This window comes from Ursus arctos, unplaced genomic scaffold (genome assembly GCF_023065955.2).
Source record: "Ursus arctos isolate Adak ecotype North America unplaced genomic scaffold, UrsArc2.0 scaffold_8, whole genome shotgun sequence".
NCBI lineage: Eukaryota > Metazoa > Chordata > Mammalia > Carnivora > Ursidae > Ursus > Ursus arctos.
In genome coordinates this window covers 69821736-69893380 of record NW_026623100.1, presented here as the reverse complement: position 1 = coordinate 69893380, position 71645 = coordinate 69821736, and the positions used below count along the sequence as shown (strand labels likewise).

The 71645-nt window shown below is 45.4% G+C and overlaps 1 protein-coding gene across 1 annotated transcript; it reads right to left on the bottom strand.

Annotated features, from left to right (window-relative positions):
* Positions 1-26956: 26956 nt before the first annotated feature.
* APOB (apolipoprotein B) lies at positions 26957-65386 on the bottom strand. The gene is made up of 29 exons (XM_026519577.3): positions 65160-65386; positions 64860-64898; positions 63564-63679; positions 62357-62502; positions 60067-60220; positions 59063-59218; positions 57425-57549; positions 56643-56728; positions 55313-55532; positions 54305-54532; positions 53967-54084; positions 53715-53861; positions 52808-53019; positions 52307-52544; positions 51565-51741; positions 50051-50242; positions 48791-48958; positions 47885-48096; positions 44942-45127; positions 43990-44111; positions 41981-42191; positions 40607-40782; positions 40296-40483; positions 39675-39820; positions 38347-38720; positions 30641-37837; positions 30115-30229; positions 29827-30010; positions 26957-28880 (listed from the first exon to the last, which is right to left on the bottom strand). Exons 1-29 carry the CDS (start codon positions 65218-65220, stop codon positions 27249-27251), a joined length of 13326 nt encoding a protein of 4441 aa, XP_026375362.2. The 5' UTR covers positions 65221-65386; the 3' UTR covers positions 26957-27248.
* Between the last annotated feature and the right edge of the window lie 6259 nt (positions 65387-71645).

Here is a 71645-nt window from a genome sequence, read left to right as displayed (position 1 = left end):
TGGTGGTGATGATGATAGTGATGATGGTAATGGTGGTGGTGGTGGTGATGATGATGATGGTGGTGATGGTGGTGGTGGTGATGATGATGGTGATGATGATAGTGATGATGGTAATGATGGTGGTGGTGGTGATGGTGATGGTGATGATGATGGTGATGATGATAGTGATGGTGGTGGTGGTGATGATTTTTCTCTTTCCTCATGCTCAGCAGCACCTGGGACAGGTCTGGACAGAAGTGGTTGGTCTCAAAGGATCTATTTCTTGTATGGACCTGAGTTAGCTCTGAGGTCTCTGTGGGAGGTGGTAGCAGTCTCTGAGCTGACTCTTTCCTGTGAAAGTCATGGGTCACCCTTAGGAAGTCCTGGCAGATGAAGAGTTTATACTAAAGCTTCAGTGAGCAGAACCTGATGGGGTTGACCTGAGGGGGTTGTGGGGGCACCCAGAGCCCCACATAATGCTGAACTGATTCATATGACGGCAATTACTATGACACAGGCACTCCTTCCCTTGGCCGTGAGTTCTCGCTCCTTCCTGCAAGAAAGCTGCCCATATTATTGTGAGACTAACCAAGTATCTTTCAATCCAAATATTTAGAAATTGTTACCAGGGCAGTCAGTGGGCTGGGTAGGAAGGGTCACCTCCCACTTCCAACCTCTGTATCCTGAGAATAGTAGCTAGAGCCAGTATACCAGATTTGTTCTATGGGGGACATTTTTTTTTTTTATTTTTTAAAGAAAAGCTCCATTTTCTGTATCAGGAAGAGGCCAGACCCTACCAGGTTTGACAGGCAGGGGCCCACAGAGGGAGGCTGGCCCAGCCAGCTATTCGGGTTTGACTAAAGCAAACTTCATCTAAATTCTGTTTTTTTTTTTCTCCCAGAAGCATGTTCCTAAATATTGTGGTTCCTTGATTCAAGGATTTACTGATGGACAGTGACCTCATAGGAGGAAAAGAAGGTTTTGGAACAGTCAAAAGAGAAAGGCCCTAGAGTAAGACCTTGGCCAGAGACTGAGCATTGCAATCTGAGGATGAGCCTTTCCCAGGAAGACTGTCTTCTGGTTCTTACCTCTCACAGTGGTTGACTATAGAGATGATTTAGCACCATAACAATATGGGGACATAGATCTTCTTGACATGTGCCTTTATTACAAATTCTGACCTGATTTAATTAGAAGATTTAAGTGTATTATGTTGACTGACTCTCCAGGGACCCTAGACCCCTGAAGTGGTCAGATGGTCCAGGCATTTTGTTCACAATTGCATTAGGGACTTTAACTATTATGGAAAAAAAGAACTGAGATATGTTGCTGAAAATGGTTGGGGCATAATCTCAACCTTAGGCAGAATGGGTCAAAATGGAAATCCCAGTAAGAGGAATGAAAGAATAAAAAGGACTCACGTTCACAGGGAAAGCAGGGTGAGATACACCAGGCTGGACGGAGGAAGGACAGGTGCTGAAGTAATACCTCCAGTCTGGCTAGCTTGAGTGCAGCAAACAGGTGGGAGATACCAAAAATTAAGTGCAGCTAACTCTCTTAATTTCATTCTGAAATTTCAGACCCCTTCCTTTGGCAATTGTGAAGGCTCTGCGTTTAGAGGGTGTTAGGGACTGAGTGTTCACGTCCCCTTCCATATTCGCATGTTGATATCCTAACCCCCAATGTGATGGTATTAGGAAGTGGAGCTTTGGGATGTGATCAGGTCATGAGGGTGGAGCCCTCGTGAATAGGGTTAGTGCCCTTATTTGAAGACACATGGGAGATTGTTTCCTTCCTCTCTGCTCTGTGCCATGTGAGGATATAATGAGAAGACACCATCTACAAGCCAGGAAGCAGGTTTTCACCAAACACCATATCTGCTGGTAACTTCATCTTGGATTTCTCAGCCTTCAGCACTGTGAGAAAATAACTGTCTGTTGTTTAATCCATCCAGTCTATGGTATTTTGTTACAACAGTCCAAGCTGACTAAGACACAAGTCAATGTCAGCCAAGTTCAAGAAGATAGTGTTCCCAGAGGTGCAGGGGCCTACAAGCTGCTCTCCCATCCTCCATCAGGCAAAGCTAGACTTTATCACATAACAGCAGTGGCCAGGTCCCAGGAGAGACTATGGAAATGTGTGAAACTCTTGAGGCCCAGGCTTGAAACTTACGGAACGTCATGTTCTCTAAGTTCTGTCATCCAAACCAGCTCACCAGGTCAAGACATAGTGGCAATGCTTGCAACCAACCACAGGTGTTCTCTGTGCTTTTGGTAGCTTTAAGGATTTCCTTCCAGCCCTTTGAAGTCCATCAAATAATTTGTGAAAACAGAATCTGAGAAGAACTTCAATGTCTGAGAGATGATAAGGATTTCTTTTTAAAGTCAAAAAGTTTCAAAAACCCCACAGAATGGTTGATGGGCTTTCACAATCTAATGTTTGAAAAATTACTTAATAACCAAGTTACCATAAATTTGAGAAGGTTTTGAAATAAATGCATGTTTTAGTCACAGTAGCATCAATAGGCATTAAGAAAGTAGTCAAAGTTTCTGTGAAATAAGACATATAAAGACTTCGGGCATTAATGTGCGAATAGCCTCGTGGGCCCCTTGTAGCTCTAAGATATGATAAAGATTGAGGCCCACAGGAGAAGGACGGCTGCTCTACAGGAAATGAAAAGCTGGCCTAACATAGAGATGCAGATGAAGCTGGAAAGAAATAATGGCTGGAAATGCTTGCCAGTGGTAATGGATATATCTGGAGGGTAAAAGAGAGTTATTAACTGAGATCCATGACAAATTTCTGTGTGTTATTTTATATTTGCATTTGAAAGTCATCATCCTGGGCTGTGACAGAGGGGTGTGTTCAATATAGAATTTCTGCTTTGCCTGAAACACTGGTTTTTGGCTGTAAAAGCAACACATTGTCAATTGTCTGTATTTTGGCCTTCACACCGCATTTCCTTCCTTGCTGTGAGGCAGTAACCAGCCACATACCTCCTCTCCGCCTGCTCTGTGCTCATCAGAAAGCTGCCTGTCTCTCTCTCAGAGCAACGACCATCCTGCAGAGGCTGAGACCTGGCATTCGGGCCCCTCTGCCAGCCGGAGGCCCCCACCTGTGGAAGATGGCGCCCAGACTTCCTGGAAGAGGGACAGAAAGCAGTTCTGACTAGCAGAGCATCTCTGAGTCACTGTTGCCTGAACTGGGGCTTATTGTCATGGTGACAAGCTCTAGCCAGGACCCTCTGGGCATGGGGGGGGGGCCAGCAGAGGGGTGGACGAAAGCCGATAGGCATGGCCTCCAGCGATTAAGACCACGCCTTTTGAAGTTATGCTTGAGTTCAAACCTCTAGTGTCTCGCTTATTAACTGTGTCTTTGGGCAATTTGCTTAACCTCACTGAGTCTGTTTCCTTATTGTAAAATGGGGATAATCACACCAACTTCCTCAGAGTGTTGCAGTAGCATGAAGTGAGAAAACACAGGCAAAATGCTTCTCCCAGTGACTGCTCCCTAGCATATGCTTGGAAAACATTAGTTTAATTAGGGTCAACATTGCTGGTGTTACGTTTGCACTCTGCCTCACTTTTAAAGTCCGGTGTGAGCAATGCATTGAGGCAGGGAAAGCTCGCCGCGTGCTTTAAATAGCATCTGGGAAGAATCTGTCACGTTTTGGAGATGCCAGCCAAAGAACATCTTATTTCTGGCCAAGCACCTTGCTTGTCCAGCTACAGAGTGTAGCCTATTTATCGGAGACAAAGTCACCCCAGCCCCATTTTTCATAGTTACTTCTCAAGAACTACAGCCAGAGGAGGAAATTAAGTTGTGGCTTGGTTGCAGCCCAAGATGCAGACATTTTCCTTTTTGATAGGCGCATCTGCCCTTTCAGTGGCCCCGTGAAACATGCAGGAACGAAGAATCACTTACGGTCACTGGAGGAATTGATACCCTTTGAAAGAGGGTTGAGAATAATGCGAATGTCACGTGACATCTCCTGCCACAGAATGGAAGGAACAAACCAATTAACTGATGGAATGTGGAGCATCTAGGGGACTGCAGGGGCTCTGAGAGGCCAAGGAAAGAGCAGAGTGGGTCCCCAGGTGCACAGGACTTGGCTCTTGGTGCTAAGTTTGGTCAGAACTAAAGACAGTCCAGTGGTTTTGACTGGCTCTGGGTCATCCTTCCAAATTATCAGGGTCCTTATTTTCTTTTTAGGATGGGCACACCCCCCCTTTGAACCCATAAGCTCCTACATCGGGTCCAAACACCAAGCCCAGATTCCTCCCTTTCTGGAATCTTCAGTTCCCATTGCCTTCTGGGGCAGCTGTGCCTGGATCTGCCTCTTTTGTTGAATTGCCAGCTCCACTGAGGACACCAAGTCCCACCAGACTTGTACCAAGTCCTTACCTGAGGCAGAAGTAGATTTTTAGGGGGTGCCTGATGTACTCAAGGAAGGTTCTTTGGGAACCTTCTTTGGGAACCTTCTTTGGGAAAGTGTGCAACCATCGATTAGCAATGTCTGCTGTGGACAAGGGCATATACACCTAGGCTAATCAAGGACTAGTGCACCGTAAGTGATTTAGAAATGTTTGTAAATCAAATAGCCTAATGAAGAATAAAATCAACGGGCAGGTGAAGTGTCTTCCTGAACCTCACATAGGCAGCTTGTTGGAGATTATGGACTAGAAAGCTTTCTTTTGATTGGCAGCCCTGAACTCTTCCTCTATGTATCATTTACTCTTTGCCCTTGGCTCAAAGCACGGCAGCTGTGGGAAGTCATCAGTAAAAGTGGTAGAGGGGAGCTGGTAGAGGCCAAAGCTCTTTCTCTAGCTCCTGTTGGATCTGGTCAGAAGATGCACCTGGAGCCAGCCTGGGGAAGAGCCCTCAGCTGAAAAGAGAGCGATTTCTCTGGGGCGGGGGTGCCTGACTTCTCTAGCACTCAAACAGAATCTGATGCAACTTGTGACTGGGGATTGCTAGTCACATGTATTCGCCATCTAGAAATTATTTGTTAATCAATGAGTGTGCTTTTTTTTTTTTTTGGTATGTTGAATCACATCTGGAAATGATCTATCCCTGTAAACTGAGGCTCAGGAAGATGATTAAAAAATTCTGATTGTGCCCCAATGAGTATGGTAGTATTTTGTAAGGAGCTGGGTCTTGGGATGCCTGTGAGGCACATTCTGGAATCCTCACGGTTGGGACTTCACTTGGGGCAACGGGACCAAAGGGAGGATTTGGGAGGTGCTGGTTTAGTTTGTTTCCCAGCCTAGTATGGGCGAGCAATCCCTGGCTCCCCGCTTGCCTTCGACCTGTCTTTCTGGGGCCCAATTTCCCATTGCCTGATTCTCGGACACATCAGCAGCCTTATCCCCCAGGGCAGAAGGAAGGCAGAGAGGAGAACATGGTTGTCACAGTGTTGGTGCCTCAGAGACACTGAAAGAATCCCAGGATGTGGAGATTACTACCCGTTTTCACTCTTGGAGAGGTTATGGTGATTTAATCTTTTGGAGCCTGAAATTTCATAAAACTCACACACAAGATCCTAGAACATGTGAGCTGCCTCAGAGCTGGTTGGTTGGACCTCTGTCTTGTAGAAGCTTGCACTGAGTAAGCGGGACCGTGCTAACCAACTTCCCTTGCAGAGGAGAGCAAGTGCAGGGTGAGAGAAAGGCCTGGGTGTGGCTTGGCTTGCTGCCCTGGGGACTTTGCTACATGCAGTGACTTAGGAAGTCTGCTGTGCACCCCAGAGCTGGAAGAAAGGGCCCCTGCTCGTGAAGAAAGGGCTCTCCAATCTCGTACTGCTCTGTATCCTCCTTGTAGGTCTAGAGAACCTGACTACTCGCATGTTCCAAGGACCAAGGAGAAGGACTTTGGCCTCACACCTCAACAGCCTTATCAATCAGCCCTTGGTTGGACTTTTACTTCAGCATCTTTTTCCAGGGCAGAGTGGGGGGCAGTTCTCTGGGCCCTTCAGCATTTATCTGTCCTTTGGCCTCCCTCCAAAGAAACTAAGGAAACTGAAGACTAGAAGGAGGAGATTTTTCCCTAGATTTTGTGGGCTGCTGGGGACAGAACTAAGACCTGAAACAGGACTCCTGCCCATATCCCAGTTTCATATTTCCCGAAGCCCTTCTATTTGCCAGATGGTGAATGCACATTTTTCTCAAGTCCCCTGGACATCTGATAAATTGGGTGGTGCCATGACTTTTTCGTCCCCCTGAAAGTTATCGCCCAGGCATTGAATAAAGAGCGAGAAGTGGGCAGAACCTGAGAGAGCCGAGACCACATTAACAACCAATGCCAACAGCCCCGGGAGGAGAAAGGAAGCAATGTTCACTCACCTTAACAGACTGTGGGACGTGGGGTCCTCAGCCCAGGTTTGCGCTTAGTCCTGCAGATTTCCTGCGAAGCCCCGAGTTCTCACTGGCCCCAGGATGCCTATCTTCTTGGCTGGGCTAGACATCCAGGGCTTTTCTTGGTGTGGCATGAGCAAAACATGGTGACAGGCTTAAGAAACAAACAGACAAAAAAACAAACCAAACCAAATAGAAACAACTTGGCTCTTGTCACTCATTAGAGAATACTAGCCACATGACCACCTTGTTCTGGGCATTGAGATCACAGGGTAGAGGTCAGGCCTCAATACAGCTGTCATTTCAATGGAAATGCTGGACGTTGTGCAAATTGTTGATGTTCCCGAGGGGCCTGAAGTTTTCTTCTAAGTGTGTTTTCCAGGGATGGAAGCTACTTGAGGAAATGGCGAAAGTTACCGAGGTGAGTCCAAGTCAGAGCAACATTTTGTTCTTGGTGTTTTTCCTTCTTGTACTGCTCCCAGTGCAGGAAGGGGAGAAAGCAAAGTGCAGTTCTGCTCAGCAGGCTTGGCAGCAAGGCTTTCTCCCTCTGGCCGTGCCTGTGGCTGTCTGGTGTCCAGCTGGTTGTCAGGGACAGTGACTGTGGTCTGGCACATGGAGTCCCCTCCCCACCTCATCTGCAAAACTGGGCGACAAGGCTAGGGGAGAATATTCCCATTCTAGAGAGAACTTGGGGGTCTGAGGGTAGCTCCAGGGTCTGCTGTACACTGGTCCTCCATCTACCGGGGAATGTGCCGTCAGCTTAACACTCATGGCTCAGTCTATGCTCTGTAAATCCCTCTCTTGGGCTGAGCATTTTTGGCCCATTTTGAGCTTTAACTAATTTGGAAATTTGGTTTGGAGCCATAGTGGGCCTTAGCCTGAACCTCAGGGCTGCTTATAAAGTATCTGTGCCCTTGGGCTAGGACAGCCGGCGTGCAGATGTTGCCTCCTCCGCCCCAAGTAGCTTGTAGGTGTGAGGGGAGATGGAGAGGAGCAGCGGGGATGACTCAAGCCAGCTATCCAGAAAACTGGATCCCTACCTTGACTCCTTCAGCTGATGTCTACCTAGACGAAGGTGACACAAGGACAGAGGTGATGGGTGGTGGGGAGAAGGACACACGAGGGTTCAGGAAAGGAAAGGGTCTGAAACAGAGACCTTGCCTTTCCTGAGCTGGTTCTGCTGGAGGCACACACATCGGTACGTTTATGGGGCCATTACTCTGTGCCTGGTCCTGCACTAGGTGTGAACATGCTGTGGGACACGGCCTTGGCACACAGAGAAGGCACGGGGCTCTTTCCGGCTACAGGCAGGTGGGTGGCCCCAGTTGAGAGTGGTTTGGTCCAGTGGTGTCACCTCTAGGGAGCAACTCTTGGGGAACAGAAATTTGGCTGGGAGGTCCCCCAAATGGCGCTGTGGGTCTTGGTGGTCAGGTCCTATGCCTTCCCCTTATCAGGGTCACCTCTGAAGTTCCCAGGGGCCCCTCTACCTGGATTGAAACAAAGACAGCAGATGTGCAGCTAAAAGGGAGTGAGGACCATGGACCAGCCCTTGGGTGAAGTTCTTTAGGTGGGGTGGGTTTTGTTTCAGGGCATCTTACTGAAGTGAGATACTCCCTGGAGAAGCCCAAGCCCAGGGCCTGTGCTGGAAGGGAGCGCTCACGATCTCCAGCAGAGACCGCGGCTGACCCTATGCCCACCATGCACAGACTCTGCAGGCCTTTCCTTGGAGGCTCGGTTGCTCTCCTGCTCATGAGAGATTAGACCTCTCTGGAAGTTACCCTGGTAAACAAGTTTAAGTTAGAAGGGATAAGAGAGGTTCTAAGACTCAAATACATTGCAGAACAGAAGGGAAGTTTGTGGCCCCAGTACACACACATAGAGGCCAACAACCGAAATGTCACTGTGTTACTTGGGGATAAGGGAATGGCCTTGTAGGCAGAGCTACTCCAGACAGAATCAAGAGATCTTCTTGTTTCGTTCTCTCCTAGAAGGGCAACTGGCACGAAGCAAGTGCTCATTAAGTGTTGGTTGGGTGAACAAGGACAGCCCATCTCCACTCCTGGGCCTGTCTTGGCACCATATTGGCTCCAGCTGGAGTGGGAGGCAGGGAGCTGAGGGAGCCCCCCATTTGTGCTCAAGTCAAGAGGTGTGGGCTGACCTGCATAGGAGCTCCTTTGAGAGCAAAGTGCTGTGACGCATTCTTGGGGATTTCTATCACTTTGGCAGGAAGGCCACCTTCTCTGGGGGTCTCTGAGCACCCCCTGGAGAGCATCAGGCCAAGTGGGGAATGCCCTGGCTCCTCACCCAAGCTGGTGCCAAGCTGGGGATCACTGGAAGCTGGTGGAACCAAAGCCTCTTCATTCCCTTTGTGATATGAAACTGAACACATAGACTTACTGGAAGCTTGCAGATTGCTGGCGAGAGCCCCTGCCTGCCTGTAACTGGGCTACTTCTCTTCTGGTCGAGGTGACATCTGTCAAGCAGAGCACCAGCGTGTGCTCAGTACGCCAGGCCAGACTGACAAAGCCCTTGATCTTGGCACCCGTTCATCTGACCATTGTCACTGTGCTCCTCTCTGTCTCCTCATATCAAGTGGCACAGCCCTGGATTTCAAGGGAGCAGCTGAAGGCAACAAGGAGCAGGAAAGAGAGAATTTCACATGCAGAGGCTGGCAGTAAGCCTGGAAAGGAGGATCTCTACAGGAAGGCAGCAAGAGGGGTGAGCTGGGGGTATGTATGAGGGAGGGGTGTCTGCTCATTTGTGTGTGTGTGTGCATTCCCGCAGATGGGCGTATCTGTGTGCGTGTGTGTGTACGCATGTGCCTGGTGTCTGTACATAGAAACCTGGCAGAGGCCTGGTGTTAAAAGATAAACTAAGGCATATTAAAAATTTTAAGAGTTTACGTGAACAAAATCAATTCAAACCAGGCAGTGCCAAACCAGAGGTGCTAAGGAACACCCCAGTGACAGAGCTAGGGGCAAGACTTTTATAGGGAAGAACTGGAAGCAATGCAAGGAAATTATCTGATTGGCCATAGCCCAAGTGGTTGCCTTCTTTGGGAAAGTCTAGTTATTGGTGATTGGGTTTCCTTAGGTTTCAATTCTTTAACCTTGAGGCATTCATAGGCTGGTTTTGGTTTGCAGATGTAAGCTATGAAGGCATTGGAACCACCTCAGGCTGATGACTTCTGTGTTTAATTAATTTAACATCGGCACTTCTGTGTTCCCCAGTTAGGGCCAGGTGTGAAGGTAAAGAATGTGACCATATGCCTGTGTGTATGCATAGGTCGCTGTCACCAAGGGGTGACACCCAGCCTGACGTGGGCACTGACCAATCAGAATGCACACTGTCAGTAACACGCAGCACTGGAGTCCAGGGGAGGCCCGCAGGTCCCCTGGAAGGAGCTACAATGACTGGGGTGGGGTTGGGGGGCATGTGGGGAGCTTGGGCCAGTGGCTGTATACCAACTGGTTCAGATGTATTTCAATATTTTAATAACTGGTATAGCTTTCCTTGTGCTAATGGGAAGACCATCAGTTCTGCTGTTGCCAAAAATCAAGTTGGGTGAGGAAGTAGGGAAATATGTTCTGGGGACCATGAGCTTGATTTTTATTTAAGGGAGTGACAAGATCAGATTTCCATATTAGAAAGGACACTTTGTTGGCTCTAGATAAGTTACTTCATGCCCTTGGAAAATTGGGATGACCATGGCCATACCTACCTTTGGTAAGGTTGGTGTAAAGATGAAATGAGATCCCATTCCTACAGTGTACCCAGCACAGAGGACTGGTGTCATCAGTGTTATTATAAAAATGACATAGTATATGTTACCAGGTATGGTTTTGGAGATCACAGAGATCTGGATTGAAACTCACTTTGCTGTTGATAACTTGTGTAAGTGAAGCTACTCAGCCTCTCTGAATCTCAGTTTCCCCCATCTGTGGTCCCCACAATGACCACAGTATGTTACAATGGGCTTGTTCTAATTATTGACAACGCCCTGCACAGTCAGTAACTATAGATGAGTCCTGTTATTATTATTCCGAGGAGGATGATGACGGTCAATGAAGGGACCCCTCCGCAGTCCATCAGAACCCGAAGGCCTTTAGGAATCACCTGGTTCAACCGTTTCGTTATACAGATGGGCCTGTTGTGGCCTGGAGAAGAGTGACATGTGACTGACCTCAGGCCTCCCTGGGGGCAGCAGCCTGAGGAGCCAACCGAGGCATCAGGCCAGTGGGCCTCCGGCTGGAACAGCCTTCTTCACTTTGCTGAGCTCCAAAGTCGCCCTTCGGACTTTGTGAGACATTGAACAGCATATACACCGTTCATCACTTTCGATATATGTGCATTGTTGCTCTCATTCTCCACATACCCCCCTGGAGCCCAGCTCCTGGTGACTTTGAGGAGAGCGGAGAAGAGGGGATGGTACTGCTGGGCTCCTTCCGTGCTGGGAGCAGCGGTGGCCTGGCTGGTGTGTGCCGGTCTGTCGGCTGCACTGGCCCCATCACCTGCAAAACCTCCTCTCCCCATTATGACACCTGTGTAGATGCTGCTTTTAAGTTAGTGGCAGAGGAAGAAACTCAGGCAACACAAGGCCTCCCGTACCCTGGGTACTGAATATTCCAGAAATTTATTGCTACTTTCAGGGGTTAGTGATGGAGGTAGAGATGGTGGCCCATGAGGTGTTGAGCTGATTCTCAAGAAAGCAATTTTCTGAAATCAGATCATCAGATAATAAAAGTAGCAAGTCCGTATATGGATTTCATTGTGTCAGACACTACTCTGAGCCATTGACACGGATGAATGTCTATCATCTTCACTAGGACTCTCCGAGGAAGGTACTATTATCATCCCCATTTTACATATGAGGAATGGAGATACAGTGTCCTCAAAAAGGCCAGGAAGGAGCTGGAATGAGATCCAGGTGGCTAGGCCCGGGAGTCTGCTTTCTCCGTGTCCTTTGTTGGAAGATGGGACTGAAGGACAAAGCCTCTTCTTTCCCCTGGGGGAGATCTGGGCTGAATGCTGGGAAACTGTAAACCTGGACATTTCTCCCAGGAAAGAGGGAAGGCCTGAGCTGTACGGCGTGGCTGGGCCACTCTGAAAGGCACTTGCTCTGCATTCCACGGTGGCCCTGTACAGTTGCTGGGAGAGCCTCTGGGGAGCATCATTAATCATGGTGTGGCCTCTTATGGGGACCGGCTACACCTCATCCAGCCTCTCCCTTCTCACTTGCTAAGTTCTCACTGAGAAACCGACCACGGCTTTCCTTTGGTGGGTAGGCTCCTGGCCTTCTTTAAGGTGTGTAGTTGGGACCAATTCTGCCCCAAAGTTGATCTACAAGGTCTTGGTCTTGCCACCACCCCCCCCCCCACTTCCACCAAGAACCTGGGGCCCAGCAGTGGGCTACAGAGGGAACCAGGTCTGTGAAACTCAGGCCAGGTCACACAGTCAGGAGAAGAGAGGGCTAATGGCTCCGAGGACAGGTAGGGCCCTATAGATTGAAGGACTGGGGTCAGAGAAGACTTTCCAGAGGAAGGGGATAGATAAGGTGTGGCATGTCACTGGGAAAGGGGAAGGGAGGGGTGCTGCTGGCAAAGCTCTGGGGGCCACATTTGCTGAGCCCTTTCCCTCATGTGCCAGGAGGGCTGAACCCCACCCCCTGGCACAGGCTTATGTCTTCCTCTCTTGTCCTCAGTTCACCCTGGCTTCTCTGTGTCCCCCATGGAGCAGGGCCCCAAAGAACATGGTAGGGACTTGAAGGAACAAGAGCACTAGAGACAAGTCACCAGCCGGCTCCCTACCCTGGCCTTAGTGTCCCAGCAGCGCACCTGGAGCAGAAGGCCGGCCAGCCTGGAGAGCTTCAGGAGGCCTTCACTTGGCCTTAGGTGTGAACCTCCTCAGTCCGCACAGTCTCTGGATCGGTGTCTGGGGGAAGCAGGCCTGCCCTGGAGATGCTGCTTCACCCTCAGGAACCCTGCCCGCAGCCTAGGGGCCTGCTCTGAGGTCCCTTCCCTCCCACAGCTTACCAGCACCAGGCAGGAGGGCGGAGATGCAGGGAAGTGGCGTGGGCAGGTCTCAGCCCTGACCTGCACTGACCTCAGAGCAAACACACCGCATGTCCTGGGAGCCAGGCCATGGAAGTAAGAAGGCCTCTCCCTTTTCCCCAAGGAAAGACCACAGAACATTCAGTGTGCTGTCTGTCCCCTTCCTCTTCAGGGCCTGGGAGTCTCTGGGGGAGGGGCGCCATCAGGATTCGCATCTCCTGAGGGATTTTCGGTTTGATTTTCTATCTGAGGGCTGCTGGGAAAGATGGTGAGGAGTTCCCGTCCCAGTGGACGAGGGGCTCCTTCCTTCCTGGACCTGGAGGGAGAAGGCCTGAGTCCAACCTCACTGTCCTGCCCGAGCCAGGCTGGTGGGAGGGAGCTGCTAGGTTCTCAGGGGTCCTCGGGCTTGAATTGTAACCTCTCCTGGGGCTGTTTTATATTCTCACCTCCAGGTTTTATTTTGCATAGAACCGCTCACATTGTACTTTAGCCCTTAATTCAACAGCTATAGAAAATATGCTCTTTTTACTTTTTTCATCTTTTGGACCTGGGATCATGTCGGTGCCAATTTCCTTTAAAATAATTCATTACCTGCAGGCCATTGGCGTGAAATCCCAGCGGTAGCCCCCGCCGACCCTCTCTCTGTAATTCCAAGGCCTCCCCTCGCTCACCCTCCCCTCGGGGAGCCTTGGCCTCTGTGTTTATACACTAATGTTTTTTCTCACACATTCATTGTGTGGCTTTCCTTAATTTGGTGTCCCAGCGGGCGCCAGCGGGAGGCCACTCAAACATTATGTCAGTGATCTCAGAATTGAACCCCAGGGCTTTCTTCTGCCAGCGGCCTGAGCAGATGTGTGGCACACTTTATTAACTCAAGTACCCACGAGTTGAAAATTTCATTAGTTTGAGGGGAGGGCTAAGTCCCATCCAGAGACCTGGTCTGGACAGATTCTTTGTGTCAACCTGACCCCTAGCAAAACGGATTATTGTTCTAAGTGAGACAAGTGACCTAATGTTCTGCCTGTTACGCACACATGGTCTGTAACCTTTTAAAATATGAGTGTGGGAAAACAGCGCATTCTGCCACATCCCTGACCGCGAATTCCTGACAGGTGGCAGCTAGGCTCTTAGCAACGCACAAGGAGCCTGGAATTATCCAGGGGCCACAGTGGTTCCCTTAGGCCAGGTATGGGCCAGGTCAGGAGACTGCCGGCTGGGGGAAAGGAGCCCTGGGAGGCAGAGCCTCGGCCTCCGGTGCTACCCGGCGACAAGCCAGGCACAGCCTTCGCCTGCTGGTGAGCTGGGAAGGGTGTAGAAGCAGCCCACCTCCCAGGCCCCCACAGCACTTGTCCTAGGCTGTCCAGCAGCACTGGGGCTGTGGGAAGTGGGGGGACGCTTTGCCATGGAATCCTGGAGACTAATGTGGAAACACTGGTTTGTTTGTTACAAAAAGAGAGTTACCAAGGCTCCATGATGAATGTTGGGTGCAGCCCCATCCCTGCTGAGAACACTCTGTACAAACCCACCTGGTCACCTGGTCCCCCTCCTCTCCTGCTGTTCTAAGTGGCTTCACGTTCTGCCGTGGTCTATAACCTTTCAAAACATGGGTGAAGGAGAACAGCACCTTCTGCCACATCCCTAACCACAAGTTTTGTCCTGTGGCAGCTGGGCTCTGTGGGGAGAAGAAAGGACATGCTCAGCTGGGTTCAGTGACCTCCTGTGGCCTCCCCTGCAAGGCCCCAAGCTGGGGCCTGGGGAGGAGAGACAGGTGCTCTGATCGTGGCCTTGGTGCATAGGGGACGAGAGGGTGCATGGATCACCGGGTTGGCCTGGGAGGCACCGTCTCCAGGCAGCGTGTGACTGGACGAGAAAAGCGGTTATAACCAAGGGACTTGGGTAGGACCAGCAGGGGAGAAGGACCTGAGTAATGCTTTAACAGACCAGAGGAATGGGCTAAGGAGGGTTCTGAGTAGGAAGGGGACAAGGCATGGGTCTTGACTGGAATATTGGGGGAACGAAGGGGTGGCTATGATGGTCCACAGAGTATTTGTTCCGGACCATGCTTGGGGCTCAGACACAGCACAGTTCATTCTTGGGCTGAGAGAGATTTCCACTTAGGTCTCCAGTGGGGCCTGTCATGGAGATGCGGATTGGAGGATCCAGCTCCTAGGAATGGCCCAAGAACCAAGGACGCAGCCCCCAGGCCTCGCCGCGGCTCTCCCCAGAGTCTCTGTGACCTGGCCTCCCAGAGAGCTGAGGAGAGGGCTGCCCTGGCCCCTACCTTCTGACAGACACAAAGCAGAGCTGGTTGTAAAAACTTAATTAAATGAAATATTTTAACAAGAAATTCCAAGAACAGAATGCCCTGCTCGTAAGCAAGCCCTCACAGAAATAAAAGCTGACAGGAAGTGTGTGTTCTGTCTGACAAGACAAAGTTTCTGCAAGAATCAAGATGGTGCAGAGAGCTGGCCTCAGCTGGACTGACAAGTGAGTCAGGCTGGTTCGTGCAGTCAGAGCCCAGGAGGGGAAAGGTCACTGCTCCAGGACAGTGTGGACTCCTCATCATCCTTCATCCAGTCAGCACACCTTCATTGAACATCTATCCTGTGACAGGCGGTGTGCAAGCCTGAGGGTGCAATGCTGTCATCAGTGCATTGGATGTTTCTGTGCTCCTGTGAGAGGGATATGACAAGATGAAGAACGGGAGTCTCAGGGAGGTGATGTGACTTCCTAGCCTTAGGTCAGAGCTGGGACTAGAACCTGGTCCTCTTGATTCCCACGTCCAGGCTTTTCTCGACCCAACTTGCCATTTCCACCACAATGGAGTTGCTGGCTGGCCAGAAGCAGGGCCACCTCTAGGGCTGGGGGATGCCAACCTTGGGGGAACACAACAAAATTCTGTCCTCAAAGTGGGCTGGGGGGTGCAAAGGGAACTTCATCCCCACTCTGAGGAGAGGACCTGCAGATCAGAGTGACCCAGGCGGGTGCCACTGAGGTGCCGTGGCATGACCAGGCTGGGTCAGGCACAGAGGGAATATCAGACCTGACAGGAACAGTGGGCTTCCACTGTGGGCAGACAGAGGATCAAGGCAAGGGGGCTATCTGGTCTTGGAAGCCTTCCTGGAGTAGGTGGGGCTTGAGAAGACCTTGACTATTTCCACAGAGGGTCAGGGAGGGTGTTCCAGTCACGGGGAAGGGAGTGAAAAATGCCTGGAGGTGGGGGGCGAAGCGTGATGTGTAGCCAAGGGGGCAAGGAGCCAAGGAGCCTTCATTGGAGGTGAGAGTGGACCAGCTGACTGACTCTGCAAGGAAACCTTGCTCTCATGGGCCTGTCAGTGATGATGAGGCGACGGGAAGCATCTCCTGTTCCTCCGTCAGTCTAGGGCCTCTGTGCGGACAATCAATGCACAAGTAACTTGCTTATTTTTCTTGATTAATTATTTCCTGGACTAGAAGTATTTCTAACAACAGAACCAAAATCCTTCTTGCTACGAAGGTGGGTTTACTGCATACAGTCTTCTAGTGGCCTCAGTAGGACCTGGCTTGATACCAAGCTGACTGAAGCACACTCCATAAAAAACCTGAAATCTGCAAGGAAGATTTCATTTTAGGTACAATGGTTCACAGGATAAGAAGAAACTGCTTTATAAGAATATTTCCCACCAGGTTCTTGTACATTATAAATTTCAAATTCTTCGATTTATCAAAGGGAATGCCCAAATTTTATTAAACCTAGTAAATGTGTATGTAAGCCGAGGCAGGGCTGTGATTGGCTCAGCAATCACTTACAACCTAAGTGACTCTTAGATTAGAAAATTGCCTGCGTAACTGAACATAATAGTAAAAGAAAGAAAATTGCCTGCAAATTCTATCCCCTACCCTCTCCAACCTGTTTCCTTCCTTTAGGCCCAGAAAGGGAACAGGCAAAGAATGTGCTGTCAGGAACTCAAATCCATAGGACCCATCTCTTAGAACAAAACCAAAGACTTTATTAATTTCCCCCGAGCAAGTCTCTCATCTTGACCTCTTAGGAGAAGGCAAGTACATGTGGGCCTCTCTTTACCAATCTACCTTGTCCCAGGAAAAATGTGTGCAGAGTTTTAGATCAATAGATTCTTTTAAAAACATGATAGGATGAGTCATTGCCCTGTTTTATTTGTGAAAGATGAAAAAAAGTATTTTTAAGCTGGCTGCATGCAGTTGGAGCCTGTGGCCTAAAAGGAAGGCAAAATGTTTCCTAGTAAGAAGACTGCTTGCTTTTTCTTAAATGAAAATAGGTCAATGGACCTGTTGGTTATAAAACATGAGCCCCCCCACCCCCTCCCTAGACCATGGAAGAATCAAATTGTTCCTCACTCCACAATGACAAGAGTCTTCCTCTGTTGGGTGGGGCAGACAGGGTTTGGGGACCTGGGGAAAGTCAAACAGGGGACACACAGAGAGACAGACCTAGATAGACAGGAGCAGTTGGCTCACAGGACATTCATGGGTTAGGGAGCCTCAGGAAGGCATATGGGATGGAGCTCAACTGGTTTATTCAGATATCAAAGAGGAGGAAGATCTTGAAGGCTGGATAATGTGGACACATCCAGGCAACCAACACTTGGTTACAGAGTGAGCTTTAGGCTTGCATTCTGTGTAGGGAGGACTTGCTTAGAATAGGCAGGCGCTCTGTGGTCATATTCAGCACACAGGCTGTCAGTATTGGGATGAGCATAAGGATAGAGACTCCGAGAGGAACATAAGGACAGGTCTCTAATTTGCAGAGGCAGTCAGGTCAGCAAAAGAGATGAGCAGGAGCCAGGCCTCCTGACAGCCTTGAAGGATCTTCTGAGTAGAGACGTCTGCAGGAACTGCCAACTGCTCCCCTGGATGATGGAGGCCTGGGAGGCTTGATGTCCACTGGGTTTCTGAGGACTTGGTGAGAGGTCAGGAAGGAGGAGGCCAGTTCTTGGGGGGACGGGGGCAGTTCCAGGACTGGGAGCAGTTGTAGAGGAAACAACAGGGGAGTTTTGCCTCCCCACTACCCCGAGCAGCCACTGGCAGCTCAACCTTCTTGGAAGACCTGGATGGTCTCCCTTCGAAGCAGCAAAGTCAACCTCATGGATCCTCAGCTTCTTCCTCCTACCATCCAAATGCTTTTGGGAGAGGAAAGCCTTGAAGTACCACTTCGGTGAAATGGTTAGTCAGTCAACAAACAGCACATGCCAGTGTTCAGTGAGTGGTTTGACAGGACTTCATAGAAGGGAATGATTGTTTCAGTGAACTCAGTGAACCCCCAAGAAGGGCTGGAGCCATCATCTCCCCAGCCATAGGATAAAACTTAGAAGAAAACTGACAAGGCCCTAGCTGAAGCCCATTGCACATGGCCTGGTTGACTTCAGGGTTTGGTCTGGGGCAGCAACATAGGTCCACAAGATATAAGAGACCAGTGCAAGCACATGGCCTGGGTGTGCTCCGGAGTTGATTGGAGAAGCCTTTGAGGACTAAGAGATATTGTTTGCTGGACTTTGAAGGATTTCCCTAATGAGGATAAAAGAGAGCCAATCTTGGAGATAAGAAAATACAGATAGTGTGGGGAGTCCCAGACGAATTCAGTGCATCTGGAATGTATTACTGTGGAGTTCCCATTTTGGAGATGAAGAAACTGGGGGTCAGAAAGGTAAAGTGACTCTCCCAGGACCCTCTAGCTAGTCTCCTTTTCTTTCTCCCTGTCCCCATGGTCCCCGGGGGCCCCAGGTCCCTGTTAGTGATCTTCATTTGGGTCCTTTCCTGACTGAGGGCCACCCCTGGCCTCCCCCAGCTGTGCCCTGAATGCCTAGGAGAGTGCCTGGCCCAGAGAAGGGGCTTAATAAATAGCTACTGAAGATATGAGATGATTTTCTCTTGAAAAGTGGGTCTGTCCATCCAAAAATCCCAGGTTGATGCCATGAAGGGGAAAGGGAAACACAAAATAAATTAAGTGCTTAATAAGCACCAGGCACTTAAAGGTTTGTCTTTTCCAACTTTTGTTTTACATAAATAATTAACAACATAGTTAAATTAATTCCTAACATAATAAACACCCCAAAACTCAACAGCCAGCACAAGAATAAGAACATGGCATAATTGACATCTACCACAATGTCCTCACACATTGGGATGGATAATTGTAGGTGTCAGCTTGACCGGGCCAAGGCATGCCCAGATATCTGGATAAGCATTGTTTCTGGGTGTGGCGAGGGTTTTCCAAAAGAGATTAGCACTGGAATCAGCAGGCTGAGTAAAGTAGATGACTCTCCCCAGTAAGAATTGGCACCATCCAATCTGTTGAGGTCTGAATAAAACAAGGAAGGCTGAATTTGCTCCCTTTGCTTGAGCTGGGACATCTGTCTTCTCCCTCCCATCCCTTGGATGTCAGTGCTCCTGGTTCTTAGGCCTTTGGACTCTGACTAGGACTAATATCATCAGCCCCTGGATTCTCAGGCCTTCCAACTTGGACATCACCAGCTGGATAAAACCAGCTTTCCTGGTTTTCCAACTTGCAGAGGGCAGATTCTGGGTCTTCTTCTTCTTTTTTTAATAAAAAAAATTTTTTTTAAAGATTTTATTTATTTATTTGACAGAGATAGAGACAGCCAGCGAGAGAGGGAACACAAGCAGGGAGAGTGGGAGAGGAAGAAGCAGGCTCATAGCGGAGGAGCCTGATGTGGGGCTCAATCCCATAACACCGGGATCATGCCCTGAGCCGAAGGCAGACGCTTAACGACTGCGCCACCCAGGCGCCCCTTAATAAAAATTTTTTATTATGTTAATGTTAGTCACCATACACTACATCCCAAGTTTTTGATGTAAAGTTCCATGATTCATTACTTGCGTGTAACACCCAGTGCACCATGCAATACATGCCCTCCTTAATACCCATCACTGGCCTATCCCTATCCCCCATCCCCCTCCCCTCTAAAGCCTTCAGTTTGTTTCCCAGAGTCCACAGTCTCTCATGGTTCATTCCCCCTTCTTTTTACCCCCTTCCTTCTTTCCTTTCTTCTCCTACCAATCTTTCTACTTCTTATGTTCCATAAATGAGTGAAACCATATGATAATTGTCTTTCTCTGCTTGACTTATTTCGCTTAGCATTATCTCCTCCAGTCCCGTCCATGTTGCTGCAAATGTTGTGAAATCATTCTTTTTGATGGCTGAGTAATATTCCATTGTATATATGGACCGCATCTTCTTAATCCAGTCATCTGTTGAAGGGCATCTTGGCTCCTTCCACAATTTGGCTATTGTGGACAATGCTGCTATGAACATTGGGGTGCATATGGCCCTTCTCTTCACTACGTCTGTATCTTTGGGGTAAATACCCAGTAGTGCAATTGCTGGATCATAGGGTAGCTCAATTTTTAACTTTTTAAGGGACCGCCACACTGTTTTCCAAAGTGGCTGTACCAGCTTGCATTCCCACTAACAGTGTAAGAGGGATCCCCTTTCTCCATATCCTCTCCAACATTTGTTGTTTCCTGCCTTGTCAATTTTTGCCATTTTAACTGGCGTAAGGTGGTATCTCGATGTGGTTTTGATTTGAATTTCCCTGATGGCTAATGATTTTGAGCTCATTCTATGAGGCCAGTATTACATTGATCCCCAAACCACGGAAAGACCCCATCAAAAAGGAGAATTACACACTGATATCCCTGATGAATATGGACGCCAAAATTCTCAACAAGATCCTAGCTAATAGGATCCAACAGTAATTAAAAGGATTATCCGTCATGACCAAGTGGGATTCATCCCTGGGATGCAAGGGTGGTTCAACATTTGCAAATCGATCAGTGTGATAGATCATATCAACAAGAAGAGTCAAGAACCATATGATCCTCTCAACTGATGCAGAAAAAGCATTTGACAAAATACAGCATCCTTTCCTGATTAAAACACTTCAGAGTGTAGGGATAGAGGGTACATTCCTCAATTTCATAAAAACCATCTATGAAAAGCCTACAGCGAATATCATTCTCAATGGGGAAAAGCTGGAAGCCTTTCCCTTAAGATCAGGAACATGACGAGGATGCCCACTCTCACCATTATTATTCAACATAGTACTAGAAGTCCTTGCAACAGCAATTGGACAACAAAAAGGGATCAAAGGTATCCAAATCGGCAAAGAAGAAGTTAAACTGTCTCTCTTCGCAGATGACATGATACTCTATATGGAAAACCCAAAAGACTGCACCACCAAACTTCTAGAAGTTATAGAGCAATTCAGTAATGTGGCGGGATACAAAATCAATGCTCAGAAATCAGTTGCATTTCTATACACGAACAATGAGGCTAAAGGAAGAGAAATTAGGGAATCCATTCCATTTACAATAGCACCAAAAATCATACATTATCTCGGAATTAACTTAACCAGAGACGTAAAGGACCTATATTCTAGAAACTACAAATCACTCTTGAAAGACATTGAAGAAGACACAAAAAGACGGAAAAATATTCCATGCTCATGGATCAGAAGCATTAACATAGTTAAAATGTCTATGCTACCTAGAGCAATCTACACTTTCAATGCCATCCTGATCAAAATACCAACGTCATTTTTCAAAGAACTGGAACAAACAGTCCTTAAATTTGTGTGGAACTGGAAAAGTCCCCGAATCGCCAAGGAACTGTTGAAAAGGAAAAACAAAGCTGGGGGCATCACATTGCTGGATTTTAAGCTATACTACAAAGCTGTGATCACAAAGACAGCATGGTACTGGCACAAAAACAGACACATAGACCAATGGAACAGAATAGAGAACCCAGAAATGGACCCTCGGCTCTTTGGGCAACTAATCTTTGATAAAGCAGGAAAAAACATCCGGTGGAAAAAAGACAGTCTCTTCAATAAATGGTGCTGGGAAAATTGGACAGCTACCTGCAAAAGAATGAAACTTGACCACTCTCTCACACCATACACAAAGATAAACTCCAAATGGATGAAAGACCTCGATGTGAGACAGGAATCCATCAAAATCCTAGAGGAGGACATAGGCTGTAACATCTTTGACATCGGCCACAGCAACTTTTTTCATGACACAGCTCCAAAAGCAAGAGAAACAAAAGAAAAAATGAACTTGTGGGACTTCATCGAGATAAAAGCTTCTGCACAGCCAAGGAAACTGTCAAAAAAACACTAAGAGGCAACCCACAGAATGGGAGAAGATATTTGCAAATGACACTACAGATAAGAGACTGGTATCCAAGATCTACAAAGAACTTCTCAAACTCAATACACATGAAACAAATAATCAAATCAAAAAATGGGCAGAAGATATGAACAGACACTTTTCCAATGAAGACATACAAATGGCTAACAGACACATGAAAAAAGATTCTAGGTCTTCTTATCCTCCATTTCTTAGCCAATTCCTATAAAAAAAAATCTCTCATATCTTACTGGTTCTATTTTCCTGCAGTACTCTGACTAATATGCCCATCCTTTCCCCTGCCTGTCTCCACCAGGTAGAACCTATCCTGACTCTTGAATTTATCATTCCTTGTCTTGAAAACTATAATTCTAGAAAACAAATTGTTTGGCTTTAGTTGATTTTAACTTTGTCAAAAGTGTATTGTGCTGTGTTTAATCTTACCTTTTCACTCCATATTATATCCGTGAAATCCCTTTACATAGTTGTGTATAATTATAACTACATATCATTCATTTTTACTTCTGTCAATATGACACTATTAATTTATCCAGTCTTCATGTGCCAAGCACTTGATATACATTCCCTCATTTAATTTATTTGAGAGAGAACGAACATGAGGTGGGGGAGGGGCAGAGGCAGAGGGAGAAGCAGACTCCCCACTGAGCAGGGAGCCTGATGTGGAACTCGAACCCAGGACCCTGAGATCATGACCTGAATATCATCATAACCGAATAAGCCACCCAGGTGCCCCTACATTCTCTCATTTAATCTTCATTACAACCCTATGAATAAGAGGAAATCACTTTCTACTACTCTCAGAGTGGCTCAAACTGTCCTTTCATGATTCCCATTTTAAAGGCGAAACTAGAAAAAACGAGTAACTTTCCTGAGGTTACAGAACCCACCCACAGTGAAGCCTGAATTTGGCCCCAATGCTTAGGCATTCTTATGAAAAGAGACGAGCACAGGCTGCCCCAGGGTTCTCTGCTTCAGTGAAGTAGGGCAACAGGCAGAACCCTGTCCTATTCTTACTGTGAGTTGTTTTCTTACTGTGAGTTTCTATGATCTTCTAGTACATTCTGCAATTCCAGAAGTGCTCTAATGACCACAGGTCCCGTCAAGCTAGCCCAGCCCCGCTATAAGGCACCTGGAGCTGTCCTGGTGCCCCCTGCTCTATAGGGACCCACATGCCAGCCTGAGGCTAACCTTTCATGTCTGCAGAGAAGGGGTGGTGTGCTCTTGAGGAACTAGGGGGAGTTGGTGGAGCTGGGTGTTTACCGATTACCCTTCCCTCAGGCTACTCTCTCGAGTCTCAACTCTGACGCTGCTCTGTGTAGCTTAGAGCTCATGCTGTGCAGCCACGGCTCTACCCATAGCTTAAAAACAAGGGTGGGGACCCAAATCTACAGCTCAGGGACCAGACCACCTCCCAGGCCTGCGTTATCCCTCTCACCTGAACCTGGGCTTCAGTGGTGCCAGCCGAAGGTGTAAAATTGACACAGAGGTCAGAGCTTAGTACCTGGTATCCCGGGCATCACTGGCCTGCAGCACTGCTCAGACCTGAAGAGGGCATGACCTAGTTTGTGTAAGAGGAGAAGGCAGGGTCCTTTCCTCACAGAACCATGTGCACCTACCCCACTAACTTTTATGAGGAATTGGAATGTTATTTGTTGGTGACCACCCAACCATCGCACCAACAAATGGAGTGCTCCGAAGGGAGTTGTGGCTGACCTCTTAATGTGAAACAGCAAGACAAGGAGATGAGCTAAGAGGTAGGGTCTGTTTCTGCACATTTATCTCTGGTTATTAGACACTTTTAGAGGGAACATCTGTTTGGCCACTCCGGCTCCCATATTGCAGCCCCTATTCGAGGGCCAGCTTGGCCCTTCTCTGACTGAATAGGGACTAAGTCATAAATTAGAGCCAGAAGGGGGGACCTAGAATAAGAAGTCAGAGCAGGCTTTGCTCATCTCGCCAGTAAAGGGCCATTGGGCTCCTCAACTAACCAGCCTTCAAGTGAAAAGCAAAGAAAATGGAGTTTGCTCTAAATGCACCTGGTGGTGCCCACTCCCAGTGAACTCATTTATTACAAGGTTTATTCTGGGAACAGCACCTCTACTCCAAGCAGGAACCGGAAGTACAACTAAAGCACAAAGCCTGATCATGCTTCCAAAGTCCAGGGACCTGGGCTGGGCCCCATTGTTTCATTTCTTCTTTGATTTGAAACGCTGGCCAATACTTTACAGAAAGAATATCTGTGTTTATAGATTTTCCATGTCACCTCATGGTATGTTTTTAAAAGCTGTATATGTTGGCTCACTCTCAAGATAATACCTAATTAATTGTACAAAAAAAAACCACCTCTTTGTTTTCTTGTTAAGTTTCTACAGATACTTACAAGGTCATAAAATTAATGCAATATTAGTTAAAATTCTCTTTTGTCTCTATTCCTTTGAATACTATCTTTCTAGCCCACATCTCCACCCTAATAACCTGCTAGTAATTTCTGCTTAGACACACCACTTCAACTTGAAAGTCACCATAGTCCTTTTCCAGCTGTGATAGCCTATGAATCCATGCCTTACATTCATAGTCTGCCCCCCAACACATTCCTCCTGTTTCTATGGATCCCCATAGCTCTCGAGGTTATACAGGTTCAGAATTTTATAACTGTCAAGACTGCTTCACTCATTCTTCTTCCTTGCTTTTCTGGTGTCTCCTGTACCCTCTCCAATTCTTGGTTCCAGTGATTTACCAAGGCAGCTCCCTTTCTAATAGCTTTTGCACCTATCCCTTCTGTTCTAAGCAATCAGTCCCTTGGTTCTGTCAATATGCCCTCATGACGCTTCTTCTATCCTATCCCTCCTCACCATTCCTAGCAACTATGACATGGCTAAGGCACTTAGCGTCTTTTATTTGGATGCTGACACAGCTTCATATCCATATTCATCCCATTGCAATTTATCCTCCATGAGTTGCCATAGCAGTTTTCTTAAATTGCAGCTTCTATCACCCCTCCTGCTCCAAAACTTTCATTGGATGCCCTTCTCCAGCAAAGATGGTACCACCTTTCACTCTGGTTTTTGAGATCTCTGCAATCCTGCCAAACCTGCCTTTCCAATCCTGTCTACCTTTACTTTTCCTGTGCTCTGGCCACTAGATGATCCAGTGTCTCTCATACACACACCCCCATCCTCCTTTCCACATGGTTTTTCTTCATCTAGAATGCCCTTTCTCCCTTATCACTTGTCAGTGCATCTTCAAGATTCATTTCGATTTCTCCATGAAAACTTGATTCTCATTCTTTCCTGTTATAAGCCCTCATAGTACTTTGTTTACGCCAATCACAAGACTACACATTCCACCTTTGATAGACAAATGGACAGGTACATATAAACTGCATCTCACTGACCTTGGTTTCCTCTATAGAGCCTTTGTGCTTAGCATATAGAAGCATTTAATGAATGTTCATTGAACTGGGTAGGTCTCCCTGCTTCCATTTCCTCTTCTTGCCATAAACTCATTTAAATGATCATCGAAGAATCATAGCACTTTTTTTAATACAACATTAAGGGTTGCAAAGTTCTTTCGCATGTATTATTTCAACTGATTTTTTTTAAGTGAACAACCCTTCAAAGGCAGCAGGATAGATATTAGCCTCACTTTATAGTTAAGAAAACAGGCTCACAGATGAAATAAGTAGTCCAAAGCTACAAACAAGTAAGGAATGTAGCCAGTAATTGAACCCAGGGAAGTATCCTGATTTATGGTAGAAGAATGAAGAAGAAATCAAGCAAAGTCGAAGCCCTCCCAAGTATCCCTTATTCCAGCTTTATCGAGCATACTGAAGGTATTCTAAGCCATCCAGGAGCACCTTGTAAAGGGATACCAGTGAGGGAACTGGACAGGTGGGCACTGTGTGATTGCGTGATCATTTCAAATCTGTGTCTATTTATTCTTCCTCTTATGCCCTAGATACAGATATTAAATGAACACCAGAAACCTGGGACTCCTCCTTCCCCTCCAAATTAAGCCACAATTCCAGGCCTCCTTTCAGTTTTAGCACCTTAGTACATTCTTGCTACTCAGAGCTCATCAGGGAAACTCTTCTAGGGCTATGCCTAGAACCATTCATGTGATGCCCTCAGACCTGGACCTAATTTACTCCTTCTATCACATTTGGAATTGACCCCTCATTTACCCACTCATTCATTCACTCAACTATCTGTCCATTTATCCATCCGTCTCTCCATCCATCTGTCTGTCCATCCATCTATTGATTCATTATCCAACAGAATTTCCTTCAGTACCAGATCCATACACTACCATGCATTCCACTTCCCTAGGACTACTTCTGGCTCCTCAGTTCCAAAGAATCCTGCTAAGATACCAATAAGCTAATGTGTTTTTCTTTTCCCGGTGATGCTTGTGTATTTTGACAGTGGGCTTCACCAAGGGAATGTGAAGGCTTTAGTAAATAATAGTGAAGGTTGAAGGTATTTTTGGATAAAATAGTCATTTCCAAACAGACCTCATATAGGATTCTGAGGAGGAGGTAATCTCTAATTTCCTATCCCCAGAGGTCACACCCTTTTTTTGTTGTCCAATGCCATTGAAAGGAAAGGTAGAGCTCACCTTCCCCAAGATATTAGTGATGGTTGTGCTGCATAGGTTCTCTGCAGCCTTCCCTTACTAGAGCTCGGCTTGGATGCTGTGACCAGATGTTGCCAAGGTTTAAAAACAGAGTTTGAGGTGAGAGGATGTGGCAGAAGACATCCTTAGGTTTTGATTATACTTGGGCTTGTTAGATATTAAATTTGGAGGACTAAGGAAACTCAAGAACATAAATGTATGCTTGGTCTCAGAAAGGTTAGGCATATATGTCCCCATGCTCCTTCTTCCACTGTTACTTTCTGTGCCTTGAATGTATCCTAGCTATGCTTCAGGGAGACATCTGAGGTCCCTATTATCATGAAGCCCTCAGGGCCAGGACTTCCCAGTCATCCTTTCTCCATTCCTGGCAGGCTTGGGTGAAATAAAGAGCCTGTTGGTTTATCTCAGAGCCCAACAGAGCGCCTTGCCTGACGAGGGTAGACTTGCGGGTGAGGAAGACTCTGTGGCATATGAAGACAAGTAAGTTGCTCCTTGGGATCAAATCATGTGAAAGCCTTTGCAAATAGTTCTTCCTTTTCACTTGGCAAATACAATCCCTGATATCAGTTACCTCTTTTGTCTTTTATGTGGCAAAATATTTCCCTCCTCAAATTCTCCCTTTCCTCTTTTATTCTATTACTCTAAACTCAGTGTGTATTCTTCTAGAAGTTTTGAAATGCCAGACATTTGAATCAATACCCTCATTTTGCTATTTTTCAATATGAATGAATCAAATTGAGTGCTATGATATGCAATAAAGAATTAATTTATTTGTTTTCCCTCCTCCAAGTTTAGTAAAATAACTCAGATCCTGATTTTCTTTAATTTGCAAGAAAATGTTATTTCCCAGAGTTGAGAGACCTTCAGAGATCTGATGCCAGCTTCAGTGCAGATCCAGTCCGTATGTGCTTCTGCCTATAGCCAGCTGTTTGCCATAAGGCTTGCTCAGTGTGTGGTTACATCAATACGTACAGTTTGAACTTCTCCCTACTATATGAAAGTTTAATTGGAACAGAAGAATGATGAGAATTTCTATAAACAATTACAAGGTGATAGTAAATTCTCCCGGAGAAACCTTGATGTAGGGAATCATGTTGTTGACTGCGGCCGATTGTAGCTCTTTCAGTAATTCAATGATATATCTCAGAAACATGTGGTATTTTTGAGTGGACAGGTCAATCAATCTTTTGGACTCAGTAATGAATTTTTCATAGTAATCAGAGAGTTGGTCTGAAAAATCCTGTAGTTTATATGTGAACTGCTGGCGGTAATCAGAAATGATTTCCTTCATTGCAATGGCCCAGCTTTTAATTATTTCCTGAGCACTGGTAGAAAGCTCTGCAATCTTTTCTTTCCCTTTTCCATCTGCATCAGTAAGGATGCTAAGGTATTCCTGGATATCTTTCTGCACAAACTGCTGAACTTGATCTGAGATGTGGGAAACCAAGTAAATACTACCGACAGTGTAACTGGCGTGCACGTCGTTAAGGACATCCATTAGGTTCTTGAGTGAGCTGATAATCTTTTCTTCAAGTTCATAAAACCTCCCTGTCCAGCTGACCACACTTGGATCAACATATTCTTTGTGAAGATCCTTTATGATCTGATGGCGCTTCTGTAACTGTTGAGAAGCTTCATGAAGTTGTTTTTCAACAAATCTATTAAACTTGCCAAACATAAGTTCCACGGGTGCAAGAACATATGGAATAGATTCATTGAAGATTCCGTTGGCATTGTATTGAATATGATCAATGAGAGAACGAAATTTTATCCTCTTGAGGACTTGAATATCATTTTCTATCTCTTGGGAAGTTCTTTGTAAATAGCTCTGAAGATCCCTTAGCATCTCTGTAGTATTGCGAGACCGAAGGTTATTAAATATATCCTGTAGCTTTTCCGAAAAATGTTCCAACATTGTCCCAGACTCTGAGATTACATCTATTAGTTTAAATCTCTTTGAATCAAAAGGAATTTTAATTTCTAGGTCCTTGGTTAATTCAGATTTCTCCATCAGGTCTTGGAAATAGGAAAACAGTATTTCTAACCCGCTATGGATTTTTGAATATACCTGGAACAGCACCTGCCCTACTTCCCTCATGACCACACTGCAGACTTCATCTTTAGTGTATGTCCCAGCTTTTCCTGGGAGTTGGAATCTGGTGAACTTCAGGAAATCAATCAATGAGTCAATTTGACGACTGACTATGATATTGTATTCCTGAGTAACTCCTATTACTCTATTAAACATCTCATTCCAGAGTCCCTGGAAATCAGCTTGGTCTCCCTGAGCCAGTAACAGTTCCTGGTACAGATCCTGGGCCTTGTCCTTCCACTGCTGGTAGGTTCTAGTGGTGACTCTGGCTACCCTCTGGAACCCTATGTCCACCTCATCAATATGCCTCATGGCACCCTGATAGGCCCACTCAGCGCTGTTCTGCAGACTTCCTCTCAGTTTTAAAGAAGCATCTCTCAGATTGAGTCCTGTGTGCTCCTGGTGGTACTTGTTAGCATAGTCATAAAGAACCCTTGTGGCCTTGGGCACATTGTCTTTGAGAGTGCTTAGTAGTTCAGTTGCTGCCTCCTCTTCCCAGCTGACTTTGATCTGATGTTTCTCACCAGGTTCCTCATACTTCCACTCAGTTTTGAATAGGTTAAGTTTTTTATCTAGAGAGGACTAAAATAAAACAAAACAAAAGGATGAAAAGAACATGTTTTCAATTATCCTGATTACATAATATACTACACTAAAATTTCATTAGCAGTTAAAAGTAAAGATCAGGGGATCTTTCATATTCTGAAGGGAATCTATCTTTCATATGTCAGTTCATGTGTTTGTCTTATGGTTAAACAAGTTCACTGTTGTTAATTCCTCATTATCATATGCCCCAGGAAGGATAAAATTATGCATGGCATTTACACAGTAACACTTACCATTAAGGCCTTCCTAGGACTGAAGATTAGAAGAAGGGGAGGAAGATGGGCAGGGGGAGGAGAAAGTGGAGGAAGAGACAGGAGAAGATACTTCAGAGAAAGGAGAAGTAGCAAAAAGGAAAAAATCCAGAGCCCATCTAGCAGAGATCTGCTAGAATCAGGAATACCAGTATCAGGAGCCATTATATTCTCCAATCGTGTGACAAACTTTCATAGTAGAACTTGATTGCTTCTTCTTCTCTACTAATGGCATCTTTGATTCGGCCCTGGCAGAGCTTGTAAAGTACATGAAAGAAATTTGGCATATCTCAGCTAATGCTTCTATTGTGGGGAAGAATTTTGAAGCCTCAGAAACTCCGGAAACCACTATCTGAAAAATCTACTCAGCAGAGTTTGCTCATGATTTAGGTGATGAGGCATAACCCTCATCATTCTAAATTTGCCATAAAGTAATAAAATAATAGTGGAAATAGGATGTCATGTGTGCCTGCAATAATTAAAATCAATGAAATTATTGTAGTACATTCTGGAGAGTAGTTTCTCAGAGAAAAAGTTCAACCTGCTCATTGCTTGGTTTCCTCTACTTTGGGAAAGACTTGAGAGAATACTTTGCATTGAATTGAATTGAATTGATCTTCCCAAATTCTCTACCCGTTTTTGGGGTATGTAACCCATTAGATAGGACTCACCTGAGGGCGATAGTACAGGTTCCATTTTAAGGTACTATTATTGTCCTCCAAGTCCAAGGCTACAGTGCCTATGGCTGGGGAGGCCACAGAGGAGGAGAGGCTATTCTCACTTAGTTGGTGGTACAGATGGACATCAGTGAATGTTGGGCTGGTGATGTCAAGGCGAATCTCTTTTTTCCAGTCCCTGGAAGCAGAAAAGCAAATAAGCCGTCAGGAAAGGTGTATGAAGATGGAAAAAAAAATCACAATGATTTGAAAAGAGATGAGATTTCCATAAAAGTTCCATACTGAAGTCCTCGATATTTGCTATCTTCTTTATATTCTGCACTGATGTCACGGTGTGCAAATGTTCCCTTCGTCCTACAGACTAACATGCCATCTTCGATTTTGTGTGTTCCCACAACTGTAGAGGAGAAATGTTATATTTCGTTAGATTAATAACTGAAGGACATAAGTAGTTTCATTCTGAAAGCCAGGAGAAGTCTATCTTAATTAAAGGCTTTACATGTTTGAAACATGCAGTCCATGTTTAACCAAAAAAAAAAAAAAAAAGTTAGAAGGAGACATTATTAGTCCTAAGATCATCACAGAGAAAAAAATATACTTTCTTTGAATCTATTCCTCTTGAATGTCAGTAGGTTTTCTACAGGGTGGTTTTTACATGTGGGGAATATATCTTTCTCTTTCTCTCTTTTTAAAATTTTGCTATGGAGAGTAATTTTGCTTCCAGTATCACAAAAATATGCAGTTATTTATCCACAACTCTCATTGCAAATGTAGAGCATATAGAAGAGGAGTCAGGACATTTTCTTACCATTTAGATCATATTCCAGGAACTGAATGGTTGAGCTGCACGTGGAATTCAGGAATGTTCCGAAGTACTCTACTTTGTTTTTCAAGCCAGCGCTCCAAGTAGCATTATATAGGGGAGAGGCCACTCCAAAATGTGCAGTCAGTGCTCCAAAGGATGGAATGAAAATTCCAGCAGGTACAGAGAACTTAATGGAAGGAATCTCAATAGTCTGCTCAGGTATGGTAATGGCTGGCAACTCAAAGTCTGCAATCTTGCTGGCCACCTCATTTAGATACCCAACAGCACTGTCAGCTGAAATACTTTTTGGAACGGTTAATTGAGACACAGTTAGCTGAGACGCAGGCACAGTTATCTCAAAAAAGGGAACCGAGGAGTCTTCTGGTTCAGAATATTTTGTTAACACATCAACTTTGGGGAATTTCACTTGGGGTAGTGTTGGTATATTGAGGACAAATGGCAAAGTGTTTAGCTTCTTGTAGATTTTTATTTCACTAAAATCAAATGTATAGGATGGAACCTGAAGATCTGTAAATGGGACTTGGAATGTAGGTATGACAAAACTTGAATTTAGATCATTTAGTTTCAGTCTAGGAATAATGAATTTATCAGCCAGTTCTTGCACAGGGACAGAGAAATGATAGCCATTGGGGTTTTTGGTGTACACAAAGGCAGTTGAAGCATTAAGATACTGTTTCCTATCAATGCTGGTGGTGACATCCAGCTTTAAGAGGTCCCATAAGCTCTTGTCATAAACTGGAAGGACAGTATCTTTGAGGAACCCTAGGGACACTTTTAAGGAACTTGCAATGTCAAGGCGTGCCTCTTCTTGGTCATTGGAAAGCTGTATGTTGTTCTGGAAGAACTCAGAATGAACCTGGACCTCACTTTTCCAGCTGACCTTCTGGTTCTCAGCGTTAGCTTTCAGGGACACCTCCTGGCCAAGGTAATTGATTTCAAGGAGGGAACTGGGCTGACTTGCATGGACCTGAATGAGGGCTGACATTTTCCATGGGGAGAGTTCCAGGGTGGCTTTGCTTGTATGCTCTCCAGATGATGAAAAGAAGCCCTCTAGCTGTAAATTGTTTTTCGTGTTGTGTTCCCAGATGCCATAGATGCGTTGCAGAGTGGCTTCTCCAGCAAAATTTTCTTTTACTTCAAGGTTCCAAATATCATCAACTTTGGAAGCCCCTTGCAGCTTCACTGAAGACCGAGTACTCTTGGAATTCAAGTAAGTGCTGGCCTCACTGGCAATAGTTCCTGAATATTCCCATGAAAAGACTGAACCCTTGATATCTCCTTTGGTCGATGATTCAATGGAAAAGTAAGAGGTGAGGCTCTCCAAGTTGAATTTGTGGCTGACTGTCCCTGTAGCAGTAGAGTACCGTTCAGGGGAATTGAGATCATACGTTAATTCAATGGATGCAGAGACAGTAGGCTTCGACTTGGTATTTCCATTAAGTTCTTGCTTGAAATTCATTCTCAAAATGGGAATTTGGACTTTTGCAGATGTTGTCACTGATGCCTCCATGTTTTTCTTGGTCAAACTAATAGTACTGTCATGATTGCCTTCCACGAATTTATTACTCAGAGACAAAGCTGTGGCTAGCTTCAAGTCTCTTTTCCTTGTCAAACTTGAGGTGCCCTCTAATTTGTACTGCAGTGCATCGGTGGCAGAAGAAGAGGAAGTTAGGAAATGAGCAACAATATCTGACTGGTTATATAGTCCAACAACGGTATTCAGTGTGATGATGCCTGACTTAAAGGAAAAGTCATAGGTAATATTGCCCATGGCTGGAATGAAAATATCATTTGGGGTACTCAATACCTGGAAATCTTTTGTATAAAAAGGAATTGGGATGATATGCTTGTCTTTGTTTTTCTTATACTGAGCCTTTACACTTAAATCAAATGATTGCTTTGTTGTCTTCAAGAAATCCTTCAAGCCTGTTTTTTCCCACAAGGAGAAATCTTTCACCTGGGGAGTTGTGAATGTTGTGTAAGGTAGAGTCATTTCAGGAATTGTCAAAGGAATATTGAGGAAATCCAGGTTGGCTTCTCCATTTATTCCTATGTGGGCCTCAGTGCTGTTCTCATTGTTTCCAGCAGAGAAATTCTGATGGTACTTATACTGGTTGAACCTGGCACTTGCTTGCCAACTTGCTTGCTGGGCACTAGGACTCAAAAACAATGCGTAATTATTCAGGAAATCTACCTTCCCTATCAATTTTAGTGGAAAACTAACTTTCAAATTCCCTTCGTTGTTCGTGGATGCAGTAATCTCAAATGGCTGTGCTGTAAAGAAAAGAGAATTTTTCAAAGTTCCAATAACTTTTCCATTTAAATGAGCATCATGGTTGCCAGTTATCTCTGCCTTCCTTTCTCCAAGCTTTGCTGTGCCTTTAACAGCTAGAACACTGCGCCCCACATGTTGGGATTCAACCTGTGACTGGATTTCAAATTTAGAAAAGTCGAGGAAGCCAGATTCATAAACCAAGTTTTGGATTAATCTTAGGTGTTTGCTATTGATCTTATTAGACCATCCAAAGGAAGTGATGGGTCGCTCCATAGTAAAGCTAGCTTGTGATTCATGTGCTCCTTCATCTGAGAATGTGTGGCAGGCCCATTTCCACGACCCTATTCCAGAAGAATTCCATGCTATGTGTCCAGCTTCCAAGAGGGTCTTGATTTCATTACGCAGCTCAGCCTGGCTGGAAAAGTCCAGTTTGGGAATGTTCAATTTGTGGAAGTACTTTGCATTGCTGTCCAAAGTAAGCTGATTGTTTATCCTGACGAGCGCACCATGACTAAGCTCCACCGTATTTTTTTCTGTGTGTAAACCTGCCACTGTGCTTGATTTTCCTTCAATAGTATTTCCAACAAACAGCACTTCGCTCTTGTGCTCTGTTTTTAGGTACTTGCTGGACAACATCATGGATTGCTTCATAACCAGTGGATTAATCTCAGGGTCTGAAAGCTGTGCATTGGCTTGAAAATCAAAATTGAGAACTTCTAATTTGGACTCTCCTTTGGCGGTGAGGGAGGCTGTGATCTCTGCCCTGTTCCCTGAAGTTGTTACATTCTGAATGTCAGCATTTGCATCTAATGTGAAAAGGGGAGACTGGATTTTCAAAATGCTATGAAGCTTGCCAAAAGTAGGGACATCAAGTGTGTGTGACATGTGGGGAAGCTGGAATTCTGGTATGTGAAGGTCAGGAACTTGGTAATCTTTAAAATCGAGATTTGGGATTATGAATTCTGGAATTGTGATTTCTGGCAAATGGAAGTCTGGCAGAGTGATGCTAGCAAGAATGGTGTCCACCCCCATCAGGTCCCTCAGGTCCACTTCCGGAACTGGCCACTGCAGCTCACCGTGCAGCATTTGGTCAATGGTTCTAATGATCTTCGCTTTTATTTCTACCAGGTCAATTGTAAAGGAAGGCACATGGAAGGTATTAAGGACAGTAAATTCTGGTGTGGCAAACTTGGACGGCATCTCTATATCTTTCAGCCTTTTGAAGTTGATCTGAATGGATGGAACCTTCAGATTTGTCAGGGGGACTATGAAGTCTGGAGTCTGAAATGTAGCTTCCTGAAGAGCACGGAGACTGACTTCAAAGGCAGGCATGGTTCCGAAGGTGGTCTGGATTTCAGGAACAGTGAACCCTTGTTCTACCAAGGCTTTCAGGTTCTCAGCCCAGTCTTCGATAGAATACTGTTCTGCAAAGTCAGTGAGGTTCTTAGCAGCAAGACTCCACCAGTCAGAAATGTAAGTGACAAGCGTGCTGTAAACCTGGCCGACCAGGGACAGGTACCATTGAACTTCCTGCTGAATGTCCATTTGATACACCCGGTCTCGTATATCTTCTAGGATCTCTCGGAATTTTTCTTTCATGTAGGTTAAAGATGTTGAACTTAAAGCTTCCTGCAACCAATCGAAGAATAGGTTTATTTGGGTGCCCTTTAGGTGTTCCAGATGGACTAAGACCGTGGCCTTGATGTCCTCTACAAATAGTGCCAGTGCTTTAGCTTTCTGTGAAAGTTCCAGGGCCTGGATTTCACCGTTGAGTCTCTGGGTCACCTCACGGATTTTGTTATTGGTTTCATCTACAAACTGGTGATAATCAAATGACCTTAATCTATTTGTCAACATATCAAGGAATCTGTTTACTTGTTCAATGATTTTTTTAAAAGACAATGCTTTAAGTTGCTGGATAGCATTATCAATAAATGTAACCAATTTCTCAAAGTGATCTTTTATCTTAACTTGTTGTAGGACACTGCTTAGCTTCTGAACAGTCTCCTTCAACTTATATTGGTGGGCCAACTGTACTGACTTATCCATTAAAACCTGGATGTATTGGTCTATTTCATACATCTTAATTAACTGATGGGAACTGGCTCCAAGCGCATTGATTTTCTCAGCTACTTTAAAACCGTCCATAAGATTTATAACATAGTATTTGACATGCTCAATAATTTCCCTTATTCTTTGAAATGGAATTGTAATTCTCAACCAATGTAAAAGATCTCTGACATCAGCAGCCTCGACCTGTTGTTTTAACTGTTCAGCAAGGTGCTGGATGTCTATATTCTGAATCTGTGTCTTGAGCTGTTGCAATTTCTCTTGTATCTGGATTTTGATTTTATACTTAGCGTCCACATTTTGAATCCAAAGTGCAGTACTATTTCCAATTCTGTTAAAGTCAGTCTTTTCAATAAACAAACACACATCATGGATTGTTTTTACTAGATTTACATTGATATGATAATGTTCATCAAGGATTTTCAGTTTTTCAATGATTTGATCAATAATCTTAGCAATAGCTGTTTTAAAATCATGTAAATCATAATTATCATTAATATACTGATCAAATTGTATCACATATGTTTTTAGCTGAGACAGTGTGTCATTAAGGCTGATTTTGGTATTGTCCAACGCGATTTGTAGATCATTTTCTGTAATTCTATAGTTCTCTGCGAGAGCAGTTAGTTTCTCCTTGGCATTCAAAACTTGTCTCTCCCAATTGAGTGCATTCAGATAACCATCGACTTGCTGTGGGAGCTTGTCCAAGGCTGTTCTGTATTTACTCACAAACTGATCAACATCGATGAGTTTCAATTCTCTCTGTATGGTTTCCAGTGCTGTTATAATTACCATTCGTTTCTCCTCAAAATATTCTGGCAGGATTTCAAAGAATGGGAGGTTGATGGTGTGGACATCTTGATTCTTATCATATTTTACAGAAGCAACAACACTGAATTCTTGGGGCTGGCCAACAGCATCCCTCATCCCTAAAGCATCAATTATGTTGGTATGTTCATTGAGTAAAAATGGCACTTGAATCGAGAAGTCTAGCATTGTGAGGTCAGCCAGGGCTTGTCCTCTAAGCTCCACACCAACTCTGTCTTTATCATTGTAAGCATCGAAGTCCTGGATGTACTCATTTTGGTTCAGCTGGGTCTTGAGTTTCCAGGTGCCTGTCTGCTCAGCTGGAGTAAGCAGGGCACTGACTTTGTGATCAAGACCGGTACTGATGGTGCTCTTCAACGGGAGATGGTGGCTTGTGGATCCTTTGTAATCATGAGAGAAAGTAAGGGCCAGAGGTTCTGCTTTCAACAGGAATTTGCTATATAGCTGCCCAGTATGTTCTCCCCAGAGACTCAGTTTCCCATTGCCATTTGTATGTCCATCGATGGTCATTGTAAATGGGGCCATGGCAGAGTGAACAACGTTGCTGAAATGGAGTGAGTCCGAGTTGTAGTTTGTACTGATGTCGATGGCCGAAGCTAGCCCAGCGATGTTTGTGTTGAGCCGATGGCTGAACTCTGTACCCTGCACTTTAGCTACGGTGTCTGTTTTATAACTTGCTGATAAGTCAGCATAAGAAATGGTGTAGATGTGTTTTATTTCATTGTTCTGGTAGACTCCTTTTATGTTTCCACCCACATTCACCTTCAGGGGTTCTAGCTGTAATTTCCCACTGTTGGTCAGATCCAGAGCGTTGAATTTCAGGTCATTTTTTAAAGTAGTTACAAGAGAATAGGGCTGTAGCTGTACATTAACATTTTGCTTATAAAACTTGTCAGAACTGTAAATGTTGTCAAGTTTTGAAGAGAAGTCCAGCGATAACCCTGCAATATTCAGGTTGTTCTCGTAGTCGAGTTTCATCTCAGCATAAGATCCCATCATGTCATGTGAAAGCTTCAGGCCCTCCTGACTGATTTTGAAGTTGAAGACATTTTTGCTGTCGACACCCAAAATCATGGCCTGATAAGCACTTCCCAATGATACTTCTGTGAGGGCAGCTTTTCCATCCAGACTGAATTTTGCATTGTGTTCCCTGAAGCGGCCATTCGCTGTTAATCTCATAGATGCTCCCGAGAGGCCAAGCACTGTGTTCAGCTCATTCTCCAGCACCAGAGGGCTATACTTCAAGTTGGTAGTCGCACTGGTAGACATTCCATCCTGGGCAATCCTTAGTGTTGCTTTGTGAGCACCACTGTTAATTTTGTCAGTGCCCAAAATATCAGCATTTAATTCAAGGCCATGGGAATTTAGTGATCCAGAAAGCAGGGTGAAGAATCTCAATGACTTGTAATCAGCCTGATACTCAGAACGTAGCAATGCATTTTGCTTAGAGAAGCTCATATCCACTTTGTTAGAAGCGGCAAAGTCCTCATGCTTCCCATTGGTGTCCGATTTCAGGATCAGCTCATAGTTCTCATATCTCAGGAAAGCAGTATTTTTAATGATGCCATCTTGCAGATCCGAGGTGGAGGTTAAGGAGAGAGCTCCATCCTCATATCTTCCTGTTATCTGGTTGGTACCCTGGAGGTAGGAGGAGTTAAACCTCAGGTTGGACTCTCCACTTAATTGGTCAGTGGTAGAATCCCTCTGGTAAGACAGGTCATATGTGCCTTCAGCGTAGAATGAAGAGACTCTAAACTGCCCATCAATCTTGGCTTCCTTGACATACAAATGATGTTTCTTTTTTGCGTCCAAATGTACTGAAGCAGACATCTGAGGTCCCCAGGCACTAGAAGCATTAAATGTCAGCAAACTTTTTGAGGCTGGATTATTTCTAATTTTTTCCACGTGACTGAATTTCATATTTGAATCCAGTAATTTGTGGTGTAGATACCCATCACATGATAATGTGAACGTATTCTCGTGGTCATACGTTGTTTCTCCAGATCCTGACATAAAAATTGGAACACATTAGTTAAATTAAATAATAAATTCCCATAGCAATTTCTATGTTGAAAGCCTTTCAGTAATAAAGCACCTCCTCCCCAAAATAAATAAAGTCCCCCTGATCTGGGTTAGTCGTGCAACATTCTCCTCCATCCATAACACAAGCATGAAGTCTGACAGCAAAAGCCTTCCCTGACCACCACAGATCTTATTGGGTTCCCTTATCAAGTGCTTCTCTGCGCCTTATACTTTTCCATTACATCCTATCATAGCACCTCCTATGCTGAATTTTCATTACCAGTTTAGTTGTCTGCTTTCTCTGTTGCTGCCCCAGTAGAATGCTTGGTACATATTATACGTTTAATGAATATATCTATTAGTTGAATGGATGAATGAATAGGCTTCTAAATATCAGTAAGAAAACCCAAGTCTTTTTCTTCCCAGAGGAGGCTATCCCGTCAGAGCCTGCAGTGAATTCTCCCTGTGTACCCGCTACCTGACCACGGCTCACCTTGCACACTGTAGGACAGCAAGTCAACCACAGAGTCAGCCTTCATGTGGTACCAAGCCCGAAGGCTCAAGTGGTTGGTGCTGGTGTTGCCACCAGTGTAGGAGGCGGACCAGTTGTACAAATTGCTGTAAATATTTGTAGAGAGGTCTAGAACACCCAACAGAGGCACTCGCAGTTGGTACAACTCGGGAATGGTAAAAGTGGGGACTTGGAATTCCCGGGACGGCAGGTGGAATCCTACGGACTTGAAGTTGAGGTCTGGTGTCCGAATAGTCTCTAACATCTTTAGATCTTTGGAGGATTTTCCACCAAAAGGCAAAGGAATCTCAATTTTCACACTGTTCTTGTTCAATGTGTATTTGATCCGGCCATCACTAAAATGAAGAGCAAAGACAACGCCCCCACAGTCAGACATCAAGAACTCAAAGTTCCCTGCTCTCCGACCTTCCAAGCAGTGGCGCAGGTGCCCCATTCCCAAGCCCACACCGTCTTTTCCCCATGCTGCTCCCTGTATCTGGAATTGTGCTTTTTATCTCTACCCATCAAACACTCAAATCCATTCAAAACCCTTCCAGGAGCCAGTCCCTTATGTCCATCTCAAAGAACACACCTCAATTCTGCTTATATAATTAGTTTGTTCAGTGGGCAGTGCCTACATGCTCTTCCTGGGAGGAAGGATGACACCTTATCTGGTTTTTATCTTCTCATTGCACCTAGTGTAGCCTCTTACACATATGTGACTCACTTGATACTTCTTATTTGCTAAACTGAAATGAGACAATTGGGTATGTGAAAAGAGTGTGGTGTGGGGGGCAGTAATCTTGGGCTATAGTTTAAGCTTCCACTGAGTGGTGATGTTGTGTGTCTATGCCTCTCTAAGCCTCAGTGATGTTATCTGTATAGTGAGGATAATGGTACCCTTTCTGCTGATCTCACAGAGCTGGCCTTGGATCCCTAAAAGCCCTTTGTAATCTTTTCAGTACTATGCACATATGGTGGACTATTACGATAGTTCACTTATGATGGAGGAAAGCTAGATGGCTTTCAAATTCAGGTTGTCGTGCATAAAACCTCTTTGTGTGAATATACTAGAATCCCCCAGTTACTTTCTTAGGTTCTTTCTGACTGGATTGGTGTTCATATTCAGACCCCATGTCCAATAATGCAAAAATGCCATTGTGCTTATGTGAGAGTTATCAATCTCCTTAAGATGCTTCAATTATTTCCCTTAAAAAGGTAAATTTAAAAAGAGTCTAAATTAAGCTAAGTAAAAACCTTCCATTTACTTTTCATGGTTCAAGAAATTATTATTATTATTATTATTTTACCTTTTCAAGAAGAGGTTTTCTGGGATGTGGAAGTCTGGTAATCCCATTTTCTGGAGGTACAATTCTTTTAGGCCACTGAGGTGATCTTGCAAATTCTGGGCATAAGGAAGACTACTAGATGCCTTCTGAAGCCATGTGTTTGTTGCCTATAAAATAAAAGAAGCTTTTAGAGCCATGGGTCTGGAGGGGTCTCAAAGTACAATTAAATCAGGCGATCATCTATACTTGACAGGTCAATCATTAAGCAGAATGATGCACTACAAATTGAAAAGAAATCACAGAAAATCATGAATTTGGGATGCTAGTCATTGATCTCTTCCTGTATTTCATAAAAAGAATATATAACATAGTCAAACTCCTAGCCAGGGTCTTGAAGCTTCCTTTGAAATTCCAGGCACAGTAAACTTTCTTGCTTAGTAGTATTTATTCGGTATTTATCACATACAGCCTTGCATAGCTGGGTAACTAACCATGCATGAATGTTTGTTTGCTCCCCAGGAATTCCCTGGGGTGGGAAGCATACCTTATCCATCTTGGATACTCTCTTTCACCTAACTCAGGGTTGAGTATGTAATTAGTCCTTATGGCCATGTATTTATCGACTGACTGATTTGTACTTACAACTATTAATTTGGAACCCATGTGCCGGAAAGTCATGTCTGTTTGAGGAACTGGGTGATCCAAGAGACTATTGGCATACATGTGCAAGCTTTTAGGATAATCAGAGAAATCCATGGGGAAATTAGAAGCTGCTTTTTTGGTATCCACGTTGGTGCCTGTGTTCCATTCAAATTCAATCTTCTCTTCATCTGAAAGTACACATGTGAAATAGTCATCCATAGTACCAGGTCAGCCCCTAACCCGTGGCTCTCAACACTGCACTCACGTCCACATTGCTCTTGGAAGCATGCACGGGGAGAGGACGTACATACCATAACGCCATACCAGCTTCTTGGAGATTGTCGAGCCATAAGCTGTAGCGGATGAGTCCATTAGGAGGAGGAGTTTTGTGGGAGACCACTGGGTGAGGATTTCACTTCTGGCTTCTGCTTGCAGACGGGGTATGGAAATAACACCTTTGATTTTGCCTTTTTCCCTTCTGTCATAGCTATTGAAAAGAAAATCATTTGACATTGATGACTATCCATTCCAAGGAGATACGTAGGATCAAACAGAAGTGTCATTTGTTTCACTCAGCATAATCTCCTCCAGTCCCGTCCATGTTGCTGCAAATGTTGGGTAATCGTTCTTTCTGATGGCTGAGTAATATTCCATTGTAGCAGGGAGATCAGTAGGAGAAGGAAGGGAAGAATGAAGGGGGGGTAAACAGAAGAGGGAATGAACCACGAGAGACTAGGGACTCTGGGAAACAAACTGAGGGCTTCAGAGGGGAGGGGGGTGGGGGAATGGGATAGGCCGGTGATGGGTATTAAGGAGGGCACGTATTGCATGGAGTACTGGGTGTTATACGCAAACAATGAATCATGGAACATTACATCAAAAACTAAGGATGTACTGTATGATGAATAACATAATAAAAAATTCTTATTAAAAAATAAATAAATGTCATCTTTTAAAAATGTTAAAAAAAAGAAGTGTCATTTGTGGTGACAAAAATTAGATATGTGAATGGCTCCGAAAATGAGCTCATTAACTTCTGAAGCCAACTGTGGCACCAATTCAGGACTTTCCAGGGAGGTATGGGAGGAAGAAATGATTTCCAAAAACTGTTAAAATTCCACTGTACCATTTACTAGCTCTACTGCTTTGGCCAAATTATTTAACCCCTCCGAGCTACCATTTTCTTTCTATAAAACAGGGAAACTCGTATCTATGTTGCAGTTTATTATGAGAACTGAGATAATTCCTTTAGAGCACCTAGTACAGTGCCTGATGAAAACAGTAAGTGAATGGTGGGAAGAGCCAACTGTGCAGAGGGTCTGAATATTGGGGGCTCTATCTGCCCTTTGGACCACAGACTGGAGATACCCCTAGTTTGGTCAGCCTTTCTTTCTTTCTTTTTTTTTTTTTTTTTCCAATTTTTTAAAAAAGACTTATTTATTTATTTTTTTGAGAGAGAGAGAGAGCACAAGTAAGGAGAGCAGCAGGCGGAGGTAGAGGGAGAAGCAGATTTCTCGTTGAACAGGGGACTCCACGTGGCGCTTGATCCCAGGACCCTGGGATCATGAACTGAGCCAAAGGTGGATGCTTAACTGACTAAGCCACCCGGGCACCCTGGTTTGGTCAGCCTTAAAGCTAAAGAGGAAGAAAGGACATCAGGTCAGATCATCCCAAGCCTTCCATACCTTATGTGGCCAGTGAGAGTGACCTCAGTGATTCTCTTGTTCTGAAGGTCCAAAGTGAGCTTGTAAGACTTTTTTTCCATAGCAGATTCATCACTAACTCTGAGGATTGTCCCAAGGTCAACATCAAAATCTGGAATTTGGATTTCACTGGACAAAGTCATACTCTGCCGGTTATATTTGAACATCATAGTAGCCTCGGTCTGCTTTGCACCTGAAAAGGGTGTACAAGAGAATCTAGACATGTGTATTCAGAAGCTATGTTTAGGAAAGAAGGAGAGGAAAATGCAGAGAAATCCTAAGCATTCAATGTGCTCAAATGAGGACACGGTTTAGCATTTTACCTTAAATTTCTAACTTACACATTTGTTCAGTCTGCAAATATTTGTTGATTGCCTGTCATGTGTTTGGCACTGCTCTTGGCACTGGGGCGTCCTTGCCCTCATGGAACTTACATTCTAGTGGGGGGTGTACAGACAATAAACAAGCACATTACTTATGTCAGATGATACTAGATTTCATGAAGAAAAGTAAAACTGAAGAAGACAATAAAGAGAGGGATAGAGAGATGCTGCTTCCTGTGTGGTGGTCAGAGTTCTCTCTGATAAGGCAATGTGTGGGCAGAGACCTGAATGGAGAGAGGTCTGAGCCATGCCATGTTTTGGGGGAGAGCATTCCAGGTACTGGGACCTGAAATGCAAAGGCCTGACATGCAAAACACTTGGCATGGTCAGGAAACAACAAAGGCTTGACATGACGGTGCCAGGCGGTGCCAGGCGGACATGACATCTCTATGTGACTCCTACCTGTGACACCCTTCCTGGTTCCTAGCCACCCCAGCCCCGGCTTCCCCTTCTCCAAAAACTTCCTTCCTTTGTCACAAGATTCCTAGGTTTTCTTCAATTCACAGGTGTGCCCATTTTACACCTTTGGAAAGTTGTATGTGACCTTTTTTTTCCAGCATGCACCCCCTTTTCCTCTTTTCCTTTCCCCCCTTTTCTCATTTAATTTTGTGACATACTATTCCTACATTAAAAAATCATCTGAAGTGAACATCTATGTTTTCCCTGTCCCCTAAAACCTGCTTTTCCGCCAGCCTTTTTTATCTGGGTAAATGGAAAGTCCACTCTTCCGTCGTTCAGGCCAAAAAGCTTAGGGTCATCCTGATTCTATTTTTTCTCTTACGCTTGACACCCTCCTTATCAGCAAATCCTGAGAAGTTTAATCTTCAAAATATGTCCAGAATCCAACTACTTCTTAGATCTCTTCTGCCACAGCTCTAATCCAAAGAGCCCATACCTCTGGTCCGGATCATTGCAATATCCCATATACAAGTTTCTCTGACCCTGTTCCCCTAAAGTCTTTCCCCAATATAAACGTAGATCAGATCATGAAAACTCTCCAGTGACTTCTTATTTCACTCACAGTAAAAGCCAAAGTCCTTGCCACGGCCTACAAACCCATCCTTCCCCTACCTCCCTCTATCTCTGTGACCTCACCTTCTACCATTCTCCTCTCTGATCTCTCCTCTTCAGTCATACCAGCTTCTTTCCTTTTCCTCAAACATGGCAGCCATATAGCTGCCTCAGGGCCTTTGCACCAATGAGCCCCTCAGCCTGTAACACTCTTTCCATATGGCTTATGCCCTTATCTCCTTCAAATCTCTTTTTTTTGTGCTCTTTTACCAGTGACACTTTCCCTCATAATGTCAAATGACACTGTCTTCCTCCTCCCTGCCACTCTAGACATTCCCCAGATCCCTTTATGCTCTATTTTTCTCCCCAGCACCAACCTGGCATTCTGAATATTTACTTGTTTGGCTGTTGGTTGTAAATGTGGACAGAGACTTTATCACGACTGTTTATTGTTCTAGCCTCAGCTCTTAGAAGTGGCCTGACACTTTTCAGGCATTCAGTAAATATTTATTAAATACATTAAATTAATCAGTCTTCCTTGTGAGTCCTGGACCTGAGACTGAGGCAGAGATGGAGGAGCCCTTTCTGGATACTTGCCTTCTGTCTGAGTTACAAACGTCAGTGTGTCCACCAAGGCTCCAGCCTCTTTCTGCAGTTCGTAGGTTACACTTGCAGAATACAGCTCTACTTCTCCGGTGGGCTTCAGTTCCAGTTCAAGTCTAAAGGTGTCACAGTGTATATGGTGCACAATCTTAGAGCTTTCAGTGATGATGTTAACCACCCCCAAAACAACTCTGCCTCCATGGCAACCAAAATAGCGTCCTGATTTTAATATCGTCTCTTGTCCCTAAGGAGGACCTTTCTGATCCCTTTCAGTCCCTCCAAGAGCCCAAGGACAGGGGAGACCCCGGGGTGTTTGGACAAGCACAGCAGGAGTTGGCTGGTTGTGTCAGCAAGGCTGAGAAGAAGCAGTGGACGTGGAGAGAGTTGAGGACAGGGAGCCCTCCATCATGGCTGGTGCTTCGAACACAGCAGCGGGCTCCAGGAAAAGTCCAGCTCATGTGTCCGGAGGCTCAGAAACCTGGACACTGAATTAGGAGCAAATTGGAATCTGTGCTGTGCTTCCACCATCTAATGCATAGGGGAGAAAAGGGGAACACCATCTCTAAAGAGATGTTTTCAAAGGAATATTTCTCACGGACAATGGCTTTAGTTCCCTGGAGGGAGAGTGCTAGTATCACCTTGGTGGTTTATTTTTTGAGCTGAGGCTTCCTTTAGGGGTCATGATTTACCTTCCAGAAATGTCCTCCCCCCCCCCACCTCACCTATGGAGAAACTCAGTCCTACTCAAAGTTTAGGTAGGAATATAAGTACCCTTCAGGTGTGTTGGACAGAGGAGCATGATTTTAAGTGATTAAAGGATGGTGCAAACGTGTAAGGCAGGTGGCAAGGGCCTCTTACAACACACAACAGATGTTCCTTCACTCTGCCAAGCGGCCATAATGTAGAGGGTGAGCAGAAGCAGGGTGGGACACTGAGCAACTCTGACCTGGTGTCCTGGGACAGCGGATAGAAGGAGGCAGGTTCTGGGGAGGTGGTGGTGGTGTAGTGAGAACTCGAGGTACAGAAGTCCAGGCCCGTAAAGAGAGGCTTGCAATCCGACCAGCCCTCCGTGTTCTCTTTCAGAGATGGAGCCTCTTCTGTGTTTGTGGTGGAGATGAAATGGACTGTGTTACTGGTGAAGAAAGAAAAAACTGGAGTTACCTTCAAGGTACCAGTTGAAGTGGTGGTCGCAGGTCGCAGTGCCAACATTTGCCCCCCTTAACCTGCTCTCTATGTCCCCTCTGCCCACACCACACCTCAGATTATCTGATTTACTCAGAAACAACGGAGAGTACAAACGTCAACAAAGCGAACAAACACCGTGACTCTTCTGTTTCAGACACTGCGTTGAGTTGTTTACTTTTGTTTGCTGTGATCCCCAGAACAGCAGGCATTAGGGGGCTCCTTGTTTTATAGGGGAAACAGGCTCAGATGTTAACTAAGGATCACTGGGCCCTGAACTCAGGTGTGCTGCTTCCCTCCTGTGAAACTCTTACTTTACTGGCTTCTTTCCACTTCTTTCCCGCATTGAACAAGTCCAAGTCACCTCTCCCATTGCAAGCCTCTCCCTTTGCACACCTCTCGCATTGCATGCCTCTTCCATCGCACACTTCCCCATCGTACACCTCCCTTGTCACACACTCATTGCACGCTCTTCTCATCGCACACCTCCCCATCGCACGCCTCCATCACATGCCTCCTCCACCGCACACTCCTCTCATCGCATGCCTCTCCCATCATGCACACCTCTCCCATTTCATGTGCGCACACACACACACCCACACCCTTTTCTTTCACAAGATTGTGTCTCCCTCACAATCAAAAAACTTGTCGGCCTCATGGTCTCCACTCTTACAACACGCTTCTCATGAACTGTGTTCTGAACCCATCTGCACACCATTGTGCTTCTAGGACTGCCTCCATCAGCATCTCCAATCACCTTCTCGCTCCAAACTCCAAAGGACCTTCTTAGGTGTTACCTTCCTTGATCTCCCAGAGGCATTAGGTAGAGCTGGTCACTTATGGCCAGATTAAGACTTTAGAGTCCCTAACCTCTGAAAGGACTACAGAATCCTCCTCCCAAGTATGTACTTAAAAAAATTAGTAAGTCCAAGAAAGTTCAACAATGTCCTGATTTCATCCAAGGATGCTTTTGTTTTGAAATATCATGTTCTTTTCTCAGTATTATTTCCTTGGTTTAGGGGTACCCTAAAAGCTAGCCTTGGGGGTGGGCTGGAACCCTAAGTGCCAGCTTTAGCTGCCTATGGGGCAATCCACCTTGGTGGCCTCTCTTGGGCGTCTGTGACCCTTTACAGCCCTGGCTCTTCTTCCGCATCTCTGACCACTCCTTCTCACTCTTTGCTGCTTCTCCTCTTCTGCTTCACACATTCACATTTTCCACATTTCTGTCCTAGTCCATCACGTCTTCCCCTGCACCAATTGCTGTTTGACTTCAACAACCTCTATCTGCAGATGACGCCCAAACTGGTATTTGTAGCTCCAGCCTGTTTCCTGAGCTCAGACCCACTGGTCCCACTACCAGCTGGATATTTGAACCGGCGGTCTCACAGGACTTCAAATGTGGCACATCCCAAACCGAGTTTGTCAGCTTCCTCTAAACCAGCCACGCTCTCTGTTCCAGCAAGAGGCACCCCCACCACTCTTCGTCTTCTCCCTCACCTTGCTTCTGGTCAATCACCCGTGCTCATGTTTCCACTCAAGAATTTCTGGAGTAGGCTCGCTCCTTCCTGCACCCTCCCTGGCCTTCGTCTGGTTCAGACCATGAGTATCTCTCACCCGCATGTGAGTGTGACAGACTCCAGCAAGTCTCCTTGTCTCCAGTCATGCTCCCTGGCCATCCATGCCCCACTCTGGAGTCAGAGCATATCCTCTACAGCACCAGCCGTGCTTTATTTATGCTCCCACTTTAAACTCCTCTGCCTTCAGAGGAGTCCAACATCCTTCCGATGGCTCAGAAGGCGGATCTTTGCCAGCCTCTGTCACCTCCCTCCATGACCTGTGTGCGCTTTGCCATACTGAGTTTTTGACTTTCTTGCAGCTCCTGAACTATTCTTTTTCCTTCAAGTCATTCTCTTCTCTTGGCCTGGAAACACTCATTCCTTTCTCCTTGGTCTGGATAACTCTGACAGCCTTCAGGTATCAGCTCAAGCACTGACTTCTTCAGAAAGCTTTCCGCGGGTGCCACAGGCTACATCTTACAGAACTTCGTGTCCTCCAGTGTTTCCTCTCAGCCTGCACTTGATACTTAGGGCTTGCTTCATGTATGTCCTTCCTGCGAACGAAGCGCTAGGAGGTCAGGTGTATCTCATTCCACGTACTTCGTATATTAGGCACTTAAATACTATTTTTACTCTTTTTGAATCAATAAATTAATGTGTCTGAAATATAGAAACTAAGGTAAATCAATGTTTAAGAATATCATTGAAAATGGAGCTCTCCATAGATGCTGCACCCCATAATCCTGAGGTTAGGACTTTCATGCTCTATCCACTGAGCTAGCTACCACGGATTAGTATGTCCTCTGGTTTTTTTCCTGTGAAAACAATGTTCATTTCCCAAGGACGATTTCTCTAGAGTTTGTGTTTCTTCATTCTCAAAACAAACAAACAAACAACAAAAAACCATAACCTAATAACAAATGATTAAACATTAAGTCCTAAATGTCAATTTGGTAAAACCTGGACAGTAGATGGAATTGTAATTATTTGGTGAGTCTAAGCTAGGTTAACTGTAGCTAATTCAGCACCTTCTCTCCCCCCACACCCCCGAGTTCACGGGGCCCTGAATTATCTCAGGCAGTCAAGTCCTACAGATCCAGTTTCAACTCTCCCTCTCACACTGGCTAGTCAGATCTGGCAGACGGAATTACCGGCCACTGAACAGCTTGACTGGCATCGTTGGAGAAGGAATGATGAACTTCAGCTGCCCAGCTTTAAAGACAACGTGCATCTCCAGGCCTGTCTCATGGAAGAGGTTGGTGTTCATCTGGAACATAGTCCTTGAAAAGTCCGGGATGATGATGCCCATGTTTGTCACAAACTCCACGGACACAGAGGGCTTGGTCACCAGCTCCATCTGCGACTGTAAGTCAGAGAATGACTGTTCAGCTTCATTAAATACCTCAGTCCCTGTGCAGTCAGATCAACCGCCCTTCCCCATCCTTGGACAAACATCTCTGGCTCACTCACACCTCGGGAAACATTATTGTGATTTCTTTGGAGGAAGAAAAGGCATGTTCTTAGTTCCTCAGAGCCAGACTGCACTGATACCCAGCACGAGGAAGTGCCCGAGTTAATGGCTTAAAGTTAACATAACAGGATGAAAAGAGGATAGGAATCCTCATTTATTGAGAACAGCTGTCTCCTTACTGCTAGGAGCTAGCAAGGTGGAGCCTCCTAGTGGAATCCTGAAGTTTTTTTTTTTTTTAAGTTTTTTTTTTTTTTTTTTTTTTTTTTTTTTAATTTATTTGACAGAGATAGACAGCCAGCGAGAGAGGGAACACAAGCAGGGGGAGTGGGAGAGGAAGAAGCAGGCTCCCAGCGGAGGAGCCCGATGTGGGGCTGGATCCCTGAACGCCGGGATCACGCCCTGAGCTGAAGGCAGACGCCTAACGACTGCGCTACCCAGGTGCCCCCCTAAAGTTTTTCATAAAAATGAATAAGGTGAGGACGACGATGTACTTCATCTTGAACTACACGCATTTTAAAATTGTACAAGAAACCAATCGTGGAGGAAACGAACACCCTAAGGAATGAAGAAGTGAACAGGGTCTTACATTGGCTGTGTGCAGCTTCATTCCGGCCCTGATTCCAGGAGCGATGACTCCAGAGGAGGAGACTTGCAGTTGTAACCCAGTTCCAGTGGGCAGTTCAAAGGTGTTGTCCATGAAGATGTAGTGAAGAAACAAGTCACTCATTGAGCCTTTCTTGATGGCCTCTCCAATCTATAGATCCAACAGAGGGCAGTAACTACAAGTACGAGTCACCAAAGTGGGATTTGTGAAATGCAACCTCCCACATATTAGACGATAATTGTTCTTCTTTATCCAGAAAGGAACAGACTATCGAATTTTGATTAGCTGAGTATTTGATAAAATGCATGATTACTGGTTTCAACAGATCGGGGTATAAGAAATTGCCCCAGACAGATACCATGTCATTTTGATCTAGGGGTCCAGAGTCACTTAAGAATATTGCTGTGCCTCAGAGCTTTATGAGCTTTAAGCAGACTTGGATGGCATGGATTCATTCCAGTTATTTGGAGTCTAAATGGAAATGAAGGTTTACTTAAATATAATCTATTATGATAAAACCACGTTTTTAAAAGATTGATTTATTTATTTTGGGGGGGAGGGGCAGAGGGAGAGGGACAAGCCGATTCATTGCTGAACGCAGAGCCTGACTGAGGGCTTGATCCCAGGACCATGAGATCATGACCTGAGCTGAAACCAAGAGTCAGCCACTTAACCAACTGAGCCACACAGGCACCCCAAAACCATTTAAAAAAAAACAAGCTATTGAGATGGACATATTAGTATGCATTGGGTTTTTTTAATAACATTTTTAGAAAATAACTTGAAATCTAGTTTCTTAAAGCCAATATTATTATTTATCAAATACCAGGGAATATATTTGGATATTTTCTCCTTTATTAATAAATTAATAATGATGGAAACTATAGCTCCTATTTAGGTAGTGGATTACAGTTTGTCAAATACATCCTTTCATAATCATTGTAGCATAGATATAGGGAACTTGTAGCATAGATACAGGGAGATACACTTAATACTGTTTTCCAGATGAACAAATGGATGCCCTTAAAAGATACACGTAATATTACCAAAGACCTAATTTCTAAATGTTACCATTTTTTTGCAATCCACAAATCATCCTCTCTGAAATTCAAGGCAAACCTGCTTCTATGAAGGAAGTACAAGTACTTTCTCTGGTTTGTGAGACAGGATCTTAAGAAGTCTGGGAGATCTAAAAAGGGCATGGGCTAATCTCATTGCCAAGATGGCGCTTGGCCCACTTACCATCTGGGGGATACCGGGAAGAGTGCGAACACCATTCAGCAGCAGCTTTCCCAGGAGCTGGAGGTCATGGAGCCTGACAAAGCCGAGCTCCTCTCCCAGGATGTGGAGGTAGGCTCTGGCTTCCGGGAATTCTCTGGATTTAAAATCTTTGATCAGCCTCTCAACATTCAGCATAATTCCATTGACCATGTCCTGGGATTTTAATGACAAAGTGTCTAATGAGATATCAGCATTGTCAAACACCATTAGAGTCCTGATGTAGGGCCCATCTGCTGCAGCCATGATGGGCTAAACATAAGTACACAGGTGGGCATATAGAGAAGCCACTGAAATCACTCCCAACTTTTACTGAAAGATAGATAGCTCCCCCAAATTGAGATGAAAAGAGGAAACTGAGTTCTTATCAGGGATAGTGGGTGCTTGATGCTGTTCTTAACTTGAATGTAGGCATAGTAAGAGGGACCTCTGTTCTCCAGGATGCCAGGATTCCTAGGGCTCTCCAAGAGCAGACGATTGTCTGTCCTTCACCTCTCCCCTGATTACCCCTTTCTCATTTGATGAGGGATGAATACTAGAGGTTTCTTGAGAAAATGAAGCTGCTATATAAATTGGCCAAAAGCTTGAAAAACACCCTATCCTAGACAAGTTCTTAGAGATGAGAAGAACTCCATAGGCTGATGCTTAAACATGTGAAAGAAGAGTGATTGGCAGACCCAAACAGAGCAAAGACCCTCAGCCTCACGTGGAGGTGTGTAAATTAGAAGGTGGAGGTGGGGCCATCTGTGAGCATCTAGGAGTAAATTATTTCCCTGCTTTTCAAACTGAAATGTACATACAGGTCACCTAGGGAATATCATTAAGATGCAGGTTCTGACGCAGTAGATCCCAGTGGGACCTCAGAACCTGCATTTCTAACAAACTCTGATGTGAGCCAATGACTGAATCACACTTGGAGTAGCAAAAAATTAAAGAATAAGAAGCTCCAGATTATACAATCTATTTTTTACTCCTTAACTGGGGTTACCCACTATATGAGTAAGAGCCAAAGAAAGCAGTTAATAATGAAAATATGAATTCAAAATTACAATAATATCTGCTTATTGAACAATGTACCAGTGAGGCACTCTGCTTAGCATTTTACATACTTTATTTCATGTAGTCTTTAAACAACCCAGTGAGGTATGGATTATTAGCACCTGGGGGATGTAGAAACAGAGTATCAGGCAGCTTTCCCAGGTGTGCGGTTTGAAGATCGTAAGGTCAGAATTCAAACCCATGCCCCAGAGTTTACACTGTTAATCATTATGGAAGAGTGCCTCTAATGAATCTGGTTCCTGGGCACATTCAATCTCCAGGAGGCTTATAACTGCAGAGGACACTAGTCTTTACCCTTACAGGACTGGTTAATAATAGCCATAATTGTCACTTCAGCTAGATAGCTCCTTGATGACTTCTACGCTTGGAGAAAAATGTTTTTGCACTGAAATCCAAAGCTTTTCTTAATAAAAACATACCTGCTCACGTTTATCATCTTTGGTGTAGCCGAAGTGGTCGACCAAGACCTTGGAGACATGATCAGGAACTTGGTCATCAACCCAGTACAAAGCCTTATTGACACTGTCTGGGAAAAATCCTTGCTTTCCAAAAAGAGCTTCCAATGTTGGCTCAAAACCTTTCCCTTCCAAACCAATCTGAGAAAGAAAATCAGGCAAGAAAATGCCATCAGGTTTCTTTGTTGTATGTCAGCCTTCAATTGCTCTATTTCTGTCCATTTAATTAAGTATTTAATGAATACTATGGGGTAGGACTTGAGCTTAGCCACCACAAGAGTGGTCTTATTTAAATCTTACTAGAATCTTGAAAGGCAGAACTTATTTTTTGTCCTTTTCCAGAAGAGGCTAAGGTCAGAGAGGATAAACAATTAAGCAAGAGATTCAGATTGGGAATGAATTTGGGGTTTGAACCAGATCAGTCTGATTCCACAACCCATGCGTTTTGTAGGATTTTGGTTCTAAGGGCTTTTCTGAGACATCTACATTTCCATTAATACCACAGAGTCATGCTTCAGGTGACCTTTAGCTAGAAGGCAGGAGGGCGAGGGAGGAGGGAATGAAGAAGCCCTCAAACTGATGGTAGGAACGAGCTACCCGATTGTAGCTCCTCTCCAGGCTGGCTCACGGCTCCCTTGACTCTCTATTTATGGTGTTGTACAGAACGGGAGAGAGGACCTGAGCCTCTTCTTACTCTTACACATACCTCAAAGAGGTCCGCTGGAGCAAATCCAAAGACATTGAGGGTTGTTTTCAGCATGCTTTCTTTAGGAAGGTAATTATTTGGATCAAATATAAGATTTCCCTCGATTTTGGCTGAGATGGGGTCAAGCGATGGAAGGGAAACAGATTTGGAAAGGTGATAGTTCCGGGAAAATTTTGAGAAGTCCAGGATGGTTGGGAGTTGAGATCCTTTCAGAGCTTCTTCCACTAACTTTTTCAAGCTAGATGGAAAGAAGGAGTATATTTTAAGCTTACATGTCATGTCATGAATCCACTGTCTCTCTCACCCCAAGGAAATATGGATTGCCAACTGCTATCAAATGATCTGGATTTCATTTGCTCAAGAGCTTGGCTCAGGTCTGCTGCATTTTTGCGTGCATGTTACCCAGAAGGAAGAATACTCCATACAGGGCAGGCAGTGGCCTTTAGGAATGTGGGCGGAGGGTTACTCTTTGCCCTTTGTGGCAGATGGGGGCTTACTTACTTTTTGATATGCAATTCTTCTGAGTTTAAGATGTTGGCGATGTGGGAAGCCACAAAGTTCTTCACTTGCTCATTCTGTTCCCATGGGAGAAGCTGGATGATTTGTTTCATATCTGACTGGGAAGGGTCCCTCATCAGCATGAGATAGGCAGCCAGTCGCTTATCCCCTGGAGAGGCATCACTGAGGAAAACCTGAAGAAGGACTTCCCGGACCTGTAGCCAAAAAAGGAGACTGTTACCACTGTCCTTTGGTCAGAATACAGAGCATGCCTGGCAAACGCTGGTGTGGTCTGCTGGTGGTTTACTACAGGCAAGTCAAATTTCTTTCTGAAAGCTTTTCAAATGCTGGTACAGTATCTTCTCACCATTGCCCCTCAGAACAACCAGCTCAAGAAAGCGTCTCAGAAGACTCTTATCAGATGCATGTTACATTCAACTGCATTAACATACTCAAGTTGTGACTTGAGGAAGATCTGCTACTCTAAGTGAAAATAAACTTGTTTTAACATAAATTATTTCAATGTGGGGATGAAGGGGGGAAGGGATAGTGAGAGTTTGGGGTGAATAAATAAGGCATTTTCCAAAGCTCTGGAGTCATTTGCACCCAAGAGAGGGCCAGGTTGACTATCCCAGTTTGGGAAGACTGGGGAAATCAGGCATGTTTTCCTAAGATGAGAGTGATGGTTGGTCTGGTAGGGCGACAGCATATAGCTAAAAGCTCATATTCTGAGGCTGGAGTAGCAGCATGGCCCAGTATTTCTCTCTTGTCCACATACTGCTAGATAGTCAATAGGCTTGTTGAAAATGGCAATTAGAAAGTGGTAGAATGATGAGATTTAGAATCTCACTCCAAGTCCTTGTTAATCTGAATAAACTTTTTACATTCAGACTTCCTCTGTGGACTTCACCTCATCTTTAAGTTCCATTTTTCGCAGGGCCTGGATGGCAGCCTTCTGAATCAGTAGGGATGGCTCTGTACTTTTGATACATTTCAGGATTGAAGATGTGAGTCTTGGGGTTACTGTCTCCATGGTTCTGCCAATATTCCCAATGACCTGCATGGAAAAGAAACAAGGGCAAATCAGGTGCAGAAGGAGAAGTGGGGGTGTCCAGGAAAATGCTTCTGAAACAATGCATATCTTACAAAAGACTGAAAGTACCCTCAGAATCAAGTAGGTGTGATCTTTGTTCCCAGTGCAGTCATCACGAATCTGTTCCAACAGGTAATCAGCAATATCCAACAGGTCCTGGGTCACCACAGGGTTTGCCTTATGATAGCTACAGAATAAGAGTTAGGACTCAGCAAGTAAAGCTAAGTTTACTTTAAAACACAAACTTGTGTGTGAAGATTTCTTATTTCAAAGTCTTTGCTCTCAAAATGGCTAGTGGAAAAAATGAGTACGCAGGAGGGTCTGAAAGTGGTGGGTGTGGTATAATCTTAGTACAGAGATGTGGGTTCTTCCTCAGCTCCTACAAGGAGAACCAAAGTGAAACTCACTTGTTGACCACGTGACTCAGAGCATATAAAGTGGCCCGGCTCTGCTGCTCCTTTGCTGTGCTGAAGATCTCTCGCAGCCTCTCAGCTGAGGGCTCTGGCATCAGGGCCGCCAGGTACGTCACAACATCTATCAGGAGGGGATTGGCCTTCTCACTTCTCAGCCACTGCAGGATGTGAGTGTAACACTGGGGCTGTCCACACTGAATCAAGGCTTGCAAGGTGATGGGGCTGGGAAGGAAAGAGCAGAAAATGTTACACAGATCACCTTCAAGCAGCTCCCATATCCTTGGCCCATGGTGCTCCCTCTGATAGGAGTGCCCTGATTTCTTGTGTTCATTCTGCAAATCTGACCATCTTTCAAAATCCAACTCAGATCCCTGGAACAGGGAAGCCTTCCCTACAAGCACTGTCCACTGGAGAAGCACCACAGAGGAAAGTCCAAAAGGACTCTAGATTTATCACCAAAAGAGGACTGTTACCACTGTCCTTTGTTCAGAACATAGACCATGCCAGGCAAACACTGGTCCTTAGTCCCTCCTCTAACCTTCCCAGCAGTTAGAGCCAGTGCCTTGAAGTATAGAGAAATCACAGTATCACTTTGTTTGCCTGAGTTCTCTCTCCACTAGCCTAGGCTTCTAGAGGACACAGACTTCTTTTTCTCTCAAACTTTTCAAGGTACTCACAATAGGAAGAAGAATTAGAAGATACCCAGCAAAATGTGGGAAATATTTCCTCCCTCCCATTTTGACACACAAATGCATATCTGTCTTGAACACAGTGTGTGTGTGTGTGTGTGTGTGTGTGTGTGTGTGTGTGTGTGTGGCCCATGGAACTCTAAGCATATTAGTTGATATTTCTCTATCCGGCAAACATTAACTGATATACTAGTGGAATAACTAGATTGATACTTCAGTGGCCTCTGAAATTTTCTGCTTGGGCAAGGTTTGAAAGTTCAGCCACCTACCATAGGTCAGACAAAAGATATAGTTGCAACCATTCAAGAAATACCTGGACACCTCGACCAGCTTTGGCAAGAGGGATGTGAATGCCTCATTGTTGAGACTCCTCAGCTCAGTGACCAGCTTATTGAAGAGGTTAGCTCTCTGGGCATTCTTCTCAGAGACATGTAATGTTTGAAGCTCCTGGATAGTCTTCACGATGGCCTCGGCCTGCTTTGGAGCTGATGCGGATTTGGTGCTCTCAAAGGCGAGACCCACCTCCTCGGTACCTGGAGGGGAAAAGTGTCAAAGGGATTCTTGCTTACCTCTACCTTTCAACCACCCCCCGGGTCTACTGAAAACTGGAAATTAGGGAGGTGTCAGCAAAGAAGGAAAGAAAGCTATCCTATACTCAACGCCTGTTATGTACCTGACTTCAGTGTTTTTACTGAGTCATCACACTATCCTTACGGGTTTGCTGTTATTCCTCAATTTAAAGATAAGGGAACTGAGACCCAGAGATGAGCAACTCACCTTGCCTAAGACCTCTCTGAACAGGCTGTTTGAATCTGATATCAGATTACTTCTTTGCTGGAAGGAACTAGAAGAAGGGTTGCCACTGACACGGCCATGGCTGAGGCTAGACCCATTAATGCTCGCCTGCCGTTTTTTCCAATGGGATCTATAACAGCTTATGGGGGGAAGACCCTTCTGTGTCTCTTCCATCACTCTGCTCTGACCTATGCAGGACAGGGGTTAATGTGGGAAATGTGGGGGAGTAATGGGGGAAATGTGGTACAATGGAAAGAGTCCTGGCTTAGAATAGACCCGAGGGTTGATTTTGCACTACTTCCAATATTCAGACCTTGGATATATCACAAGCCTCTCTGTGTGTCATTTTCCCCTCTGTAGAATGGGTATAAAAGCACACATGGCTACCACCTGACATCACAGGTTGCTGAGAAAAATGAGGGAATGCATAAGACAGATTTAAATATAAGACAAACGCAGGGTTAGGTCTGGAATAGAGATCGTTAAGATTTCTTCCTGCTCTAAAGACTGATTCCTGACCCCAAAGGGCCTCTCCCACTTCCCCCACCTTGTCCAGGTCCCAGGCCTATTATAGGGTGTATAAGGTTGTCAGATGTACCAAAGGTAGACTTAGGAGGCCAATTTCCTATTTACAAAAACCTAGGTAGCTTTGGGACACTTCTCCTTTTCCTTTATCCCACTGGCACTTGACATTTTGAAAGGGACGTGCTTTCTCACTAGAGCAGCCCATAGACAGAGCATCAAAGCCCACTTGACTCGTCGGACAGCAGACATTTCCTAGCCATGATACATGGTGTGTCTTGGGCAAATTTCCCAGCCCTGGCAACTATGTGCATATAAAATCTTACCTTCATCAAAGAAGCGGCTGTTGATCTTAGGTGTGTCTTCAAGTTTCAAAGTCTGTGTAACTTGTGCCATCATCGCATGCTTACCCCTGGTGACAAGGGAAGCACATTATGTCATGGATGGCCATCTCCCTAGAGTGTACTATTCTTTTCACGTTGAATGCTTCCTTCTCCACTTCTACCCAAATCCTGCCTACCTTTCAAACCATTAAATCCAGCCTCCTTAACCTCCTTCCCTGCCAGTGAATACCCTTTCCACCTCCTCCTGGTCATGCTAGCTGTCTTTCCATCAGAGGGACATCTATCTGTACCTTACACCTTTCACCAGTCTGGAGTGCCCAGAGGGTAGGGCCTAACACTGTGCCTTGAAATTCCCATGTATCTCCCTCAGCACAATGCCAAGGATAGAACAATTAATCAGTAAACACTAGTTGATGGATCAGGTTTCAAAATGGATTGGGATATACAAGTCTCTGGTCCCAACCCCAAATCTTCCATAAAGCCTTTTTAACCAGGGCAGCCTGCGATGATCCCTGGCTTTTCCTCATCCATAACCCTTAAAGTCAGGGTCTCAGATATCTTTTGCTGATCTCAAATTGTTTTGTATGCCTAAGATTTTCCTGCTGAATTGTCTGTTAGCTTGAAAATGGAGAAAGGGATGGGCTCTGCTTTGTACCTCCTCATGGCCTCCTCCAGGCACAGCCTTGCCTAGAACAGGGCATTGAGAAGCATTCATCTCACATCAACCCCATAAATGATGAATCAGGGTACCGAAGGTGACCTACTTGGTGGAGAAAGGCAGGAGCACGTGTTGTTCCTTGCAGATGGCTTCTGACACATGCTTATTCTTGGGGTCCAGAGTGTACTGGCAGGACTGGTTACTGCTAATCAGAGTTGAAAAGGGGTGGAGCTGTAAATGAGATTGGAAAAAGCACTTTGATCAGTTCCTGGGGCTTGAACCTGATCCTTCGGCCATGGGCATTTTCCTTCAAGGAAGATGGGAGATGGCAGTTCTGCATCACTAGATAAGCTCAGTTAAAGAAGGGAACTTGGCACTTGACATTTAGACAAAGGGATGCAATAACTCAGCATACCCAAAGCTGAGTCAAGCTGTAGACTCTTCTTATTCCACCCCAATGGACCTCTCATCCTGCACAAAGTGTGTATAACCTGGTATTGTACGTATACCCATCCCCCACACATTGACACTTTATATTGCTTCTTAAGTTTTCTTTGCCTAGAAGTCTGTCCTTATGTCTCTCTTCCACTCTCACATCCTTTGTATCTTTCAGGTTCATGTTCCACAATCTCCATAAATCTTTAAGGCTAGACTGATGGATGCTCACCCACCATTCCTTCTAAGCAGATCTACTACCAGCTTTGTCCAATGAAATATGTGAATAGTGTTTTCTCCTTCCTGGTCAGGCTAGGATTGCTTGTTTGCACTGCTCAGTGTATAACTTTATCAAGTATGCCATTTATTGTCCTTTATTGGCATGTGTAGGAACCTTGCTCCTCGATTAGACTGTAAGTACAAGGGGAAGGTCCATGGTTTATCTGCCACTGTCTCTGACCCCCAGTGGTGCCCAGAGTGGGGCTGAGCACACAGCAAGTGCTCAGAAAAGACACATAAGCTGTGCCTTGGCCTCTTCTGATTATGACCCTTGTGGTCGTCAGATACCATATTTTCGGCCTCAAGGACAATGAACAGGAACATTGCCAAACATGGCAGTGATTACTCAAGTCCTTCCTGTTTATTGAGATAAGCTGTGATTCATGCCCCAGAAGATGACAAGGCATTGGGCGAGCTCTGGTAATATGGTGTTACATGATCCCTGTTGAGGTGACAGGAGAAAAGGCTAATACTAAAGGGCTGGCCTAGGCAGGAGGCAGAGAGGCCAGGCATTGATCAGGGTCATGCATGGGATGAAAGGACAGGACACTGAAATGCTCTTGGTAATGTCACTTCATGGGATTGAGGGAGAGGAGAGCAGAACACAGGTCTTGGGACTTCTTCAGAGGTCGGATACCTGGAACTGGCAACATCCAGCCCTCTTACAGGAAAGAGCAGTAGATGGCTTTGCTGTCCTCCATTGAGCCCCAGAACTGTTTCAGGGGTGGACAGTCTTTACTTTCCAGTGATGGTGGAAGGTTTGGTGCCAGCAACAGAATGATAGCAAGAAGGACAGAGCTCTGGACCAGGGAGTCAGGAACCTGATTCTAGTCTTGGCTCAATTAATAACAGGCCATGCGGCCTTGGGCAGTCCTTTCCTGGTCCAGTCCTCAGTTTCCTGTTATAGTCTAGATGAAGACGAGGCTAGGTTGGTTCTTCCCTAAAATCCCTACCAGCTCTAACATTCCAGAATTTTAATAACCAAGAGGACAGTGCTCAGTACAAGGAGCAATGTGGATGTGAAACTTACCATGCCTTTGATCAAAGCAAGTGGGCTAACTCCTGTGCTAATGGGCTTGAAGTGATCACAGTTCTCCAGGTCCCTTTCAATGGATATTCCTGTTGCCACATTTGCCTCCTTTGTTTCAACAGTTAAGTCACTGGAACAATTTCCATACACAGTATCCTATGGAAGGAGAAGATACAACAGGTGTATTCAATGTGGGAAAACAGCCTTGGGTGCTTTAGAGGGGCTGGGACAGGAGCCTGGGAGAAAAGGCAGGAGCAACACGGGCTGGGAAGGGACTTTCTTCCTCCTAGGCAGAGGATGGGCATTGCTGCTGCCTGGCTGGCCAGAGGTGGAGTGAGAAGGCCCATTAACGGTGGTTCTGGTTCTGAGGCACACCAGCCTGGCCTCCTAGGACCCAGGCGACTCTGACTCTGTATTCTGTGCTCTCAGAGGATTTTCTCTATTGCTCATTTACAGTATGGATTCCAGTCTGCCTTGTGTTCAGTGTGTCTTGGTTCTCTCCCCAGATCCCGAGAACTCTGAGGAAAGGTTTCTTCAGGACGCATCTCTGTATTCTCCAAGTGTAGTAGAGTATAGAACTTAGAACACAGTAAGGGCTCAGAAATGTTCATGGGACTCCAGTAAATTGAATTCTCTCTCAGATCAAAACTTGAAATTCTTGAGAGAGGCTGGCAACAGATTCAATTATTTTCCGTGTTTAAAATACACACCAGCTTTACCATGTTATACCTCGTGGGATACAAAAAAAATCAAACAAAAGAGTAGGGTGGTCAGGACTCCTCAAATACTGCTTTAAAATTAGGCTAACCTGCTCCAGAAGCTCCATCAGTGAGCTCAGGGGACAGGGAGAGCCTTGGGTACTGGCACTTCACACCAGTTCAGAGCCTCCTGTAACTAGCCATGTAGCTAAGTCAATAATCCACTTTATATACACAGTGGGACCCAGCTCAAATATGCGAAGGTGAGTTCAAAGGGCCAGTGTTATCAACTTTCTGAATTCTCACCAGAAACAACACTTGTTTAGCCTCTTCTGTCTCCGGGGGAACCAGGAGGGCAGAAATGATACCTCTCTTGATGTTCAGGATATGTTTAGGCTCTTCCTTCTCTGGGTAAAGTGAAACCTGCTTCCCTTCAGGAATGGCCAGCCTGAGCTCGTACCTGTTGCAGAGAGAGTGAGGTCACAGGCGTGTCCTTTCTCCGCTGTGAGCTTGTTGCATGTAAGCTGGGTAGCTCTGCAGCCTCCTTTTTACCTACTGTTTTTCCCCCCCATCTTTTCTTTATAAACGTACATATATGTGTCTATATAAACGTACATATATGTGTATACATATGTATATGTATACAAATATGTGTATGATTTTGGCATTCTTTTACTTCTCTACCTGTTTTGCTTGCCTCATGCATCCCCACTCTGTTTTCTACCCACACCAGGCTCTGCTGTCATGTTCCTCACAGAACAACCCACTGGGTTTTCCATTTCTATCTCCACACTCAGGCAATCCCATCTAGACGTGCGGAGGTGGGAACATTTGCACATAAAGACTTTTTCATTGCTTGTTTTATACAGACGACATTGTGTTTTCCACATCTTTTTTTTGTTTTCTATCTTGCTTTTCTCAATTACACTCCACAGAAATCCTTTGGCTTATTTGGTATAGCTCCAGCAGACTTTTTAAAAAGCTAAAGAACTTTCTCATTTTATGGTTATATGCAATTGCTTCAGACATTCCCCTATTTGATGGGATTCACTTTCTTTCTGGATTTTTTTTTCCCCACAGGAACAACACTGAAATAAACACCCTTATGTATATATCTTCACACATTACTGCTTTTCTTTTCATGGGCTAGAGTCCCAGCATTTTGAAATTGCTGTGTCAAAGGCAGTAAGTATTTTTAATTATAATAGATACTATCGGCTCTCATTTCCACCAGCAATGCTACAGGTACATTTTTCCTCAGAGGCCTGCCAGCAACAGGCACTTGGCTGTTTTAAATTTTTGTCATCGTATGGGCATAATGTGATAAATATATTGTTGTTACATTAATTACGCTTCCAGACTACCAGTGAATTTAAACTTCTTTTCATACGTTTGTTGGGTAATCACTCTTTAATATGGTTTGAGACCATGTCTGAAGCCTGTTTCAACTATGATCTTAGGGACTTCCCTTTGGGGACTTCCTTTTGGAAATTCAGGGCCGCACCTGCGCTAGTTAAGTCAGAGGAGGAGAAGGAGACCAGGCATGTCTCCTACAGCTCTACACCCCTGCAGGAAGTTCCAGACACTGCAATGCAGGCTTGGAAAGCCTGTGGTGGTCAGGAGCAGGAGGACTTTTTGTTTGGAGAAAGGTAAAGCCCCAAAAGTAACTCCTGTCCCTCCTGTCACTGCATCTTGGCTGCTCATCCACATTTAGGTCTCAGATAAAATACTGGCGAGAGACAGAAACATCAAAAGACTTACTGCGCAGAGAAAGGACTGGCTTTCAGGTTTAATGTTTAACAAATTGAAAGATGGGAGGAGAGTTTCTGATGCTCCCAGATGAACAAACCTATCACTGCCTGTGTTTGCACACACTTAGGACACTACCAACCATGATTTGGATTTGAGGCAGGGGTGATGTTCAAAATATTTACAACAGGTGCAATACAGACACTGATCGGGCAGAAGACAGGCCAGCTGCAAATACCAGGATGGCCTGGTCACTGTGCACAGGCAGAACACTGGCTCTGGGTGGGGACTTGGCATTTCCTGGACTCCCTGAGGCTGGGACTTGCTGCCCTCCTCTGAACAGACCCTGCACTACACCAAGTCCTGCTGGACCCTCCCTGAAGACCACGGGCTACTAGTCTCATTTAATTCTTTAAACAAGAATTCACTTGTTTAAATAAACCATCTCACCTTTATTGTCTCAAGGAGTTTTAAAGCCTGGGAGTTTTTAGAAACACATTTAAATGATAATTAGGGGCCCTTCACTAGGGGAGGGTAAATAATGCTTTCCTCTTTTTCATTTTTGTGACAATTTAGCAATTCCCCAATCCACGGTGAATACAGAATAAAATACTTATCCTCACACACAGGCCTCATATAAATGCATGCATTCATCCCTCCCTGGACACACACACACAGACACCCACATATGCATGCACACACATATACACACACGTGCGTGCACACACATGCGCCTTTGCACGCACGTGCACACACACGCACACATGCATATACACACGTGCACACACATGCACACTACAGCCAGTGAATCCCAGAGCTCAGAAGTTCAGACAGGCCCACGCCTTACTTGGACATGGCAGCAGCAAACTCCTCAGAGTTCTTGCTCTTGTGCAGTGAGGGCCTGCTGTTGGGGTTGAAGCTATACCCCTCCTTCAGCGTGCACTGGCTTGTCCTGAGGATGAAGCTACAGAGTTGGGGGACCTCCAGCTCAACCTGAGAAGAGGGTAGTAAGCAGCACATGAAGACTCTCCATCAAGAACATGAGACCCTTCCCAGCCCAGAGCTTACTCTCCAATCAGGACACCAAGGGAAATACTGTTGGGGACCACTGGTTAGAGGGAATGCAGTCTAAGGGCTAGAGGAAGAACCACAGGAGGCAGGAGGAAGGCCGTCATTGGTTTCAATGCAAACGTGTCCTTAATGTCACCAAAGAAACCAAGCAACCCAACTATTTGTATCTCTTGGGGTCTATTCGGAGCTTCATGTATTGCTGGAGTTTACGGAGATCCCTAACGGTTACCTAACACTGTTCAAGAACTAACGTTCGTTCCTTCCTTCCTTCCTTCCTTCCTTCCTTCCTTCCTTCCTTCCTTCCTTAACTTTCTGCAATGATTGAAATGCTCTACATTTACCCTGTCTGATAGGAGAGCTTCTGGCCACTTGAAATGTGGCTGGTATGACTAAGAAAGTGAATTTTAAGTTTTATTCCATGGAAACAGCCACATGTGGCCAATGGCTACCCTATTTGACAACACAGACTATGGGGCCCTAGAAAGAGGTCAGTTTTCCATCTTGACTTCTCTTTCCCACATGGCCCCCAACAGTGGCACTTAGATTCATTCCATATCAACACGGATGTGAGTACAATCATCTCAGCAATAGATAAAGTTTTGAGAACAAACTACATGTTTAAATTTTTCTTTTTTCTGTTTGACTTAAGCAAAGATTCTGTTTGGCTCAGAGTATAAAAACTGCACTCCAGAACGCTTTCCTGAGATGCCCACCTCCCTTGGCTTACCCACTGGGCTTCTTTCGTTAAATCCACCATCCCAATGCTGATATTCTAGATCATGTATTCCAGTTACATCTTAGAAGCTAACGGAAAAACAAATCTGGTTTGCAAAATTTTTTGTGGCAGAAAACTCAGCAGAGTGGCTGACTTTCAAACCTAGGGACAGTCCCTCACTTTGTGATTACGGCAGTCCTGGCATGAGCTGGGTCTGCAAGGACGGGAGCCCCGGGTTCCTCCAGTGGCTCTTGCTGTCCCCTCATACCTTGCAGTTGATCCTGGTGGCGCTTCTTGAGAAAGAATCCCCAGCGACACCAGTGGAACTCTCAGCCTCATAGTTGTATATGTATTTCCTGAGGTGTTTGAAGCGAGTTCCATCTTCTAAAATGGGGAGAAATAGGTCAGCTACATAGCAGAAAACTCCCCCAAGGATAGTCTATTCTGGGAAGAGAGGGGTAGTGGCAAAGATCATAAAAAATGGTAATTAAACTCAAATTATTTTTAATTGACTTTGCATTATACTTAATTTCCCTTTACGGATTTTTTTAAAAGATTTTTTATTTATTTATTTGATAGAGACAGCCAGCAAGAGAGGGAACACAAGCAGGGGGAGTGGGAGAGGAAGAAGCAGGCTCATAGCGGAGGCCAGAGCACCGGGATCACTCCCTGAGCCGAAGGCAGATGCTTAACGACTGCGCCACCCAGGTGCCCCTCCCTTTACAGATTTGAGACCATGTTTTGATGAGGATAATGTTTAAATTTGCCAGTATTTTTTGAATGTATTATCTGAGGTGCAAGGAGGGGAGTGTTAAACAATGGGGCTCAGAAAGTCTATAGGAGAGACTGGTGAATTAAGAGTCGGCAGCACAAAGCAAATATCTTTAATGTCTTTTCAGCTTGAAAATGCCACAATTCTCTGGCTTTTTTTTGGTTCTACCAAACCCCTGAGGCAAAGTTCATTACGTTTTAGGGATATATGACTGTCTTAAGAAAACTCCAAGAAAGAATCTGGAGTTTCCTACTGTGCTTGAGAGGAATTTGCTGAACAATTTGAGAAAAAGAACATTTGGGGCAGGAACACAGGGGCAATGATGCCAGATGGCCACAAGATGGCAGTGCTGCCCCACCGGAAGCCAGCCTCCGGCTCCGAGGAGTACACTGGGTACCACCGCGAGGCCAGCTCCCTTGACCCCCGGAGGTCAGGTAAATATGAAGGAGTGGGGTCTGGATTTCTCCACAAAGGTTAAAGTCAGCATTTCCTCACCCTCATGTGCTTCGAATCAATGATTAGCCACTGATAAGCAGATGGTGATGGGCTGTCTCTTTAAAGTGTCCATGGGTCAACAGAGCAACAGTCCCTACCCCCAGGCCAAGCTCTTGAGACAGAATAGAAATGCAGGCGGAAGTGAGTTGAGACCCCTGAGTCTCAAGGCACTGGCTTCTTGGGGCTCAGAGTAGTGCACACCCAGCATAGCATCGCAGCATCTTAGTGAGCCGAGGTGCAGAAGGAGGGGCTGGGGGTTGGGGGCGCCCTTCCCGGCCCGCTGGGGAAACGCCTTACTTGGGCAGCTGGGGCTGACATTTTCCGGCACCTCCTCTTCTGTAAGGAAAGGACAAAGACAGCGGTGGGTTTCTCGCGTCTTCCGTCTTCCGATGGGGCCCCGGGTCTCCCGCGGAGGGGCACCGCAGGGGTCTTTGCGCTTTTAGAGGAGCGAACCCCCTCCCCAGCCTGAGCTGTCCCCGCCCTGCGTGCTGTGCGTGGACGAGCCACCGCCGGCCGGGCTCCCCTGGCCTCCTTCCCCGCCCCCCCCACCCCGGAACCCAGGCCCCAGCGGCCCGCAGGCCGGCCCTCGCCACTCACGCGCCCAGGCGCCCGCGACCGCCAGTAGCAGCAGCAGCAGCGCGGGCCTCGGAGGGCCCATGCCGACGGGGCGGGCGGCTCCCTCGCGGCGCCTCGTGTCGGCCGGCTGGCTGGCTGGCGGGCTAGCTGGCTCCTCAGGGACGGGCACCTGCAGGCAGCCGCCCGGCACCGAGGACAGAATGCGCGGCCGGCGTCCGCGCCCTATTTATACCAGGCCGCCCGCCCAGGCCGCAGCGCCCCGGCTTAGAGAGCGCGCCTGGCGAGTTGCAAAACGTCCAAAGGGCAGCGGGGCCTGTTTGCTTTTGCACACCTGGCTCCTGTAGCCTCTGAGCTCGAGGAGGGGCCGGCAAAGGGGCTGACCCCAGACCCAGCCAGGGCCTAGGCGGGCCTCTCTCCTCTGGCCTGCTTAGAATGGGGCCCTGGGGTCCGGGGGTGGGGTGGGGGGGCTTGGCGCCTGCCCCGACCCAGCGGTGCCTTCAGATGACCAGGCACCTGGACAAAACCCACCCCTACTCCCTGCTCTGACTTGGTAGCGATTTCCAGAACCAGTCCTTAACAGCCTCTTGGTTGAGACATTTTCCGTTCTGTTCCGCTTTAGTGGACTTTGGGGTGGCAGGGTGCCCCTAATCTTGATCTGCACCTGTGGCTGGAGGTCAACTGTCTGGGATTCAGCCCACCAGGAGGGAGCAGAGGGAAAGGCGAAGGAGACCTGGCGAATGACTGACCGGGTGTCCCGAGGGACCTAGTCCCAGCAAGAGTCCAAGTGTCCAAATCTTCAAGAAACCCCAGTGAGGTGCCCCCCCCCCAATCTTCTTGGGAAACTGGAGAGAGGAGGCTTTTCCCTGAATGCACTAGCTCCTGGGTTTCCTCCAGGGATGGGTAGGCCAGTGAGGAGAAGCCGAGTGGTGGATGAATACGGCTTGTTCCTCCCAAACACCCCAGACCTTCCTCCACAAATCCTCCCCTCTTCCCACAGGAGACATTTGTCAAGGCGCAGTAATGTCCCAGCTGCAGGGAATCCCGTGCAGCATAGATATTTCAGCTGCACCGACTTTACTGACCCAGCGCTGTGCTCAAGGGTGGTAGATGCGATGGACCGACAGCCGAGACTGGCCTGTCCACAGGCACCTCCAGTCCGCTTGGCGATACAGATGCATAGATAGGGCATTGCTGGTGGGCGCTGAAGGTAGGATGTCAGGAGCGCTAAAGAGGGTGGGGTGTAAGGGCTGGAGGAGCCCTGAGCGATGACGGGGGTGGGGTGGGGTGAGGGGGTGGGGACGGGGCAGGTGACTACCAGAAACACAGTGGCCTGTTGCACTGGCCAGCGCTTTCTTGTCACAAGTTGTTGCTTCTGTATCCAGATGGAATAAACTACCTGTGAAGTGTTTCAGTCTCCTGGTGGTGAGAAGGAGGGTTCCAGAAGGGTTCCTTCTGTGCTCTCAGTGGAGACGCCCACTATAAGGTTTACCTTGTTCCTGGCACTCGTTTCCACATTTCTCCTCATTCGTGAACGGTTGTCTTTAGCCAGGAGCTCCTTGGGCAGCTGCACTCCCTGCGGCGACCGGCTGCTTCACATCCACGTTGTCTTAATGCCGTTGCTAGGCTGGCGGTCCCTGCACCACTGAATTGTGGGAGGTCTGGAAAAAGTATCCGCCCCCAGGCCCCACTTCTCTGAGCATTTTATTAGAACGATTTTATGACCGACTTTCCACAGGAGGAGCTGCTGTTCACCGTATTTCGGGAAACGCATATTCACTTTAAAGGGAATGGGTGAAAAATTTAGGTGGGAAGAACCAAACAGAGATGAAGAATGATGTCTCTGTACCATCGTCTGTGTCAAAAGGGAACATAATTCTTGTGATTGGGGAATCAAAACTGAATCTGATAAGTCAGATGTAGGGAAAACTTGCAGGGGGTTTGGATGCTTCTGAGCTGGCACCGTCTCTAAAGGAGAAAGCCCAAGACTTGGAAACATGGGGGTCAGCTTCCCTGTTTCCCTCATTTCCTCTGGAGAGTCACTGTGTGCTGGGCTCCGTCCTCTGACAGGGTCCTGGACACCAGCCCTATGGAGCAAATGTTGAATCGTTGAGTTGACCTGAGTACGATCACAGCAATACTATGAGGATTAATACCTAGACTTCTTAAATTACAAATCTTCTCACCTCACCTTTTGTCAAAAGCTATTTGAAAACACAGCATTATTTGTGACCACAGGTATCACCCTTCATCCCTTTCCTTTGAGTAAAAACATTTCTCAGTTCCCTCTTCAAAACAAGTTCTAAGTTTCAACGGATATTGGCTAGTTTCCATAGAGACATCAAATAGAATTAAGATTCAGGAAATCTTATGGTTAAGCTACTCATTGAACAGAAAACTGGTCCAGAGAGGTCAGCTGATGTAAAGGAAACCAGTGTGAGTATTAGACTCAGGAACACCAGAGATTGAGTCCTGGCTTTCTTGGGAAGTTTGTAACCTTGAGCAAGTGACTCTATCCTCCTAAGCCTCTGTGTAGTCATCCTTAAAATAAGATTAAAAATATCTAACTTCTTCCTAGCTATTTTCGTGACAATTAAATGAAACAATTATGTAAATAATTGCACTGATAGCATGATACCTGGCCAAAAAAAAAAAGAAAGAAAGAAAGAAAGAAAGAAGAAAAGTAACTTATTATGTGTGTATCAGAGCGGAAATATCTTTTTTTTTTAAAAAGATTTTATTTATTTATGTGACAGAGAGACAGCCAGCGAGAGAGGGAACACAGCAGGGGAGTGAGAGAGGAAGAAGCAGTCTCCCAGCGGAGGAGCCCGATGTCGGACTCCATCCCAGAACTCCAGGATCACACCCTGAGCCGAAGGCAGACACCTAACGACTGCGCTACCCAGGTGCCCCAGAGCGGAAATATCTTTGTAGCATACCTATTGAACTAGTTAACCCTGCTGTATACAGAAGCAGAGATTAATAGAACAAAAATAGGTAATCAGGGTTGAGGAAAAGCAGAAGCAGAACAGGGCATCCAGGGCTATGCATACCTGTCCGTTTGTCTCTCTCTCTCTTTTTTATTTTGTTCAGTTTGCCAACATAGAGTACTCTATTAGTTTTTGATGTAGTGTTCAGTGATTCATTAGTTGCGTATAACACCCAGTGCTCATCACAATACGTGCCCTCCTTAATACCCATCCCCCGGGTACCCCATCCCCTCACCCCCTTCTGTAACCCTCAGTTTGTTTCCCAGAGTCCAGAGTATCTGTTTGTCTCTTGATGATTCCTTACATGTCTGAGTATTTGAAATCACTGCCCTTTCTGAGGCACATGGGGGCCTTCCGACAGCAGGCGGACTAGTGACTCTAGCAGAGATGCATTCTGGTGTCATGAAGGGGAATCCCAGCCAGTGGCTGCGATTTAGCAGCTCCTGGACGCCAAGCGCCCATTAGGTGAACCACCAGTCCAAGTACATACAGAGCTCTGGGTCCCCATTAGAAAGCCACCTGACCAGTGGCATTTCAAGGAATTAGATAACGTTGAATATTCCAGTTACAGTCTCTAGAAGTGAAACTCTGCTTTGTGGTATCTGCAGGTGACCAGAAGGGTCCTGGCCAAGTTCAGGGAACTATGGACGTTATTAAAGACCCCTCAGAAGCCTCATACTTTGAGGTCAGTGCAGTTCACATCCTGATATAGATGTTCAGTACGTAATTTGCTGCATACTCATGGATGGGTCTGTGCCATTCATTTATACCCCATTGCTTCCAGGATATTTATGTACAGTGACCATGATGCCAGATAAATCTTCTCAGTGACATAAAACAAAGAATTACAATCTGATACAAATGATCCCCAGCTATGCTGTTCAAATATCTCACCTGGCAAATAGGGACCAGTACTGATGATGACTAATTAGCCTATCTCTTTTCTGCCTATGACTGGATTGTAATTGCAAAGGATGCCCAGAAGCTGGAAAGGAAACCTCAAGAATTGTAGATGGAAGCATGCAGGCCCAGTGTGGTCTGTACATGTATGTGCACACATACCATGCAGACACACACCACACACACACACACACCCCATGCACACACACACGCACAAATGAGAAATGTCAAGAAAAAAATGGGGCATGCATTTTGGTGGATGGTCTAGGTGGAAGATAATGGGGAGGGCCCTTGCCAATCAAATGAAGGCATTACTGATAGATGATTAACTTCCTGTGAGGAAGCAAAAAAGAGATTTTCTGCTCCCTTTGTCTGCTATCCAAGAGATAAGGTCAGAATGTGGAGCAGCGGTTCTTACAAGGGGAGGGACCTCAGAAGTCAGCACTGCTCCATGTGCCGTGAGGTTCCGTGCGTGTCAAGTACCACTTCCCTGATGATACACATCTTATCCATTTACCTTCCAGGGCAGGCTGCGGCCCCACCTACTTCAAGGAACCTTTCTCTGGGTCCAGCCCAGCTGGACCTCAGGGCTTCTGACCCTGGTATCTTCTCAGTTTCGTTTTAGAACAACCGGTCATGAAGAGACTTCATACAAACCTTCTACTATTGCCCTGAACTTATATTTTCTCTGGAAATATGATTTAATATTTCATGCATTTACGTGTTACCTTGCCAGCCAGAGAGATAAGTGAGGACAAGAATTGTGTGTGGTTATCACCTTTGTATCGCTGGTTCCTCTTGCTCACCAACACCTCTTATTAGGCTGGGCAGAGAGTAAGAAGCGAGGGTATACTCCCTGTGATTATAATGTGAGATGGTACTTCCAAGACAGGTATTTTTTATGCACTCACTTCATTTTTATTCCTAGGTGCTGTCTGCGTGCGTCTGTATTTTTTTTTTTATTTTATAATATTTAAATTCAGTTAACAGACACTGTATCATTAGTTTCAGAGGTAGAGTTCAGTTATTCATCCTTTGCATATAACACCCAGTGCTCATTACATCATGTGCCCTCCTTAATGCCCATCACTCAGTCACCCCATTCACCTCCCCCCCCCCAGCAACCCTCAGTCTTAATTTAGAATGTGTGGTGCATTTGAATCTGTATGAGAGAGAATTGCTGCTATGAAACATCATCATAGGACGGTCTCCAAAACTCTGAGTGTCCGTCCCTCACCCGTGCAATGAGTGGACTGGACTAGGAGACCTCCTAGGCCCACCACAGCTCTAATTTGATTCTATGAAGACTTTGCAACTCAAAAAAACAATTTATGAGTCACACTGGGCTCCAATCTCATGGTGGTTAGGGGCTGGGGCTGAGGATTTGGAATCATTGAGAAGGATGGGTTTTCTGGGAGGCCACCTACCTCCACGAAGACTCGCATTCTTACATCTAAGAAATAGAATAATCCACTCATTTTAAACGGATTTCCAGATAAGGAGAGGGCGTGCCTTCCTGGGGATACTGGGGAACTCTCAGGGAGCTCTTCCTCATGGCTAACTTTAGTCTTTGTCTTTGCCTTGACTTCAGATAAGCTCTCTTAGATATACCTTAGCTTAGATACACCTGTGCTCATCACATTAAGTACCCTCCTTAATGCCCATCATAGACATTGGTTACCCCATAGACATGGTTACCCCATCCCCCCATCCCCTCCATTCTGTAACCCTCAGTTTGTTTCCCAGAGTCCAGACTCTCATGGTTTTGAACTTTTTAATTGAGTTGTTTCGACTTTGTGGTATTAAGTTGCATGGGTTCTTTATATATTCTGAATATGAGTCTCTTATCAGATATAGGATTTCCAGATATTTCCTCTTTCTGTGGATTCTTTTCACTTTTTTGATGGGTGTTTTTGAAGTACCAAAGTTTTCAATTCTGGTGAAGTCTAATATATTTTTTCTTTTGTTGCTTATCTTTTGGTGTCATACCTAAAAACTGTTGTTTAAAACTAGGTCAAGAAAATTAACTTCTATATTTTCTCCTAAAAGCTTTATAGTTTTAGATTTTGTATTTGTGTCTGTGATCCATTTAGAGCTATTATTGTGTGCAGAAGATTCTTTTTGAGCCTTATTTTAAGAAATGTCTGTTTTGTAAGCCTGTACATGGCCCTGAGTAACCTCTCCTCCCTCCCACTAATAAAGTGTGACCTGTTCCCCACGAAGATGACATCAGTCCTATTGCTCAAAGAGCAGGATCAGTCCCTTATCAGGATACTGCTCCTCCCTGGTGCTTTCCAAGCAGTGACCAGTCACCTGGGACTGAGAGTCACAATCCCTGAGGGGACAGGCCCTGAGCCCTTGTCTTTTCAGAAAGAAAAAAAAAATGTTTTTGGTCTCCCAAGCTGAATTCCAAAGCTCCTGGTAGAGTCCAAAGTGCCATATTCCTTTTTCTTTAGAAAGGATCCAGTGGTTAGAGAAATGAAGTTTGCGGTTTTTTGTTGTTTTTTTTTTGTTGTTGTGTTTTGTTTTGTTTTGTTTTCACCCAAAACAGTTCAACATGTTTTACAAGGAACATACAACAGTAGTAATAAGTAAATAAAATAAATGAACTGACATCAAA

What these genes read in the sequence shown, in the direction of transcription:
- APOB (XM_026519577.3), bottom strand. Translation starts at nt 65,220, where the DNA reads ATGGGCCCTCCGAGGCCCGCGCTGCTGCTGCTGCTACTGGCGGTCGCG. An exon ending in GGTCGCGGGCGCCTGGGCGC is followed by an intron (nt 64,899 to 65,159) that starts GTGAGTGGCGAG and finishes CTTTCCTTACAG; the next exon opens with AAGAGGAGGTGCCGGAAAAT. An exon ending in TTTGCTGCTGCCATGTCCAA is followed by an intron (nt 60,221 to 62,356) that starts GTAAGGCGTGGG and finishes TCTCTGCAACAG; the next exon opens with GTACGAGCTCAGGCTGGCCA.